This window comes from Ovis aries, chromosome 17, assembly GCF_016772045.2.
Source record: "Ovis aries strain OAR_USU_Benz2616 breed Rambouillet chromosome 17, ARS-UI_Ramb_v3.0, whole genome shotgun sequence".
Classification (NCBI taxonomy): Eukaryota; Metazoa; Chordata; class Mammalia; order Artiodactyla; family Bovidae; genus Ovis; species Ovis aries.
This window is the reverse complement of record NC_056070.1, coordinates 40,885,043-40,945,990: the sequence shown is the minus strand read 5'-3', so window position 1 is coordinate 40,945,990 and position 60,948 is coordinate 40,885,043. Positions and strand designations below refer to the sequence as shown.

The window sequence follows — 60,948 nt, the reverse complement described above, 5'->3', positions numbered from 1 at the left end:
CCCTCACCAGGGAGCAAACCCATGTCTCCTGCCTTGGCAGGTGGACTCCTCTCCACTGAGCCACGAGGAAAACCCCCAGGTATTAGTCTTTTTAAAAAATGAAACAAAACAGAAAATCTCCCCAGAGGACTGTGATGGGCAGCAAAGCTTGAGTCTAGTAGATGCGTTCTCACCTGCTCCTCAAAACAGACCCAATAAATATACAGATAAATGGTCTGGGAGCTTTTATAAAGGGTGGTGATGTCAAGTAAAATCTTGTGATGTTGCAAGAGATATTAGTGACATTGGTGGTTCAGATGAATTTCTTCACATTCTGTAAAAAAGAAAACACAGCTTTAGATAATCTTTAACAGTTGTGAAATTCCTTGTCCTTTTAGCCATTAACAGTATCAATCATACCATGCTCTGGGAGATTTAGTGAGGGTGACACTTTGAGTTCCCTAAAACAATCACGTTTTAAAATACACAAAAGCCTTTCTAGTTTGCTGGTTGATTGACAAGGGGCCTGTTGACCTCACAACAAAGTCACGTGACCTGCACTGCCCGGCGGCTGAAGGGAAGGTGTTTCCCAACCTAACGCCCCGCAGGTCCGGGATCTCCTTTGTTAAGTTCTTCTCAGTCCTCTGCGGCCAGGTGTGCAGGTCATTGCCTCCCGGGAAGGAAAGGAGGCCAGACGAGCCTGGGAACGTAGGTGCAGGAGCCCTGCCTTCACTTTCTGCAGGTGAACAGGTAAGGAAGGTCGCGCAGGAAGTCCAGGCTGGTTGGGCGCCGGAAGAGTAAGGCGGTGCTGGTTCGGCTTCTGCGCTGGGGAGGTGGCTGTGCCGCAGCAGAGCGCCAGGGGATTTCAGCCCAGCCAGGGGATTTCAGCCCAGCCCGGAGCACAGAGCAGCGTGGGGACAGCAACTTAAGGAAACCCGGGTAGCTGGGCAGGGGAGGGTCCGATGATTTTTTAGAACATGCTCCTGATTGAAATAAAAAACAAAAAACAAGTCTCAGAGTAAGTAAATTCAAGACTGCTAATCTTAGCCAAGACACCGGCGCAGCCTGCCAGGAGATTTGAGGAAATTAACATGAAACTAAAACCGAAATCTTAGGTGAAGTGGAGCAAGCAAAATTGATCAGAGCGTACCAAAGACTAGCCAAAAAAAAGGTCTCTATAGACGTTTAAATTGTTAGGAGAGAATTAGAGGAAAAGCTTTCAATTTTTAGGAGGGACTTAGAGGAAAAAGTTTAAATTACCATGAGAGATTTAAAGAAGTACTATTCAGTAAATCAAAAGTACTACAGCAAAAATAAATAAATATGGTTTAACAATATATCAGTAGATAGCCATTTAAAAACTTTAGTCGAGAGTATGTTAATTTTAATTTTTTCAATTATTTAAATTAAATTAAACATTATAATTAAAAGTTTGAGCCTTGTTAACCTGATACTGCTGCTGCTATGTCGCTTCAGTCGTGTCCGACTCTGTGCGACCCCATAGACGGCAGCCCACCAGGCTCCTCTGTCCCTGGGACTCTCCAGGCAAGAACACTGGAGTGGGTTGCTATTTCCTTCTCCAATGCATGAAAGTGAAAAGTGAAAATGAAGTCGTTCAGTCGTGTCCGACTCCCAGCAACCCCGTGGACTGCAGCCCACCAGGCTCCTCCGTCCATGGGATTTTCCAGGCAAGAGTACTAGAGTGGAGTGCCATTGCCTTCTCCGGTTAACTCGCTATTTGCACCAAAAAAACCTGGGAGTAATGTGCTAGAGTGGTGTTCTCTTTTCCACAAAAAATTTCATTGATTTAGAAAGAATAGACTCTTCTTTAAAGATAATAAGCATTGCCAACCCACGATGAGATTAGATCGCATGCTTTCTGCCGTGTACCAGAGGCACACGCAGTAAACTTCATTTGTCTGCGTCTGCCCGTAATAAGTAAGTAACTCAGTTAATGTTCACCCAGCAGTCAAAATGCAGTGTATCCATTGTGATTAGCATACCAGGTTATTCTTTCAAGGAAATCTAAGCGGTTTTGGGCTTTCAGTATTCTTCAATAGAACCATCTTTTTGCTCACTTTGCTGTTTTTTAAGGGTGGGTATTCTCTTTGCAATGTGCTTATCAAGGATTCCGACTCCCCCCCACCCCAGCCCCTTCCTTGAGTTTAGTTAAAATGGAAACAAAATTGCTTTCTTAGCTGAAACTAATCATGTGTCTTTAGTCCTGTGATATCCTTCCTGGGTATCTCCTGTTTCTCTGAACTATTGCCTCTCTGATATTTAGCAACAATCCACCAGCTTGATCTTTGAACCAAACACAGGTAAGCCACTGATGGAAGCCACAGGGCTGAAACTTTCTTTGCATCTAAGGAGAAGATTTGTAGCATTTTTATTGACTTTTTTTAGTCTGTTGACGTTTTTTTTAGTCTGTCAGTGTTAAATATGTCAGCACCTCTTTCTCAACTACATCCTCATGGAGGATATTGTCCAACCAGCATTTTGTTTCATTTTAAGAAAGCGCACAAAATTTCAAATAGCTTTCTTACTAAAATTTATTGATCAGTATTGAAGTTATCCCTGTAATAATACCAAAGAAGATAAGTAGATAGTTGTATATAAAATATTCTCTGCAAAGAGCGTTGTTCTTTGACAGTGAACAAAATGAAACACCTTGAAAGTAAATGTTTATTATTGTAAAATAAAATAATAAAAGTGATTTTAGATGTATAAAATGCTTTATTCATTACATATTCATAGGAAGATATCACTATAATATTAAATTGGGGGGGGGGGGAAGAGGTGGATTGTTTTAAATTACATTCCAGAGGATTTATATACAGAAGTGAGTGAAACAAAAGGTCAGTGTGCCAAATATGATTTCAAAGTGGTATTGTGGCATGACTCTGGTTACCTCTTGTGATAAAATGACTGTTGTATTTTTCTCATGTAGCTTTTATAGCTAAAAAGTGAATAATGTTCAATAACCTTTTCCAGATATTATCTTGTGAAAAATGTCTGGATCTTTGCTCTTTGAGTTTTGGTCCTTTTCTTCATAGTAAACCAGAGCTTTTTAATAAGCTTAGGAGTGTTGTCCAGTAGAACTTTCTGCAGTGATAGGAATGTTCTGCATACAATCTGCACTGTCCATTGTGATAGGTACTGGCTCTATGTGGCCATTGAGCACTTGACATGTAGTTAATTTAACTAAGGAACTGAATTTTTTTTCTTTTGCTAAATTTAATTGATTTTAATGAAAATGTAATTATCCTTATGTGACCCATGGCTACCTGATTGCACAGACAGCTAGTGAGCTGCTTCCCTTTATTCTAGTGGCTGGCTATAGTATCGTGCAGGACACAACTGCTCACCTTGGATTTTCAGATGGTCTTGAAGGTATTTTTCAAGAACATTACTCTTGAAGGGATTTAAGAGATTAATTTTTTTCATTCTTAATGACATTATTTTGTTTCTCATTTTGTAAGCAACATATGTTCTGCTATACCGTTCAGTTGTGTCCGACTCTTTGTAACCCCATAAATTATACAGTCCATGGAATTCTCCAGGCCAGAATACTGGAGTGAGTAGCCGTTCCCTTCTCCAGGGCATCTTCCCAACCCAGGGATCTAACACAGGCCTCCTGCATTGCAGGCGGATTCTTTACCAGCTCAGCCACCAGGGAAGCCCATATGTTCTACTAGAAACACATAAAAGCATCAAGTAAAAATTCACAATTCACTCATAATCCCTACACTCCAGTGGTAACTATCTTTGCTGTTTTGACATATTTCCTCCCAGTGGCTAATTTTTTTTAAAAGAGAATATAGTTGACCTATCAGTTCAGTTCAGTTCAGTCGCTCAGTCATGTCTGACTCTTTGCGACCCTCTGAATTGCAGCATGCCAGGCCTCCCTGTCCATCACCAACTCCCAGAGTTCACTCAAACTTATGTCCATTGAGTCATTCATGCCATCCAGCCATCTCGGCCTCTGTCATTCCCTTCTCCTCCTGCCCCCAATCCCTCCCAGCATCAAAGTCTTTTCCAATGAGTCAGTTCTTCACATGAGGTGGCCAGAGTATTGGAGTTTCAACTTTAGCAACAATCCTTCCAAAGAACACCCAGGACTGATCTCCTTTAGAATGGACTGGTTGGATCTCCTTGCAGTCCAAGGGACTCTCAAGAGTCTTCTCCAACACCACAGTTCAAAAGCATCAATTCTTTGGCACTCAGCCTTCTTCACAGTCCAACTCTCACATCCATACATGACCAGTGGAAAACCATAGCCTTGACTAGACGGACCTTTGTTGGCAAAGTAATATCTCTGCTTTTGAATATGCTATCTAGGTTGGTCATAACTTTCCTTCCAAGGAGTAAGCATCTTTTAATTTCATGGCTGCAATCACCATCTGCAGTGATTTTGGAGCCTAAAAAAATAAAGTCTGACACTGTTTCCACTGTTTCCCCATCTATTTGCCATGAAGTGATAGGACCAGATGCCATGATCTTCGTTTTCTGAAAGTTGAGCTTTAAGCCAACTTTTTCACTCTCTTTAACTTTCATCAAGAGGCTTTTGAGTTCCTCTTCACTTTCTGCCATAAGGGTGGTGTTATCTGCATATCTCAGGTGATTGATATTTCTCCCGGCAATCTTGATTCCACCTTGTGTTTCTTCCAGTCCAGCGTTTCTCATGATGTACTCTGCATAGAAGTTAAATAAGCAGGGTGACAATATACAGCCTTGATGTACTCCTTTTCCTATTTGGAACCAGTCTGTTACATGTCCAGTTCTAACTGTTGCTTCCTGACCTGCATATAGGTTTCTCAAGAGGCAGGTCAGGTGGTCTGTATTCCCATCTCTTTAAGAATTTTCCACAGTTTCTTGTGATCCACACAGTCAAAGGCTTTGTCATAGTCAATAAAGCAGAAATAGATGTTTTTCTGGAACTCTCTTGCTTTTTTGATGATCCAGCGGATGTTGGCAATTTGATCTCTGGTTCTTCTGCCTTTTCTAAAACCATCTTGGACATCTGGAAGTTCATGTATTGCTGAAGCCTGGCTTGGAGAATTTTGAGCATTAGTTTACTGGCGTCTGAAATGAGTGCAATTGTGCGGTAGTTTGAGCATTCTTTGGCATTGCCTTTCTTTAGGATTGGAATGAAAACTGACCTTTTCCAGTCCTGTGGCCACTGCTGAGTTTTCCAAATTTGCTGGCATATTGAGTACAGCACTTTCACAGCATCTTCTTTCAGGATTTGAAATAGCTCAACTGGAATTCCATCACCTCTACTGGCTTTGTTGACCTATATCACTCTATTATTTCCAGGTACACAACACAGTTATTTGATATTTCTTTTTCGTGTAGCTGTCCAGTTTACCCAACACCATTTATCAAAAAGGTTTTCTTTTCCCCATTGTATATTCTTGCCTCCTTTGTCATAAAGCTGGGCTCTCTATTCTGTTCCATTGATCTGTGTGCCAGTTTTGTGCCAGTACCATGTGGTTTTGATTACTGCAGCTTAATGGTATGAAATTAGGGAGCATAATAGCTCAAACTTTGTTCTTTCTCAAGATGCTTTTGGCTATTTGGGGTCTTTTGTGTTTCCATACACATTTTAGAATTATTTGTTCCACTTCTGTGAAAAATGCCATGCTGTTCTGACAAGAATTGTATGAAATTTGTGGATTGCCCAGGGTAGCATGGTCATTTTAACATTAAGTCTCTTAATACATGAGCGTGGTATATCCTTCCCTTCGTGTCATCTTCAATTTTATCAATGTCTTGTAGTTTTCCAAGTACAGATCTTTTACCTCTGTGGTTAGATTTATTCCCAGAGATGTTATTCTTTTTGATGCTATTGTAAATGGGATTGTATTAATTTCTCTCTCTGATAGTTCATTACAAGTGTACAGAAATGCAACAGATTTCTAGATTTTAATTTTGTACTCTGCAACTTTACTGAATTCGTATAGTAGTTCTCACGTTTTTGATGCATTTTTAGAGAAGGAAACAGCACCCACTCCAGTATTCTTGCCTAGAGTATCCCGTGGACAGAGGAGCCTGGTAGGCTGCTGTCCGTAGGGTTGCACAGAGTCGGACACGACTGAAGCAATTTAGCAGCCGCAGCAGTAGCAGCACAGATATTACCATGTAATCTGCAAACAGTGACAGTTTTACATCTTTCTTTCCAATTCGAATTCCCTTTATTTCTTTTTTTGTCCACAGTGCCATGGCTAGGACTTCCGATACTGCATTCGATAAAAGTGATGAAAGTGGGCATCTTTTGTCGTGTTCCTATTCTTAGAGGAAATGATTTCAGCTTTTCACCGTTGAGTGTTGTTAGCTGTAGGTTCTTCATGCCTGTGTCTGCTGCACATACCACCACCTAGCTGAGTGTGTAGGTATGCTCAGTCGTGTTCAACTCTTTGCGATCCCATGGACTATAGCCTGCCAGGCTTCTCTAGCCGTGGAATTTTCCAGACAATAATACTGGAGTGGGTTGCCATCTCCTTCTCCAGGGGATCTTTGTGACCCAGGGATCAAACTCACATCTCTTGTGTCTTCTCCACTGGCAGGCGGATCTTTAACTCTGAGCCACCAGAGAAGCCCCAGTTTCATCATATATGGCTGTTATTATGTTAAGGTTTGCTCTCTCTCTGTCCACTTTCTTGAGAGTTTTTATCGTAAATGGATACTGGATTTTGTCAAAAAATTTTTCTGCATCTATTGAGATGATCATATGGTTTTTATGCTTCAATTTGTTAATGTGGTATATCACACTGATTGATTTGCAGATATTGAAATATCCTTGCATCCCTGGAATGAAGCCATCTTGATTTCATCACTTAAAATATATCATGCCACTCCCTGTGGCCTGCAAATTTCTCTTGTATGTAACTAGTTGCTTTTTCCTTGCTGCTTTTAATATTCTCTCTTTATCTGTAATTTTTTACTGTTTTGTTTACGTGTCTTAGTGTGGACTTCTCTGATTTGATCTTGTTTGGGATGTTTTTGCTTATTGGATCTGGATTTCTGTTTCTTTTCCAAGGTGATAGAAAGTTTCAGCTATTATTATTATTATTTATTTTTTTTAAAATATGCCCTTGTTGGTTATCTATTTTAAAGAGAGCAATGTATACCTATCAGTCTCAAACTCTAACCCTCCTCTTCCACCTTCCTCCCTTGGTAACTATAAATTTGTTCTCTGAGTTTCTGTTTTGTAAATAAGTTCATTTGTATCAGGTTTTTTTTTTTTTTTTAGATTGAGTATATAAGCAATATCATATGATATTTGTCTTTGTCCGACTTACTTCGCTTAGTATGATAATCTCCAGGTCCAATCCCTGTTGCTGCAGATGCATTATTCCATTCTTTTTATGGCTGAGTAATCTTCTTTTGTAGATACGTATCATATCTTCCTTCTCCTTTCGTTTGTTGATGGTTGCTTCCATATCTTGACTTTTGTAAATAGTGTTTTAGTGAACATTGTAGTGCATGTATACTTTTGAACCACATTTTTCTCTGTCCAGGATTGCTGGATCATATTATAGGTCTTCTGCCCGTTTTTTTTTTTTTTTTTTTTTTCCATATTGAGCTACATGAGCTGTTTGTAAATTTCAACTATTATTTTTTCAAATAACGTTTTCTACCCTTTTTCTCTCTCTTCTCATTCTGGCACTGCTTAATGTGAGTACCGGGCTTCTCTGGTAGCTCGGAGGTAAAGAATCTGCCTGCAGTGTAGGAGACATAACAGGTGCAGGTTTGATCCCTGGGTCAGGAAGATCCCCTAGAGGATGGCATGGCAACCCCCTCCAGGATTCTTGCTTGGAGAATCCCATGGGCAGAGGAGCCTGGGGGTCTACAGTCCATAACGTTGCAAAGAGTCAGACACAACTGAAGTGACTGAGCCCAATGTGAATGTTAGATGCTTGATGTTGTCCCAAGGATCTCTTAAACTATCCTTAGTTTTACAATTTTTTCTTTCTGTTCAGCTTGGGTGATTTCCACTACTCTGTCTTCCAGTTAGCTGATCCCATCCCGTGTATCATCTAATCATCAACTGTTATTTTTCTCTAGTATACTTTTTATATCAATTGTTGTATTCTTCACCTCTCTTTGGTTCTTCAGATTTTCTAGCTCACTGTTAAAATTCCTATTGTTTCATCCATTCTTAAGTTCCTTGAGTGTATTTATGATCATTACCTGAACACTTCATTGGGTAAATTTCTTTCTTCACTTCACTTAGCTTTTCTTGTTTAGTTTTATCTTGTTTTTCTATTTTGAAACTATTCCTCTGTCACCTCATTTTTCCAGTTCTTTGTTTGTGTTACTCCATATTAGGTAGGTTGGCTATATTTTCTGATCTTGGAGAAGTAGCCATAAGTAGTAGACATCCTATGCATCCCAGCATAACATTCCTCTCTGATCACCAGAGCTCTGGTGGTGCCCCCTATATGGACTGCATGAGCCCTTCTGTTGCGTTAGAGCCAACTACTGTGGGTACACTGCTAGGTGTGGCTGGCCCTCAAATCAGTTGTTTGCCAGGCCCTACCTAGTGCAGAGACTGCTGGCCACTGGGAGGAGGGGCCAAGTCCCAGCATGGCTGGCTATGGGGCCCAGGTCATCCCAAGGGCTGCTGCCCACCTGCTGGTTGGTGAGACCAGGTCCTAACGCAGCTGACTGAAGTGGACCAGGAGATCATGGAGCTAGTGCTCTGCGCTGGTGGAAATAGACTTTGCTTTTGAAAGGTGAATGCAAAATCTCATGTGTTCTACTGGTGGGCTAGGACTAGCTCTAGGACCCCCTAATGCTGAGTCAAGTCCTGCGGTAGCTAGCTGCAAGCCAAGAGGTTCTGGAGCTAGTATGGACTTGCCAATGGGCAGGGCCAGGTCCTGGTCGTCCCAGTGCTGGTGTCAGTAGGCAGGGTCAAGTCCTGGGAATACTGGGGACTAAGCAGGGGCCTGCCTATGGCTGCTAGTCTGCTAGTGGGTTAGGCTATGTCCCTGCCTTGCTGGTTGCTTGGCCTGGGTCATCACAGGAATGATGCAGCAAGCCTTTGGGTGAGGCCCGGTTAGTGGGAGGATTTCAAAATGATGCTTTCCAGCATCTTCCCAGCAGACTGAGGTCCCAAAAATGGCTGTTGTCAACATCTGCATCCCCAGGGTGAGCGTTAGTTGCCTCCTTCCTCACCAGGCAACTCTTTAAGATTAGCAAGGGGTCTGACCCAGCTCCTTTCATATGACAACCTCTGCTCTGGGTCTTGGAGCATGTGAGATTTTGTGTGTGTCCTCTTAAGAGCAGAGTCTGTGTTTTCTACAGCCCTCTGGGTTTCCCAAATGCAAGTCTCTCTGGCCTTCAAAGCTGGAAGGGTCCTCTCCAAAGCATGGGGTCCTCTTCCCCATGCAGGAGCCCCAGTCTGGGGAGCCCAATGTGGGACTTGGGCCCCTCACCTTGGCAGAATCCCAGCAATTATGATTATCATACTCTTTTTTGGTCACCTACAAACAGGTAGGGTCTCAACTCTACTGTGTCTCCACCCTTCCTCCCATCCCTGTTGGGTTCTTTTTTCTTTTTTTGGGGGGGGGGGACTTCATGGTATGTGGGATCTTAGTTCCCTGACCAAGGATCGAACCCATGCCCCCTGCCGTGGAAGCACAGAGATTTAACCGCTGGACCCCCAGGAAATCCCCCTGTGGTTTCTTCTTTATTTCTTTAGTTGTAAAAGATTGTTTCTGCTAGTATTCAGGTCACTTTCATTGATAGTTTCTCTGTAAATAATTGTGAGTTTGGTGTGTCCATGAGAGGAGGTGAGTTCAGAGTCTTCCCGCTCCACCGTGTTGGCCACCTTCAAGAGATTTAGGAGATTGTTGAAGAGGTCTGTAGGAGATTCTTCTATCTGTTCAGTTTTTTTTTTTTTAAGTCATAAAAGATAGTTTGATGAACTAAACTGTTTGAACTATTGCGCACTGAAAGGGTGCTACTGATGAAGAAAAATGACTTTACCTCTAGGGGATCCTGAGTATGTAGCAACAATAGAGCTTAATTATGCCCTTAAGCTTGTGTTTCAAATAGCAGAAGAGCTTGTGCTCAGAAGGTACTCATAGTACCTTCTGTCTTCACATGTTCTGTCACTTAATTGTCACAAGACCCAATTGAAATGAGTAGAATTTTGGTCCACAAGTCTTCATTATACCAGTCTACCCACACAGGAGAATTTCTCTAAAATATCATACAAATTGTAGCCAAATCTTGGAAGAAGTTAGGTTTTTCAAACTCTGAAGACAAAGTTTGCTTTTTTTTTTTTTTTTTAAATTTAGGTCAGTAGTCAGAAAATATTTGTTGGCAAAATAAAAGAAGAAAATGAATTAATGTGGGGTGTGGACATAAATTCATAATGTCCTAAGTTTTTAATCTAGATGAAGGACTCTTACCATACTTTTGAAAAACTGAATAGTATCATGTATTGATCATAACGTGCTCACAGATTCACAACTTCTTAATTATTTCATTTTTGTTTCTTTTATTTCAGAAGTTCTTGAAAAGAAGATCAAGTCAAAAGTGAATCAGCTTGCTCTTGGGCAGCTCCAGAGCCATGAACAGTAATGCAACAGACCTCACCACTGGTTTCATCGCTTCTATTGTAGCCATCCTTTTATTCGGCTCAAACTTTGTACCACTTAAAAAATATGAGACTGGAGATGGTAATTCTATTTTCTTCATTGTTAACCTTAGGTTAATTTTAAATGTGAAGTTCACTGTTTAGGTCTTCTTTAATTGATGACTGTAAAAATGAATTTTGCTGTTCCAGATGCCAAGTGAACAGAGCTTAAAGCAGTTGATAATGCCCATGCCAGGTCATCTAAGTGCTAGTCAGTATAGGCTAACCTTAATATTGTGTTTCATGGTGAAGCTAGGATGAAGGAAGCTTTTTAGCCATACCGGCTATGATTATGGGCTTCCCTGGTGGCTCAGTGGTAAAGAATCCACCTGCCAATGCAGGAGACACAGATTCGACCCCTGGTCCAAGAAAATCCACTGAAGAAGGAAATGGCAACCCACTGCAGTCTTCTTGCCTGGACAGTCCTGTGGACAAAGGAGCTGAACTACAGCAACAAAAGCTATGTTTACAAAGGAAGAAAGTTAGTCAGTTCTGTAGTAATACTTGCTTTTTAAAATCCAACACACATGATATAAAAGGAAGCAGTTTGCTCATAATACAAATTTTGTGCTTGCTCATACACAATTTTGACTGACAAACATGTAAACATAGAAAACTGCACCCAGATGGATAAAGGTGCATAGCAATGCACAAAATGTGCTCACACCCTCTGCCCCAAACCACCACACCCATCCACACGTGGTGTTCAAACCCTCCCAACCTTTGCAAATAATTCATGGGCTGCAACACCTTTGACACTTATTTGTTTAAGTAAACTTCATGTCTTTTACAAGGTAAAGTGCCATATTTATTACAGAATTTGTGAATTTCTTAATCACTTACCCAGTATAAAGCTGTACTACCATTTTTTGTTAGGCTTTCTTTTAAAACAATTATTTTATCTATTTATTTTTGACAGCACTCAGTCTTTGCTGCTGGGTAGGTTTTTCTATAGTTGCAGCAGCGGGGGCTACTCCTTGCTGCAGTGTGAGCGCTTCTCATTGCAGTGTTCTCCTTTGTGGAGCAGAGGCTCCAGGGCGTGCAGGCTTCAGTAGTTGGAGCTCTTGGGCTCTAGAGCACAGTCTCAATAGTTGTGGCTGCTGCTGCTGTTGCTGCTGCTAAGTCACTTTAGTCGTGTCCGACTCTGTGCAACCCCATAGACTGCAGCCCAGCAGGCTCCTCCGTCCCTGGGATTCTCCAGGCAAGAACACTGGAGTGGGTTGCCATTTCCTTCTCCAGTGCATGAAAGTGAAAAGTGAAAATGAAGTCACTCAGTTGTGTCCGACTCATAGCGACCCCATGGACTGCAGCCTACCAGGCTCCTCCATCCATGGGATTTTCCAGGCAGGAGTACTGGAGTGGGTTGCCATTGCCTTCTCCTCAATAGTTGTGGAACACGGGCTAAATTGCTCCAAAGCATGTGGGGTCTTCCTGGACCAGGGATCAAACCTGTGTCTCTTGCATTGGCAGACAGATTCTTTAGCACCGAACCATCAGGGAAGCCCTCCTATCTTTTTTAATACCTTTTTTTATGAAGTTTTCAAGTGTTGTGTCCTTAGTCCCATTCCCCCCATGAGCTCTGTGGGTTTTATCACATTATTTTACCTAGTGTAGTGATTTTTGAAACATATGTGTCACGTTATCATAGAATTGACTGTAATGTGAATTCAAGGAAGGAGAAGTAATAGTTGTTTTTATCCACTTGCTTTTCCTATTAAAGCCAAGAAAAGGAATTGAGGATGTTATGGTGAAAGTCTGGTGAGAAGCATTGTGTTAGCACCCCAATTTCTTATGTCTTTATACTACCTGGACAATAGAGTTGCAGAGCCTTTCCTTCCATAGCCTTTCTTCTTTTTCCCACTGGAGTCAGAACAGGAATGAAAAGTACTAACAGAACAAAAACGATGCTAAAGGGTAGAGGACCTGGCTTCCGAGGTTTTACAAGAACCATGTGATCCCGGGAAGCCTGATCAGCTCGTTTATTCTGTTTCTGATTTGTAAAATGAAGGACTTATAAAATGAAGTTCCCTTTCATCTCTGTGTTCCTAATTTTAGAGGTTAGCAGATGTTTTTCTCTCCTCCACCATGAGATTGAGTAGAAATAAGCAAAAATCTTCCAATAGAGTCTGAAGTGCTATAAATACCATTGAGTTATAACAACCTTAGTATTTCTTCCAAGGTTGATGTTTCTGTGTCCTTTTAATCCCTGAACCTTCTTTCTGAACCTCAGAAAGGTACAGATATACCCCATATCACCACATGACCTTCCAGTAACTGGCGGATAGCAGCCAAGAGCATAGGAAGGGGAGTAGAAAGGCTAATTCTCAGTCTGAAATGTCTGCCTCATCACAGACACTCGACTCCAAGTGCATGGATCCTACACGTGGCTGTAAAGGACTTTATGTTTATCTCAGAGTAACTCATATGATCTCCAGAGGTTCAAATTACTATTGTGCTATTCTGGAATTCTTAATGCCGTTCTCTTTGGTCAGGAATGGCACAAAGTATGACATCTGAATAAAAATATATTGACTTGGTCTTGCCCTTACTCTTTGGCAGAAAATTCTTGATCCCTGTTAGGCAAGAATGCACAATGTAGAACTAGCTTTGGAGCCAAGTAAGGAATTCTAGTTTTACAGACTGTTAGCTATTTGGACAAGTTGCTTCATCTCAGATTTGTTTTCTCTGTCTCTGAACTAGGGTTAAGTATGATGCGTAGTAGTTACAGGTGTTATAATAGAGGTGTAAAGCATCTGGAATATAGGTATGCAATAAATTGTGACTGTTATTATAACATCTCATTGATATTCCTAAGCACTAACTTTCTTATATCAGGTTGACCCCCTGACACTGATTTTTTTATTTCTAGGAATGTTTCTCCAGTGGGTACTTTGTGCTGCCATATGGTTGGTTGCCTTGGTGGTAAATCTGATACTACATTGCCCTAAATTTTGGCCTTTTGCAATGGTTGGGGGCTGCATTTGGGCAACAGGTAATGTATGATAGAACTTATCCTTTAATCATTTGATACTATGATCATAATAGAAGGAAATGATGATAGATACTAGAAATTAATGATTTTGTTTCTTTCATTTATATGCTCCATAAATATTTTTGGTTCATATTTTTGACTCAGATATTTTTCCTGACACTTTCCTTTTAATGATTTCTTTCTTGTTCCTGCTAGAAAATTATAGCAAAATTATTATGTTTATATTATTATATAAAATTATTATAGGAAAAATGTTTCACTTGCTATTTGTTCAAGCATAAGTGCTCTGCCCTTTCTCTAGCATGTTTATCAGAAAATACTTATTAAATAATCTGCTCTACTAATAGCATTTCTAGGACTTGTCCTTAAAAGTAGACAAACGCAAACACAGTATCATTTCAAAAGCACTGGCAGAAAAACAAAGACAAACAAAAATCTTCCTTCTGTTGCCTTATCACTATTGCCTGAAATTTTATAACTAGAGTTTATGCCTTTGCTTGGCCTATCAGGAATATTTTTCATCTATTAATATAACCCCAGGAGAGTTTTCTTTTCTTTAACAAAGAAAATCAAGGATCTCTAGAGGTAATTTGATTAAAAGCAAATAGATGTTTAAATGTTAAAAACTTATTGAATGGCATTGAAACATGTATCATGTAAGAATCGAATTGCCTGTCTACGTCTGATGCAGGATACAACATGCTTGGGGCTGGTGCACTGTGATGACCCAGAGAGGTGTTATGGGGAGGGAAGACGGGAGGGGGGGGTTCATGTTTGGGAACGCATGTACACCCGTGGTGGATTCATGTCAATGTATGGCAAAACCAATACAGTATTGTAAAGTAAAATAAAGTAAAACTAAAAATAAAAAGAAAAGAAAAAATAATAGAAAAAAAAACTTATTGGGCTCCTAATTAATTTGAATCTCTACAGAATTAAGTGATTTAGTGAAGATAATGCGTTGAAGGACAAAAGAGTTAAATTTGCACTGCTGCTGCTGCTGCTAAGTCACTTCAGTCGTATCCGACTCTTTGCGACCCCATAGACGGCAGCCCAGCAGGCTCCCCCGTCCCTGGGATTCTCCAGGCAAGAACACTGGAGTGGGTTGCCATTTCCTAGTCCAATGCATGAAAGTGAAAAGTGAAAGTGGAGTTGCTCAGTCGTGTCCGACTCTTAGCGACCCCATGGACTGCAGCCTACCAGGCTTCTCCATCCATGGGATTTTCCAGGCAAGAGTACTGGAGTGGGTTGCCATTTCCTTGCTAGAGTTATAATTATTATACCTCATGGCTACTTTAGTACGATTGTGATCATCATTTTGAATAGGACAGGGGAACAGAGAGACCAATCATTCATCCTGCAGATCTTGACAACCACTGCAGTATTTATATTCAAACAGCTGTTCACCCTAGGAGTTGGTTGTTGTGGTTGTTCAGTCGTTCAGTTGTGTCTGTTTACGACCCCATGGACTGCAGCATGTCAGGCTTCTCTGTCTTTCACCATCTCCTGAAGTTTACTCAAACTCATGTCCATTGAGTCGGTGATGCCATCCAACCATCTCATCCTCTGTTGTCCCCTTCTCCTCCTGCCTTCAATCTTTCCCAGCATCAGGGTCTTTTCTAATGAGTCAGGCTCTGAGCATCAGGTGGCCAAAGTATTGGAGCTTCAGCATCAGTCCTTCCAATGACTATTCAGAATTTATTTCCTTTAGGATGGACTGGTTTGATCTCCTTGCAGTCCAGGGAACTGTCAAGGGTCTTCTTCAATACCACAGTTCAAAAGCATCAGTCCTTCAGCCCTCGGGCTTCTGTATGGTCCAAGGAGTTGGTGGGAAAAGTTTAATTTGAAAAATGCTGCAGACTGGGATGATGTGGGTCATAGCATTGTTTTTTGATTGCTAAGTTGTGTCTGACTCTTTGGGACCCCATGAACAGCAGCCCACCAGGCTCCTGTGTCCTCCACTATCTCCTGGAGTTTGCTCAGATTCATGTCCATTGATGCAGTGATGCTGTCTAACCATCTCACAGTGTAGGGCACAGTAGCTGACTGGATATGGTTGGTAGAGGAAGGGGAAGAGTTAACAGTGATGTAGGGATTTTATTGTAAGTGATTAGGAGAGTGACAGTGTCATTGACATGGATGAGGAGAAAAGGGAAAAGAACATGGATGAAAGGGAAAATGACGACTTCAGCTTGGAACCTTTTTAGTTTAAAGTTCCTAATATTCCCACAATGGGGGACATCTGGTCGGTAATCTCTTATTGGCACTAAAGCTCTGGAGAAGGTCCAGGCTAGAGCTGGAAGCATGTGTCTCTAGCTGATAGCTGAAATCATGAAACTAGTCAAGTGCCCAAAGAATATAGCAAGAGGAGGAGTGTATTTTAGGGATAATTTTTAGAGGGTACCTCTGTCCAGATGGTATGATGAGAAAGAACAGCCAAAGAATGAGAGGAACAGGAGGGAAGCTGATGATGAAGGCATCTTGAAAACCAAGAGAGAAAACCTTTCAAGAGGATATTGATTGAGTCAGATGGCAGGTCAGGAACTGGAGGGGGAAAAAAATGACCATGAATTTGGTCCTGAGTGACCCTCAAGAGCACAAAGCACTGGGTGGGGCAATCCAAAAGACAAGTAAATGAGCATGAGAGAGCAATAAGTCTGGGGCCATATTGAGCCAAGGACATCTGCCAATGATTGGTCTAGTTCCAGTCTAAGAGGATGGTCACCATTAATTTTATCATTGACCAACTTCTGCAAAAAAGTCATAATGGAGACCTACACTAAAGATGAAGAACATTGGTGCAGTTAAGCAAAGAGCTAATTTAACATTTGCTTTGTAGGATTTTGCCCTAAGCCTGGCTCTTTTAGCAATCATAATCATGAGGTTAATGCCAAACATTGGTTGTTTTATTTTTAAAATGAGGAATTAGGCTTTACTAAGTTTGTCCAAATCCCATAAGCTTCATCTGAAATTAAAACTAATTTAATTTATAAATAGATTTTCTGTATTGAAAAATAACACCTTTCTTCTGTATATTTCATCTACAGGTAACATAGCTGTTGTCCCAATTATCAAAACCATTGGTTTGGGCCTTGGAATCTTAATCTGGGGATCATTTAATGCCTTAACTGGATGGGCAAGCTCAAGGTAACACAAAACAGGGTGTTTTCAACTCAGATCCTCTTCACTCACATTCCGTGTAAGGCAAACACTGATTCCTGCCCTCACAAAGGTCACTTCTTGTAAGACATACACGTAACATGTGCTACGTTGAATTGTTTGCCTTAATTCTAAAGAAGTGATCTAACACTCCAATCAAGATAAATAATTTTCTTTAGAGAATGAAACAGGGAGAAAGAAAGGGCATTGGTATTTATTTTCCTTTTCTGTGTGTGACTGTTTTGTTTCATGTGTTGTACACATCATCATTCTAATCTTATTTCCACAAACAGATGAGGTAGGTACTGTCTTAGAAGATAACTGACACGCAAAAAGATGAGTGACTTGTTGAAGGTCACAGAGCTAATGAGCCGAGTTCAAACCCAGGTCTAGTAGCTCTAGAGCCTGTATTCTTCCCTTTGGGGTCTGAGCCAGGGTCAGCAAATCATTGCCCAGCTTCCACTTTGTAAATAAAATATTATTGGCACAGAGCCAAACACATCCATTTTAGGAACATTTACAGCATGGCTATTTTTACCCCATAAAGGCAGGGGTGAGCAGTTACCAGAGGCCATCCAGTCCACAAAGCCTAAAATATCTACTCTGTTGCCCTTTATGGGAAAGGTAGCCAACCCCTCAGCTCTAGAGTTGAGCTGTCGTCAGATGGGGTTGCCACAAAACATGTGGCTGTGTATATTTAAATTCATTAAAATGTGATAAAATTAAGCATTCAGTTCCTCAGTGGTACTGGCCACATCTCAAGTGCTCCATCACTGTATCTGGTTAGAAGCTGCCCTGTGCAACCATGGAACAGCCTTGGAACATTAGAGAAGTCCTGTTGGACTGCACCACCCTCTGTCAGCATTAAGATGAACATTCCAGTTGAGTTTGGGATGACAAATCAAAGGAGGATTTTATTCTAACCTTACTTTTCCAGCTCCTCTTCCTACTCAAAGCACTACAGCAACCTCAGTAATAATGAAACAGACTAACCTCCAAGACATTCTTTCCTGTCCTTTCTCCACTCCCAGTCTGCTGTTTTCTTCTTCTTCTTGTCTCCATTTTTCTCATCCTTGGATGGTTCACAGTGATTATTGGTAATGGTCACTGCAAGATCAAGGGATTAAAAACAGAATTTAAAGCAATGCCAAAGAGTAGAGATCTTTAACCAAATAGTCACTGAAGTTTACTTCAAATTCTATACAAAATTGCACTCAATTTATCAGCATTCAGTTAGCCACTTAACCTATTTTTTCTTATTTATTTCTTAGTCTTAGCGTGAAAGGGAGTTTTCTTTTAGACAAATACTTTTACATATACTGACTTATTTAATCTTCATAAGAAACCTGTAATTAGGTATAATTATAGATAGAATTATCCCCATTTTAAACATGAGAAGTAGAGACACAATAAAGGGAGTTAACTTATCCAAGTCACAGTTAATAAATCATGGACCTAGGGTTTGAATCAGGAATCTGACCTTGAGTCCATGGCCTTAAACAGTGTGATGCACACATATTCAAAAATATCTGCTTTTTTACAATTTATTTATTTTATTGGACGATAGTTGTTTCATAATGTTGCATTAGTTTCTGCTGTACAGAAAAGTGAATCAGTTATACCTACATATATATCCGCTTTTTTTAGATCGTTTTCCCATATAGGTCATTATAAAGCATTGAGTAGAGTTCCGTGTGCTGGATACAGCAGGCTCTCGTCAGTTACCTGTGTTATACCTAGTGGGTATATATGTCAGGCCCAGGCTCCCAGTTCATCCCACCCCCCTTCCACCTCTTGATGCCCATATGTTTGTTCTCTACCCCTGTGTGTCTATTTCTGCTTTGCAAAGAGTTCATCTGTATTGTTCCTCTGGATTCCACATATGCGCTAAGATGCGATCTTTTATGGTATGTTGCCTTCTGACTTCCTTCGCTCCGTGTGCCAGTCTCTAGGCCCATCCCTGTCTCTGCAAACAGTGCAACATCTGCTTTGCTGTGACTCTCTCGTTTCCAGGTTTGGCTGGTTTGGAATGAACGCAGAAGAAGTGGCAAAACCGCTGCTCAATTATATTGGAGCTGGGCTGTCTGTAGTAAGGTACGTGGCCATGTGTCATCGTTTAATTCTTCCTCCCAACATCAAGAACCATTTTTAAAGATCCTGATGTGTTTGCATTGTTTTATATCCACATCTCATCAATCAGCATGATTTTTTTCCTCAGATCCTTCATTTACATTGACAGCCATGACTTCAGAGGATAGAAAATATCAGCTCTGGAGTCCGGAGCCCCAGCTTCACAGCTAGAAAGCTCCGAGACCCCGGGAACCCGTTCGGCTGTTGTCAAGCTCACTTTCATTATCTGTAATTTTCAGAAAGTCCTAAAACATGGCTCATAAATGAGGATCAAATGGCAGTTAATGTATTGAGTTGGCCAAAAAGCTCATTCGAACTTTTCCGTATGCACTTATAGAAAAACCCAATGAACTTTTAGGCCAACCCAATATTTTGCAAACTAGAAAATCCTATATGAATCAGCTTTGTGCTGGCTTCCTGTTGCTCTGAAATAGCTACTGGCGCTCTCTTCTTATTTCATACAGATTCTTTGCCACTCAGTTTCTGCTTTCCCGTGGCCTCACTCCCATCTCCTCAGCCTGCTCAGATAAGCACACTCTCACCTGTGACAACACACACTTCTGTAGCTACCTCTTCGGGGATGTCTAGTTATAGTCACTATATGAAGGAGGGTGAAAGTGACTGAGTCTCTGCATGGCAGCGTTCAGTCCATAAAAATCATTGCTGAGTTAGGTCACCTTTGATTCACTCCCTTCTCCTCTCTAGACGCCATCTATATTTCCTGTCAGCACCTCACGTAATGGATAACACTGCCTGCGAAGATTTTAGTACTTTTTTATTCTTCAGGGAAAGAACACTATATTTCTTTTCCTCCTGTGGTGATGACTTTTACCCAGTCACATTCAGGAACAATCTCTTTGTCATTGAAATGTTGCCTTCAAGAGTGGTTCCAGGCCAATCAGAGAGGAAATAATATAGATTATTCTACAATAGCAGATTCTTGACATTTTTGGTTAGAGGCAATTTTGTGTATTTTGTACAATTCACATAGCATTCGAGCTTTGAATAGCTCTCTCAAAAACCATTTCTTTACTCCCTAGAATTGGAATGTGGCATGCTTTTATCTTGACTTAATGGTAATTTAAGACTAATTTACCCAGTCCATCAGACATTGTGTTTTTTTTTTTCCATATTCCTTCTTCCTTTAGAAAGTGTACATTCTTTGAAATGACAGATTATTCATGATTTACCACTTCCACCTGTGTGACCTTAATTTCTCTAAATCTTGGTTTCTTTGTCTGGAGATAAAGTGTGGATAATAATTGCACCAGCCTTGTATGACATTTTGAGCATGAAATGAAATAAAATATGGTAGGCACGTAGCTAATACTCTATATGTTGGGTAATTTAAATTACAGTAGTCATTCTTTTGTTAGTAACTGTTGCATGCTCAGTTACTCTTTCCTCTTTGGACCTGTGGTGTCTGTCCCTGCAGTCAGCTAGTCAGAGCGCCTGGGGAGTCTCCCAGTTTGGCCTGCAGCTTGATCTGAGGCAGGGAGATGCAATGGTCTCTGCCTGTGGTGCATCCTGGCTCTCTTTTGTTGACCTAAAATAAATACTACATGGCCAGATCGTCCCCAGCAAAAATGGGTTTATTCAGGGTAACAGAGAATTGCCATTTGGGGTCTGCAGCCATGACGAGCCAGTACCAGTCTCCCACATCAAGGGGAGGAGAATTCTATAGAGGGGAGAATGAAGCTGGGAAGGCTGGAGTAAGCAAGGAGTGCATGGATTTTCCCTGACTGAGTCCTGGCCGGGAAGGAAGAGGCGCCTTTTCCTTTCTGTTGGCTCTACCATCCTCACAGGGTGTGAGAAATTTCCTTTCCCTCTGTTTAATTAAAGGTTCTGTTTATTTAAAAAATTTATGCTTTCCTAAGAGAATTTTATAAATTAGTTTATTCTGAGTGGAATTCACTGAAATACCTTGGAGTCTCATGGTCAGTATAAGGAAACTTGACGTATGGTCATCTTGGTTTAGGATGTTGCTTTTCTTTTTAAAATTGCAGTGCTTGCTTCAGTCCTCCTGACCATCATTTTTAAAGGGTTGCTTAGGTCAGGTCTAGCATTACATTTTTCCTACATGATATCTATTGTAAGGATCAGTCACTTTCCACATTCGGACCACTCCAGGCATCCTAAGCAGCAGAGGATTTAACAGAGGGAATTGTTGACAAAAGTGTTACAAGGGCCAAAGGAGCAGAGGGAGGAAAGTGGCCTCACCAGAAGCCCCAGAGCCCCTGTTCCTGCTGGCACTGTGGGGACAGACTCGCCTGTCCTGAGCTACTGCCACCAGTGGAGCCCCCACGAAGGCAATATAGCGCCTCCCTACTTTTGCTTTACTCATGTGTCTCCTGCTGGCAAAGCCAAAATGAAGCACAGTTTGGGAAAACATAGTTTTCAGTCTTCTGGGCTCCATGGTTCAGGAGAGAAGCGGAACTGATGCCAAGAAACAAAGTTAAGACACTCTTTTAGACATGCTTTAGTGAAGATCCAGGAGTCAGAATTCATAGAAAGACAGATCTCCTTTTCAGTTAAAAGCAGGCTCTGGATTATCCTTGAATCTGTCTCCATTCTTTACTTTCTTAACTTGTTTTCCTTGGAGAATGGCTCTGTGAGGAAACCTAGGTCTTGGACTCCAGCCCCTACCTTTCTTCAGAGCTGTGGTCCTTACATGGGACTGTGGAGCAGGCTAGTCATCTTAAGGTAGATGCTCTCTGGGCACCTCCTATTCCATTTCAGGTGGGGTTCCCTGTGGAAGGGGACCCTGCCAGGTCAGGAACAAGGCCAGGACTGTGCAAACCCTGAGCTGTTGCTTCCTTTCTCTTTGCCTGCAACATTTTCAATCAGAATTACTTTTCTTAGGGCTTCCCTGGTAGTCCAGTGGCTCATACTCTATTCTTCCAATGCAGGGCACACAGGTTCAATCGCTGGTCAGGGAGCTAAGATTCCCACATCATGTATGTTCAAATAAATTAATAATTTTTAAAAGTACTGTCTTAAAAAAATGAATACTTTTCTTACTTTAGCCTTCCCTGAAAACTGATTTCTCTTCTTGCATTTCTTCTCTGCATGGAAGATATCAGTCACAGTCATCCAAATTCAGAAACTCGGGCTTATTTTTTTTTTTCCTTTATAACCCCCCATATGTAATTCTGTAAAATTCTTTTTGAGTGTTTCACAAGTTCCTCCCCTCCTTTGCCTTGGCCCCTTTCTATCTACTCGCCTGTATACAGTTATAAAAATCTCACATCTCATTTCCCTAGTTCTGTTCTTTCCTTTGTCAGAATGACTTGCTTGTATCTGCTCTCAAATCAGGACATCACTCTTCTACTTAAGAACCTCTGAAGGCTCCCCACTGGATTCACAATAAATCTGTTTCCTTAGTCTGGCACGTCCCCCATAGTTACAGATCTAGTGCTTCCTTCTAGCATGGTTTCTCCTGTGTTATCACCTCATTGACCTGGAATTACTTATCACAGCTTATCTGGCACTTCCCTCAGCCCCAAGAGCCCTTTCCTCTGTTTCATTGGCCACCCTGAAATTTCAGCTAAGATTTCCCATCTGATGATGTTTTCTTCTTCCTAAATTCCTACTGTATTTTGCCCTTCCTCTGTTGATATTATCCACATCCCCCAGGTCTGTTTTGTATTATTCACACAACCATCTTTATCCTTAAACCATGGGATCCTGAAGGACAAAGTCTGCTCTTTGTACCATCTCCCCCACCATCACTATCAGACAGTGCCTGACTCAGAGTAAATGCTTGTTGAAATCAGTTGTCAGTGTAAACACACACGCATGTGAGTTTTCCTAATAGAAAGTTGCAGATCTAGGGAAATTGGAAAGGTTGAAAGTGTAGAAAAGCACCCTTGCCTGTAATATGATTGATTTTTTTTTCTTTTTTTGCTTCCCATGCTTTTGACAAGATTTCTAGACTTTCTCATGGAACTTTGTGTTTGACAAACCACACCAAGTTCTTTGCATCTATAGCCCAGAAGACCACGTGATCTATTTACCTTTATGTTCATATTAATATATTGACATATATGCTATATCTCATTACCTTGCCCTAACTTAGTGCCACCACATCCTCTCTTGACCTGACTTAGCTGGGATTCTTCTTTCTGACTTACCCATTTTGTGTCTAGTCACCCAGGCTCAGATGGCTGACTTAGTCTTGATTTCTTTCATACGCTCAGCACCCTTCTCTTCCATCCAGTTTATAGTTAAATTCTCAACTGATTAACAAATTTTGAGCTTTTATCATGTGCCAATAAGTACCTTGAGAATTTTGTGACCATTTTTTTAATTGTTTTTAATTATCAAAGACTATAATTGTACACTATTGAGAAGTATAGACCAAAACATAATTATTGGAGGACAGTTGCTCATCACAGCTCTGTAACGTGGGTCTCTCCCCATTTTTTAGATGAAAACAGTTGAAGGTCAGAGAGATTAACTGATTTGTTGGAAAGCTGTACAGGTGTTTGAAGAAGCACTCAAGGACTTTTCTCGGGATCCTTCAAGTATTTTTTTTTTAATGTTAGCTCATATCTTTATTAACCAATATACAATTACTTGTTTTCTGGTTTGTTGAAACAATAGGTCAAACAACATTTGCCACAATAATGTCTGTCAAAATGATTGGCCATAAAAACTCCAGCACCACATTCATCTGAGGGACACTCTCAGCAAAGGCGACTGATTTTGCCATTCTCATCCACCTTATAGTATTTCGGAACAGCCAGCTTAACCTTCTTTCTCTTATGCTTGTTCTTCTTGGGAGCGGTGTAAGACTTCTTCCTTTTCTTAGCACCACCACGATGTCTCAACAAAAGATGAAGAGTGGACTCCTTTTGAATGTTGTAGTCAGACAGAGTACATCCATCTTTCAGTTGCTTGCCAGCAAAGATCAGTCTTTGCTGGTCAGGAGGAACTCCTTCCTTACCCTGGACCTTGACCTTTACATTTTCTGTGGGATCCGAGGGCTCGACCTCAGGAGTGATGGTCTTCACGAAAATCTGCATCTTGGCGGTCGTTCCACCGCAGATGGCAGATCCGAAGCTCCTTCAAGTAATTCTAAAATATCATTCTCTATTGTTATTAGAAAACAGACTGGTCTATACAGAGTAGAAAGTTTTCATGGTAATTTTGTGGAGAAAATGCAAAGGTAGTGTCTTAATATTAGCTTTGTGAATTAACATATATATGAGCACACACACATGTTTACATATTTAACAATTAAGATAGACAAGTACTTTGAGGACCTTGAAAGAGATAGAAAATGTCATTCCTATTCAATTTTCTATGGAATTGGAACATCTTTAGAGAAAAAAGATTGCACGGAAAATAGTCTGGATTGTGTGATGACGGTTCTCAGTGTTGCAGGAATTCAGAAAAGAGGATTTGGGGAGGATTGGCTTGGGGAGAGCTCCCCTCTCACAGTCAGTAGTCACCTCTTCTGTAGTTTGGATAAGAGGCGAGAATATGGTATGCTCAGCTAAGGAAGGCTGGCAAGCAAGACATGAAAGCTTGGAGCAGGGACTGGTCAGAGAAAGAAGTCCATGGGGGAGTTATGTTCAGGAAGGTTGGGTGTGGCATGAAGTAGAGAGCAATAAAAGGAGGACTTCCCAGGTGGTTCATTGGTTAAGATTCTGCTTGCCAGTGCAAGGGCATGATTCCATCTGTGGTCTGGGAAGATCCTACATGCCAGACGGCAAATAGGCCTATGCGTCAAAACTACTACTGAAGCCCACGTCCCTAAAGTCTGTGCTCTGCAACAGGAGAAGCCACTGCCATGAGAAACCCACACAGCACAACTAGCGAGAGTCTCTCTCACTTGCCACAACTAGGGAAAGCCAGGACACAGCAACAAAGACCCAGCACAGCCCAAGATAAATAAATAAACACATTTTTAAAAAATCAAAAGGAAACTTGAATTTCCTATGGGATGGAGTATGGAGCCAGTTAAGTGTATAAGGCAAATGAGACTGAAATAAGGACGCCACTAGACATTTTTAATTTTTATACACATGATAGCATATCTGGGTGCCCAGTCTGCACCCAGCTATCTATACTATTTCAGTCTCTTGTGTGCTTTGAAAACTTCTTATATTGCTTTCACTTTTGAGCCATGCAAATGTTTTAAAAACAGAAATAGCAAAAGAATACTAGAGTTGTAACTTTCTTCAGTTAATTAAATACGTTAACACATTTTAACATTTCTGCATAGTTTAAAAGTCAAGGTCATTGAGGTATTTATTACAAAGATGCTGGACATGAATAGTTAGTAAATTAGGAGAGAGAGGTTCAAGGGCAAAAAAGATCATTAGGTTTACATGTGTTTTTATCTCTTAAAATATAGTCTGGAGGTCTTTCCATGTCAGAACATAGAGGGTAGCCTCGTTCCTTTTGTATGGCTGTGTTGTCTTCCATCACACGACCATGCAGATCAGCTCACCTGAGCGTGGCTGTGCCTGTGTTATAGGGCCTGGAGCAGCGTTGGAAAGGGCAGGAGTGGACGCACCTGTGCCCTTGGTTCCTGGCCCCAGAGTCTCCTCCCTGGGGGTCACACAGTCTGCACTCATGGCAGTGGTGCTTTTCTCCTCCAGGTTGTTCAAGCATGTTAAGCTTTTGGGGTTTTGTCAATAGAATAGGTGAGACATATATTTCAATGTAGTTTTCATTTGTATTTTTCTTACCATGCAATTCCAGCACTAAGCAGGAATAAAAAGAAGGATGGGGTCATTGACTAAAACAAGGAAACTGGGAGAAAGAGCTGATTTGGGAGGGAAGCTTATGAGTTTAGCTTTTTTTCTTCCCTTGGTGTTCCAACAGAATTTTATTTACAAATACAGATAGTGAGAAGACTTCCCTAGTGGTCTAGTGGTTAAGAATCCACCTTTCTTTTCTTTTTTCTTTTTTTTTTTAACTTTAAAATAAGGTTGAGGAGAGACATCAAAGACAATGTCAGTGCTGGAGAAATGGCAAGATCCCTGCAAAGGCAGTTTGGAAGTAATACCATTAGGTCTTCATTTTAGCTCTGTTTTCTCTTAAAATGCAGGCATCTTAATGTGAACCAGGGTTATGATAAATGTCACTAAAGTTTATTTTCTTTACAGTGCTTTCATATTTTTGTTCATCAAAAGTGAAATACCAAATAACACATATTCCGTGGACACCACACCACTGATATCAGAGCATGTGAGTACAGAATGAGAACCACCTTGATCTGAAACATGAAATTAGGATAAGAGGAAACTGCATGGATTTGAACTCAGATGAGAGGATGGTGGGGTATGTTGTTAAATCAAGGCTATCTGAAATATCTTAGCATATTTATCATGGGTAGGTTTATGTAGCAGTCAATCCATATTTCCACAGTAAAATTTCTCAACGAGCACAGAGGTCTAGTTGTTTTTATTAATGGTAGATCCCTAGTAGGAGATGTTCATACAAGCCCATATTTTGTAATAACTTAAGGATGTCGTGGTACAGGATTTCTAAATACTACAGAGGAGTATGAAAAGTACATAGAAAGGAGGAGGGAGGAGGTTTTAATAACTCCAGGGAGGGCAGCAGGTAACCGACCAGAGGAAGTTAATGAAAAGGTAAATCAGGTCGTATGCATGTAGGAATTAGACTTGGTTTTCTTCTCATTTTTCTGCCATATCTCTTCCACTCAAAGGAAAAGACAGGAACTATGTAAGGAGTCTGTGTTTTGACCTTAAAGAAGCTAAATGAGTCTGAACATAGCAAACCTAAATTAAGCAGGGACAGTCTTTCCAGGACAGCCCACACAGCACCACTCCCAGTGGCTCCACCTTCCAGAAGCGATTTCAGGGCAAACCCCCACGGCCATGAGCACAGACTCCTGTCCTCCTGGGTCACGTATCTTGCCCACCTGCCAGGGCCCAGTGCTAGCAAGCTGGCCTCAATCCCGCATCCCACCCCCACATTCAGGCAATGCCCCCCTGGAAGGCACAGCCTCTACTCCTTACTTCAAAATTAATCTTTCTTCCCCCTCTTGTCTTTCCCATATCAAAACTCTTCTCAACTAAGGTGACAGAAACCTTAGTTAAATTGACACTAAGTATGTTAGTCACTCAGTCGTGTCTGACTCTTTGGGACCACATGGACTGTAGCCCCCACCAGGCTCTTCTGTCCATGGGATTCTCCAGGCAAGGATACTGGAGTGGGTTGCCATTTCCTTCTCCAGGGAATCTTCCCAACCCAGGGATCGAACCTGGGTCTTCTGCATTACAGGCAGATTCTTTACCATCTGAGTCACCAGGGGAGTTAAGTTAAATAATAAGTAGCTTAGGTGTAAGAGGAAAGAGATGTATTCATCCACGGGCATCTCTAATCAGGGAGCTCTTTAGACAGGATGGAGAAGAGAGATGGGGAGAAGGTGTCTGGTGTCCTTGTATACTTTAGTGTTCCAGATACCTCCTAACCAGCCTCCCTTCAAACAATGGAGGAGCGGAGGAAATAAATGCAACTTGGGGGAAGCTACATAGGAGTCTAATTGCCTTAGAGTTTTCCATCAAGCTGGCAGTAGGTAAGCCAACTAAGATTAAAGATGCATAAAGTGTTGATTATGATGCAGTCATACATCCAGAGGTCTTCATGGGGGAAGAAAGCATTGTCATCAGAGGAAATCTTGACCTAGCACATAACAAAGAATTCAATTCTAATTTCTCATCTCTTATTATTAGGAGTATAGCATCAAGGAAACCTCAGCTAAGAGACAAAGATGATTGCTTTGATAGAAATATTATGAACTTGGGCAAAATTTTTCCTAAGTTAGAATATGAGCTAATCTTGAAACAAGGCTGGAAATGTTTAAGCAACCAATTTAGATTTTAAAAATCTGGATAAAAATATGCCTGTTGATCTTAAGTACTCTGTAGTAGAAGAGTCTTAAGTTCTAATTTCTTGACAGATTATTCAGTTCAGTTCAGTTCAATTCAGTCGCTCAGTCGTGTCCGACTCTTTGCGACCCCATGAATCGCAGCACGCCAGGCCTCCCTGTCCATCACCATCTCCCAGAGTTTACCCAAACTCATGTCCATCGAGTCGGTAACGCCATCCAGCCATCTCATCCTCTGACAGATTATTAAAGTTTGCAAATAAAATGTAAGCACTAATAACCTCGTTAGTTTTGATAGGTGTATCAAAGTAGCCATTTATTAACTGTGAAAAACATTTTAAAAGAGACCAGACCATTCTGAGTAAAAGAGAAACAGAATTGGAAACATGTGACCTAGTGATGCCCACAGAATCAGAATACAGGGTGACATGGTTTTATTTTAAAGTGTATTTAAGACAGAAGAGAAAAACACTGAAAATCTTGTCACCAGTGTGGCTATTAATTGAATGCTGTTTTTCTTTTTTTCTTTTTCTGTTTTTGCCAATGTTTTCACTAGGTGATTAACAAAACTCGAGATCCTGATCCTGATCCTGACTATTCCTGGGTGGATAAACTTTCCACCACACAAAGCCGCTTAGTGTAAGAAGAGTTTCTGTTATTATGTCTCATATATGGTTACAGCAAGGATAAGCAGAGTGGAGTTGTATCCATTTAAGCTCAAGATAAAAATGGTAACACAAGCTTTGACTTCTTAACTTCATGGTAGAGAGACTTTCTGGTCCCTTGTGGAATTTTACAGCCCAGAGGGCCTTGATCTCAGTGCTTCAAGGAATTCCCAAACCCCTGCAGTGTTTCTAGTCAATAAGTTACTCACAGAAGCAATCTCATTTTGCAGGACTTTCATGCCTAAAGTAAAAGGAAAGATTTTTTAAAAAGCAAAGTAAAGGAAAAGTACAGGCCACAGAGTGTGACAACCAATATGCTCCCAGCAATCACTGTCGAATCAGGCAATCCACAGCTCTAGCCAAAATGACCACTGTGCCCTAGGAATCCCTCCACTTATGTATTTATTGTCAAATACGGTAGAATATTTTGTGTCCATGTAGGTCCTAGTCCCCACCCCTGCGCTGTCTCTGTAAAGAGTGAAAGACTTAGACTCAACAATAGCTCCTATGTTTAGGGGTTTGGGGGGCTAGCAAAGAAATATGAGAATGATATGTTTTATGTATGAACCTTTATATGTTTATATAAGAAATATGAATACGTAATAGTATGTAGCTTGCATTTTTCAATTGAGGGCTATTTTAGACTTTATGTGGTGATACTTTAAGAACAGAAAGCATGTCCTCTGTTAGTATATACACTGTCTTCACAGTGGAAAGAAGCAGTGCTGGGCACATAACAGATGCTCAAAAAATATTTGAATCAATTAAATGAATGAAAGAATGAACTAACCTATAGGCTTTGGAAGCAAGAAATATGTTATTTTTGCTTTGAAATAAAATCGATCTCTCCAACAAAACGTTTTTTACGAAGCGTCACCTTCATTAAGGGAATATTTGTTCACTCTTTGAGTTGTCCATTGGACAGCCTAGCCCATTAGTCTGGTCTGTGTTTGGGACCCTCCTCCAGGATTCGTGGTCTTTACCACGATGTAGAGGTTTCCATCATGAACAGAGCTCATTGGTCTTTTGAGTACCTACAGTCTTATATTCCTCAACGCACCACTAAAATAGACTTTAAGAACTTATTTTTAAGCTTAGAAAGGAATGGTTTTTGCCTAAAACTCTTTCCTGTTTCATGCCATTCTCCTTTATGTTAAGCTAAAGGGACTGTTCTAAAATATTACCTCCCACCACAGTCAATGAAGACTGTTGCTTCAGCAGATGTAGCCCAAGTATGAAGGCCCAACATGACTCTACTGCTTAAGGCAAAACATTTTCTTTTTACAAAAGTAATGTTTTATCTGAAATATTCATATTATTTTATTAAGGAATTTCCTGGCAGTCCATTGGTTAAGACTTGGCTCTTTTGCTACTGTGGACCCAAGTTCCATCCCTGGTCTGGGGAATTAAGATTCTACAAGTCACCCAGGATGGTCCAACTTTTTGGGACCCCATGGACTGTAACCCTCCAGGCTTCTCTGTCCATGGGATTTCCCTGGCAAGAATACTGGAGTGGGTTGCCATTTCCTACTACGGGGATCTTCCTGACTCAGGGATCAAATAGGGGATCTTCTTGACTCAGGGATCGAACCCGAGTCTCCTGCACTGCAGGCAGATTCTTTACCACCAAGCCATCAGTGAAGTCCTAATTTAGAGAGCCATGCTTTTTCATGTCACTTGTAGACTATGATGGCAATATTCTCAGCTATGTAACAACAACTTATAATAATAATCCTCTACAGTGTCTGTAAATCATGTCCTTCCACCATTAGATAGTGAAGGGCTGAAGCTGTGTCCCAGCAAGGTACCTGGATGCTGCAGGGCATTCCTGGGACTTTTGCTCATCACCCCGATTGAGATAGATGGGTAATTGCTACATGATGCCATGTGATTTACATTTTGAAGCATGCTTTAGATATGATTCCATTTATGTTTGGCAGAAATATTGCTTTGGGCCAAGATGAATAGAAATGTATTTGTTTTTTAAGGGGCTGCAGTCTCGCAGTGATATCTGGAATTCTCTATGGATCTACATTTGTGCCCATCATTTACATCAAGGACCACAGCGAAAGAAATGATAGTATATATGCAGGGGCAAGCCAGAATGGTGAGAGGAAAAGTCATTTTACTTCATAAGTAAACTCAATACCTGTGTTTCTACTTAAGACTATAAAAAGAAATGGACTGTAGTAGATGTTGGTACATAGATTGGTTGATGGAAATACAATGAAAAATCAAGTTAAGAAGGAAAAAAGGGAAATTTTGTCTGAGCCAAACTGAGCATTATCACCCGGGAGACCCACTCTCTGAAGCTCTGAGAACAATTCCACCTGTTAAAAGTTGAAGGCACTTTTGAGACAAAGGATGTACATCAAAATGACATACTGACATTTCACATAAAGTTCACCAAGGACACATAGTCTAGGGAAGCATAGTACAAAGTGAACAGCGAGCCACCATGACCCCCTGCAGAGCTGGGAAAGAATGTTATTCTTTTAAGAAGTTATTAATACATCACTAGCATGAGAAGAAAGAAAGAAATTGATCTTTATGGTCAAGCAAGCGCCCTCATCTTTGAGAAGCTCTGATTAAAGTCAAAGGCAGGTGCACACTTTGTGTTAGAGAGGGAGAAAGCCCAGACAGACACAGACAGAATTTAATGCTTAAGCTTTCTCATCCCGACTTAAAGCATAAATTTCCTTTCATCAGATTTGATCTTACTTTGTCATTGTAAGTGGTGAATTAGAAGGGCCCTGGAAACTAAAAGAAATGAAGGACTATTTCAATATTTTCATATGATCTTCAACATATGAATGGAATTGATTTTAGTCAAGATTCATTTCAGCTACTTGGATCTTAATATATGGTTTCTGGCTTTGCTGCAAGATTTGGAGGTTATTTTCCAGTTTGACGATCTCTGGGAAAATGTGTGTTCTTCTCCTCTTTAAAAAAGAAACTGAAGTGAGGCATACAGTGCTTTCAAATCAAGTAAAGGTCAAAATATAGCCTGCTTAGGATATTATTTTTCAAGCACAAAGTAGTACATTGAAAGACCCAACGTACTGCTTGCAAATTGTCTCAGGTTCTAGTGATAGTCACCTCCACACTGCATGCAACAGCCTTCTTCTACAGGCTCAGAAGGAGATGAGAGGGTCTAGTTCAGGATCCTGTGATTATATTGAAATGTGGCTCACATCTATGATGGTAAAAGAAGAGATCATGGCTAAGTCAGTTCTACCTCAGTGGCATGGAAAATGAATGTCATCTGTGTTCAGATAAGGGAGAAGTTTGGAGGGCAAGTCATGAGAGGTAGATGGATAGAAAAACTGGGATCTGAACTCTAATTGAACGGATTGACTTTGAATAGATACCATGGTTTTTTTTTCCCCCCTTATATGTTCAGCCCCACAAACAGTTCCCAAAGTAGTTTTATTACCTTCTGTGTTTTTTAAGATTTTATGCAAATTTTTTGTATTTTTATTCTTTTTGTTTTAAAGGTTAAAAACTAATAAACATAGAATCACTTAGGAAAAATTAAGAGGGAAGAGAAAATGAATGACAAAGTAAAATGTAACCATGAACGAGTCTTAAAAACTGCACCACACTTGTACACTTGCTAGTAATGAGTCATAAATTTGGCTCTAAGATTCTTAAAGCCACAAAGGAAATCAGATCAGTCCCAGAATTCAGCAAACACAAGATAAAAACAACTGATTGTTCAGAAGCACAGTTGTTCTTGGTCCTGGAGCATAATGAACAATGTCCTTAACAATCTCTTCACATAAATAGTACAATCAGGTCTAAGGGATCTTTTTATGGCAACTCAAATGTAGTCTGATAGAAACACACTTTATTTTGATTCATTCAAAACTAATTCAAGGGGGCATAGTTTTTATTTCATTTATTTAATAATCACATAAGTAGTATATGCTGTGTCTTGGGCACTCTTCTAATTACAATAATAACTTGATTGACCCTCATAGCAGCTTTACAGTTTGGGTACCATTATTAACCTGGTTTTACAATAAGATGAGACAGAGAGATATAAGTTAATTTACTCAAGTCTCCAAGTTAGCAAATAGTGGATTCAGGAGTCTCACCAGGTCATCTGTGTTTCTGATCACTAGATTAAGCTGCCTTTTGTGATGGTCTTGGGACAGACGTGTTGTGATATGACTCAGAAGCAGGATGTAAGACTTGAGAAGAATAGGCAAGCCCTTTGACTTTCAAGCTCTCCTCTCTAAGCATGGCTGCCCATCCTCTAGATTTCATTGAGAGAAACACTTGGCCCAAAGTGACCTTCCCGGCCAAGAACCTGCTACACCCATCTCTGTGGAAAATGACCATCTGCTTTAGTCAGTGGAGTTGGGTTTCTCAGAATTCAGGCCACCATCTGTGTAATAACTTCCCCATGTAATTAGTTTTATAATAAATAATTAAATCCTCTGGAATAACTTCCTGAATATCCTTCTGTATAGCTGCAACCTGGACACTGGTTTCCAGATTGATCAATACAACCTATAAAATCAGCTCTGCCAAAATTTTTTACATACTGCCCCCTAAATACCATCTACTTGGAGATTTGCTAGTTTCTATAGCCATCAGTAATATTAAGTCTGAATACCTGTTCTTAAAAAATGAGATTTGAATGTTATATTCACATAATGTTTGTCATTTCTTATTTCACTTTCCAAGATAATACAAAAGCCAGCCTTTTAGATTTGATTGTAGTACTAACTTCTTTATATTTTAAATATGTTAATTAAAATTCTATATAAATAGCATGCGGAAAAATAGTATGGTAAAATATAATGAATGCTTCCTTTACAGTTAAGGTTAATTTTGGTGAGCTTGTTTTATTCTTGGAACTCTAAATATATTTGAAATTACTAAAATGATATGCTTGAGATTTTTATAATCTGTCCTTCCAGATTTAGACTACGTTTTTGCACACTTCAGTGGCATCTTCCTCACAAGTACAGTCTACTTTCTGGCCTACTGTGTAGCCATGAAAAATAATCCTAAACTACATCCTGAAGCAGTCTTGCCAGGTAAGAATCTTTACTACAGAAAATCTTCCTGCACTTTGAAAGCATCATTCCCTGTTAATTTAGCTTGAATATTCGTCTTCTGGAAATGAAGCCATTCTGTGTGTGTGTGTGTGTCTATGTCTGTGTATGTGTGTTCCTTCCCTCAATTGCTCTGGTTCAGTTCACCACCAAATATGGAGGATTTAAAAACTATGAAACTGGATTTGAAATGCCAGGTCATTAATACTAAACCTGGAACTGGACCAGTGAGTCTGAGATTGTTTCCTCTGCTGAAATACCTGTGTGATGGGCATGAGACTTTAGTATTTCTTCTTCACTAAGGATGCACATTAAAAGTCAGCGGGCTGGGGCTCTTTTATTCTTAAAGGTGTCCACAAATACAAATCTGCAGTCACTTGGGAAAATAGGCATTTTCTCCAAAAATTTAGGAGAAATTATTTTAGAGTTTAAAAAAGGTATGTCAAATGAACATGCTATTGGATTTAATCAGTTAGGCATTATTGGTTATATATATATAACCAATAATGCCTAACTGATTAAATGTGTATATATATATATATATACACATATATATATATGATGAATTATAATTTCTCAATTATTTAGTTGTTTACTGTAATTCAATTGGAAATATAGATCCACAAGTAAAATTTTTTAAAGAACAAAATAAAGCATATGCCAGAGATCCGCTTTGAGTGCCTGATTCAGTTAAGCCAAAGTATACCACTACACCATTGTACCATTTTATAGTACAGAATGTTTACTATAATTCAGACATTATAGTAATGGTATAATGTGTGCTAGTAGATGTAAAAATGGTAGAATTCTTACTGCATTTCCTGAAAATTTTAGCTACTATCTTTATTCAAATTCCAGATTTTTTTCCCCCTTAGCTAGCATCATTCTGAATTTCACATATTTTTATATTGTCACTAGGGAAAACAAGTATTTTTTTCTCAAAAAAGCTAGGAGAAATTATTTCAGAGTGTAAAAAAAGTTATGTCAAATATGCATGCTTTTGAATTTAATCTATTAGGCATTGATGGTAATGTATGTATATATATATATAGAACATGGATCTTCTGCATTTCAGGCAGATTCTTTACCATCTAAGCCACCAGGGAAGCCCATATATGCTCATATATGTATGTATATACACACACATATATATATGCACATATATAATGAGAAATTATATATAATAAGAATTATAAACAATATATAAATTATAAAAAGAAAGTTATATATAATTGTATATATATATCAAACCCACGTCTCTTGCATTGCAGGCAGATTCTTTACCATCTGAGCCATGAGAGAAGCCCATATGAAACCATACATATATGTATATATATTTATATATACCCTCACACATATACAATGAGAAATTATATATAATAAGAATTATAAATATGTAATTATTTAAAAGTTATATATAATTCAATTTAAATATGTATTATATATTAAAAGATTAAAATTAATATATTTTAAGTTAATTATAAAAATACATTGTATATAATAAGAAATTATAATTTCTCACTTAAGAATTTACTATAATTCAATATGGAATGTAGGTCCACAAGTAAAAATTTTTTAAAGAACAAAACAAAGCATGTATCAGAGATTCACTTTTGAGGGCTTGATTCATTTAAGCCAGAGTGCCGCTACTTCACTATGCAGTTTTAGAAGAATGGTAGGATATTTACTGAATGTCTAGCTAAAGTATCCCGAACATTTTAAGCTGGTATTTTTATTCAGATTCCAAGTCCCCCACCCCTTATTTAAGCATCATTCTGAATTTCACATATTTTTACGTACATGGCTTAGAGTAAATGGTGTTTTCAGAAAAGGTTCAGACCCAGTACTTCCCAGATCCCGCTCTATTACCCAGTCTTTACTGCACCTATTACTTTGGGTGCTTGATTTAATGTCAGTAAGGTAAAAGGTGATCCTTACACCTAGTGCAGTCACAAAAAGAGAAATGATTTGTTTTCCAAAATAGTCATAAACATGACTCAGAAACCCACGCTGGCTGTCGGTGTTGATAGAAGTGTGTGATATTTTCACTTCAGTAGTCCCATTCCGCCTGGGGTGTGGGCCTTTCTGGAGAGGTATGTGGTTGGCGAAAGTGTGCTGTCTGTGTGTTTCAGGGTTCCTGTCCGGAGTCCTCTGGGCAATCGCCACCTGCTGTTGGTTCATAGCGAACCGCTCTCTCAGTGCTGTGGTCAGTTTTCCAATCATCACTGCCGTAAGTAGCTGTATTGCATTTCCAAATTTTTGTTTTCCAAATGTAAATCACACTTTTCTGAAGCTTTCTTAGTGAATCACTGAAGTCTGTCATGGAGTTTGATTTTTCAGGAGTGCAGGCAGTATAACAGATTCATGTGGATAAACTGACACCTTTAATCTCGTGTCCTTGATTGCTAAGGGAATGTTGCTAACTTCATTTTAACAAGTTTGTTCATCTTCGATACCTTTGCAGTTTTTGTTTGGTCATTTTGCCTAATTTCTTTTGGGGTACATTGTAATTTGCTATTAATAGCAGTGTGTGTGCTCAGTTACTCAGTTGTGTCAGACTCTGTGACCCCATGGACTGTAGCCCACCGGGCTCCTCTGTCTGTGGGATTTTCCCAGCAAGAATACTGGAGTGATTTGCATTTCCTCCTCCAAGGGATCTTCTTGACCCAGGGACCAAACCCACATCTCCTGTGTCTCATGCATTGGCAGGCAGATTCTTTACCACTGAGTCACCTGGGAATCTGATTAATAACAATATGTATCTTTATGTAATAGTTTATAGATATAAAAATGCTTTTGTGTATGTTGTCACACTTGAATCTCATGGCATCCTTGTGAGACAGAGAGTACTTTAGCCCCTCTTCATAGTGTATGTCAGTGTTTTAAAGAAGGTTTTCAGAAAGTGCTGAAGCAAAGTATTGTTTCTTGATGGGGCCATTTATCATGCATTCATAATGTAATTTGCTTCATCTGATATTTTTGAGTGCCAGACTTGGAGCACATAGTCAGGTTACAGAAAAACAAAAATGTTTCTTTTGATATAGATAGGACTAGTATTAATAGGATTGTCCCCAATTTGAAGATGAGAAAATTGAGACAGTAGCTAAGAGCACCATCTGAAGGGACACAGCCATGGGACACCTCAAGGCTTCTTAGTATAGAGTTTACTGTATGCAGAATTGCTTTCTGCCTTCAGTATAAAATCCAGTTTAGAATGTTTCAGGTTCCTTGTGCCAGGACTGACATGCCTACATACGAATTGATCGCTCTTATTTCTACTCTTGGTATCTTAGATTGTTCAGTTGTTTACCTGCCTCCCCTGCTTCCTAAATCATAATCATAAATAAAATTTGCCTGAAACATTTTAGCCACATACCTGCACAAGCATACAAAACTGAATTTTTAAAATACATTGTCTAGTCTAAAATACAACTACATAAAAGTTTGAAACATCCTTCAATTTTAATAGGAATCTGGGTTTCAAATAGCATATTTTTGACACTTCTACTGTGTTCATAAAATAGTTAGCCTTAGTGTACAATTAAATTCACATAATAAAGGTTTGGGGTTTTTTTTAACTTAAAGGTCTCACATTTTGACATTCTTAATCTGTACTGAGGGAAAATGTTATCAAAATTGAGCAAATTATAAGGAATAGTTTAAGTCCTCATCACTGGAGTGGTAAAAACCTGAATTTTTCCCCAAAAAGTGTTTGTTTTTCATTTTTTCAAAGATATCTAGTGCTAGAATTGACCAGTAGAACAGGAAAAATAGTAATGGGCAATGGGATATAAAACTTATCAGTGGAATACTTAAAAATAAATGAAATTAAACAAATTTAAGCAAAGTATACAATATGATACGCACCTCGACTAGGGATGCAAATGCCGCGTGACGGTCATATCCCACTATGTAAGGAAGAAGGGCACATATTGAAAGAGGTAAGGCGCTAATCACATCAAACTTAAACTTGGTCATATGACGGTGATCTTGTCATTCAGTCAAGCTACGTTCTCGAACAAATGTGGATTCTTCAAAATGAGTTTGAGGCAACTTTCTGTAAAACACACAGATACAATTAAGTCACACAAGGCAAAGAGAAATACAAACACAAATAGAAAATCAAAGTTTGAGGAAAATGAGAGAGTAAGCAAATAGCACAGAGGCTAAACAGTCATGTGATTAAGTTCTTTTTTTTTTTTTAAACATTATTTTGCTTTGTGCTTATAGAAGCGGGTGAGACTGAGATAGTTAATCCTTTTTGACTGGTAACATTATTTCCTCAGAAAAGACAAATTATTTTCTAACACTAATTTTTTTTTTTTTTTGGTTCTTTAAAAAATACTGAATTCTTAATGGAATTTACCCTGTGGGTCCTTATACAGGAGATGTGGAAGAATAATAAATAATATTCTTCACAAAAATTTTATAGTAGATAGATATGATTTTCTTACTATTCTTTCTTGTATTAAATTACAGTGAAGACTTAGGGCAAGACATGACAGCCAAATGGAGTGGAAATATATTGCTGAGGCAGGTGGGTGTGGGTGGAGGGCCGGTGGGAGTGGTCTCTGTGGCATCTGGAGACGGACTGTCAGAAGGATGACTCTTGACCACTGTGATGGAAGCAAGCATCTCACCCCCCTGGTGTGGCTTCCTCTGGTGCCTGAGGATTGTCTCCTGGGAGGGACAGGTATCTCTGGGAGGTGAGGGCCTAGGTCTTTACTGCTACTGGGCTCTTGCTCGGTTTCATTGTCATTATTCAGTTCAAAGATGGCCTTGTCCACATGCAGAAAAAGTTCAGCCATAACCTCCAGGATCTTACTTTCCTCTTTATTTTCCACATAGAGCTAGATTTGCTTTAAGCTTAACTTTTTGATGGAAAATTTCGACAATGCCCACCACCCAGCTTTAGGAAGTATGGATCTGGCTAATCTTATTTCATCAAGAGTACATTTTTCACATCCCAGCAGCATATTTTTCCTCCCAAGGACCTGCATTTCCATTGTTAGAATCCATTGGTGGCTAAACCGGGCGTTCCTTGAAAGCATTATCTATATAGTTCCTTGGAAAATATTCAATTAAAAAGCAAAAAGGAGAAGAAAGAAGAAAAGCCATGTAGCAGGACAAAGGGCTCTGTTTCCAGTCTTCCTCAAGGAGCTTAACAGCCAATCAGCTTCTCCAGAAGGGTCAGCCTCTCCAGATGGCTCCAGCTCACCTTCTTTTCAAAGGTCAATTTATAAATGCGTAATTTGTGTTAATTTACAGCAGAAAAATGCATGATCCCAATGCCAAAACAGTTGTCTCTTTTGTTTAAGATGCCCTCCCTCCTCGCAAAGATTCAGGTATGACTTAGGGACCGACAACAGCCTTACTCGGATCTCCTTTGCCTGAGCTGAGCCAGGCACATTGACTTCTGCCTGGATTACTTCTAGCAAAGCACTACATTGCTCCTTGCAATAACCCTTAGGCCACATCCAAACTCATATTTAAAAAAATCATCAGCCAAAAACCTGCAGAGGTCAACGGTGCCTCTTGGTATAGTCTTCCTTCGCCCATGTACTCTGAAAGGGAAATGAGTTTCCAGATTGAAGAGGATAAAGTGTGATTGGCATGATAACATTAGTATTTTCTGCCCTGTGCTATTGTTCCCTCCCATCCTGCCCAAAGTCAGTGTGGAATTGCTAAAGGGCCCAGGTGTTTCTTGTTTGGTTTGGATTTTCAAGGCTTAAGACCATACATCAGGGTGGAAGACAGTTCCTTTGACCTATTTCTCTGGCTGTTTGGATCTTGACTTCTTTGGAACCTGATAAACAAAATGTAATGTGTTCCCATTGCTTGGCTTACCCGTCAGGAGTGCAGTACAGCTCTGCTGATCCAGTCATGTACAACTGGGAAACAGGGGAAACAGGCTGGGATTGTTCATTTGGAACTCTTCCAGAGTTTGTGCAGGACTTGAAAAGGAATCATCAGAATGCTAATGCAATACTTCTTTTCCACAAAGACGGCAATTGATCTAAGTTCCAATGTTTTCCTTTCTCAGCAAAATAATAATAATAATATGCTTTAAGAGCTTAAAATTTTCAAATTGCAAACCTTTTTTCCATCTCATTTCTTCTCTTTTGTTCTATATTATTTCATTCCTATCTTTGTCTCCTGCTCACTAACCCACTGGTTTATTTTTCCATCATGATTTTTCCATCTCGCCATAATACTATCTTTAGCATTCATTAGAGTGAGATGTGAGATATAGCTGATTACTGTCCAGTAATATCAGTTGAAGTGTTAATTGCTGAGTCTTGTCCTACTCTTTTGCAAACCCATGGACTGTACCCGCCCAGGTTCCTTTGTCCATGGAATTCTCCAGGCAGTAATACTGGAGTGGATTGCTATTTCCTTCTCCAGTTAAGGAAAACTTTAAAGTACGTGCTATATTTCAGGTCCAAAATAACATATTAGAATTTCTTCAGCTTTGAAATTATCCCATGCTGAAGGAAGTTATGTTTATTCATACACTTTTTTCCTATTAAGCCCATTTCTAGTATCTTGAGGAACTAGTGAAAAAGATTATCAATTTGCTTATGAAAATATTTTGTTATAAATCACATTGAAGAAAAACATTCTATGGCACACAATATTCTATCATCATCAAAAAAATAAAAATGAAAACCATAAGAAAAAAAAGGAAAAAAGTCTTCGTTTTTCTCCTAATGCTGCTTAGTTTAACTTAATGTTAAGTTTGAATTGAAATTATGAATAGTTTTTCCTGACAATGTTATTATATTGATTTACAATCAAAGTTTATTTGATAAAAGTGTCCAACTTACTGTATTTGTGTAGAGTACAGTCACAGAAAAATAGCCAATTTAATTATTTTTTTTTAATTTAAGGGTCCAGGATTTATAGCTACAATGTGGGGTGTCTTCATGTTTAAGGAAATACAGGTATGTACACAAAAGGTGTAGATCCAGTCAAAAAACATATTTAATACTGTGTGTTATTTCTGAAAACTGCAACACGAAAGCCCAGAGCAGAAAACATGTGAATGAATTTGACAGGTCAGATATTCAAAGTGTTACCGTCTCTAATTAGAAAAGAAAATACTAACCATATGATAATTATTATGGATATGTTTTTCTCCATCCCAACCTTAGAGGAAAAATGCTTTAGTTGACTTTATTTTCCCTTAAGAAATTTTGGTTAAATCATCCAATAAAATAAGATAGATATAAATTTTATCTAGTGAAAAATGTTAGATAAACAAGATGAAGATTTTTACCCCCAAAATTAAAACATCCTTGAAGCAAATGGAATTTGAGAATAGATTTTTTGTTGTTGTTGAATCTCATACCTTTCAAAGTTCTCCACATGCAACCAGCATCTTTATAGGAGAACACCCTCTCAAGTGTAAATGATGGTGACTTAAAATGCTTTTACCAAGTAGTTCTAGGATGTGTGTGTGTGTTTAATTTTTTCATTAAAAATTGTTTTTAAGATTTTTCCCCTTTACCTTTATTTGTGGCAAAAGCCTTCAGTTGAGGCTATGTGAATGATATTTCATAGTAGTTTTTACTGAAAATGATATAAATTAGAGACACTGTCAAGGCATTATGGATATAATAATTTTTGCCTTAACAAGAAGCAAATAATTCCTGTCTCTAAGAAGATCTGATGTTGCTAATCTCTGGGATCCATAAAGTGAACATGTCCTTGGAAAATTCTTAAAATGATTATTCAATTTTAGATTTAAAAAGTCATTTCATTCATTTCAAATGAAATGTGTTGACTTAGAAAGTCATAAGATGTTAATACAAGTAAGATTTTCAGGTTAAAGAAGTAATAAATTTGTTTAGAAGATATTTGGATCACAGTCTTGATTGCTGTGTTTTTAAATTTACAAGACAACTTAAAACATTTATAGATGTTATTCTTTTGAATATGTTTTTTACTTATTTTAGTTAGGATTGCTTTCCACACAAAAAAATAATTTTATGCCAAAGCACACTCTAAATCTCTTCACAAATATTTCATCTGCTTCATGAAGGATAATGATTCCTATTTAAGAACTGGGTATTATTCAGCATAACATGCTGAAACCTTAGAAAATCACAAGCCTATTTACAACTGTAGGTATAAATAAACATAAACTAAGAATAGATTTATTATGAAGCATGTAAAAATTATTTTACAGTATAACAATACTGAATTAAAAATCTTCTTCCCTAGATAGAGGAACTTACTTGAGCAAGAGAATACCTAACCATTGGGCCTACTGTTAATTCTTGAGAGTCTTTTAAAGAGACACGTAAAAGACAAAGTGACTTTTTCAGACGGTAAAGTGTCTGTCTACAATGCAGCAGACCCGTGTTCGATCCCTGGGTTGGGAAGATCCCCTGGAGAAGGAAATGGCAATCCAGTCCAGTACTATTGCCTGGAAAATCCCATGGACAGAGGAGCCTTGTAGGCTACAGTCCATGGGGTCGCAAAGAGTCAGACACGACTGAGTGACTTCACTTCACTTCAAGTAGGGTTTAATTCAGGAATGCAATGATGGATCATATTATGTATAATGTAATTTATTGTACTGTTTTTAGATAGAAAAGAAACTGTATAATAGTATACATTCAAAAAGTATTTACTAAAATTAAAAACCAGTTTTTAATTGAGAGAACAACCTTTAACAATAGGAGGACTAGGAAATGAGAGGATGCTTAGTTGATATAAGATGTCTATCAAAAACTATGTAAATACATAACTAAAGTGAAACATAAGCATTCTTTGTCAATTATATCTCAATAGAACTGAAAGAATATGAGTTCTCTATAAGTCAAAGATCTTTCCATCATTGCTGTTACTCAGTATTTTCTGGAGATCATAGCCAGTGGGCTAAAATAAAATTAAGACATAAGAGAAAACTAAGAAAAAATATTGTTTGCATATAATATTCTCTTCTTTAAAAGAATTGGCTGAAAATCTGGAGAACCAATAAGATCACTCTGTAAGGCACTGACATATAAATATTAAATTAGTAACTTTCCAATATGCCGTCAAGAACCAATTAAAAAGAAAAAAATAAATGCTATTAATACCAACAAAAATGATAAAAATGTAAGAAAATAGCAAGAAATGTGCTGGATTTATGAAATAATTTCCTATACTGCAGAAGCTTACTACAGAACGTCAAAGATTGTCATAACAAATGAGCAATCACCATATCCCTGATAGAACAGCTCCCTGTTGTTACTGGGCAGCATCTGCATTCACCACCAGTGTAATTCCAATAAAATCCCAGGGTGTTCCATCTATAGATGTGCAGGTGAGTGCCTGAGTTTGGCCAAGTATGTATCCAAATAGAGAGAGGGAAGGCAAGCTGAAAGCACAGCAAATTTTGTTGACCTTTTGCGCTTCCCTGATAGCTCAGTCATAAAGAATCTGCCTGCCAAGCAGGAGACATGGGTTCAATCCCTGGGTTGGGAAGATCCCCTGGAGAGGGAAGTGGCAACCCACTCCAGTATTCTCGCCTGGGAAATCCCATGGACAGAGAAGCCTGGAGGGCTACAGCTGAAAGCTCAATGAGTTTTGTTGACGTTTTATCTCTAGTTAAAACACCTTACCAATCTGTCTCCAAGCAGAACTTAAGGAGTGTCCACAGTACTTATCATTCAAAGCAGATGCCTAACTGCCTCTTGACAGATGACCTAAGGGACAGTTTTAAATGCTTTATATGCCAGTGAGTTTAAGAGTTTAACTAGACACTGAAACCAAAATCCTATTTGAATTTTTAAAATTATTTTTCTTAAAAACAAAACCCTAGAGGGGAAAAAAACAATTTTAAAAAAAGTTTTTATTAAGGTATAGTTAATTTACAATATTCTATTAGTTTTTGCTGTGCAACAAATTAAATCAGCTGTACATCTACATATATCGACCCTGTTTTAGATTCTTTTCCCATGTAGGTCATTGCGTACTGAGCGGAGTTCCCCATGCTATACAGTAGGTCCTTATTAGCAAAACATTTTATGTTTGTGACTTGTAGGTCCTGTCAGCTATGTCTTGAAGCAGTCCTTGAAGACACATATTTAAAAGTCCACTACCTACAACAGTGAGGACTTAATCGGAGATCCAAGCACTGTGTGGAAGAGTTTAAAGATTTTATTTCATTTCAATGCCATTAGTGTTCTGGTTGGATGCTTTTCCCTTGTGACATTCTTTTATATCTATTATCTGTTCCTCTTTGGAAAGTTTGTTTTAGAATCTCATATTTAGCTATTTTAAGCTAGACCGCCAGTATATTTTTAGCAACACACTTCAGTCAGAATGTCCACAGTAATCCCAAAGCAGGGAATTGTTACCACAATTTACAAGTCAATAGCGACTCCCAGATAAAGAATGAGATGATTTGTTATCTTAGTACCTGTCTCAGCAATCCACGTTAAACACTTTTTGCTTTGAGAGAATGTTAGCATGCTCTTTCTAAGAGTTAGCATTCACCTTTGACAAAGTAAAACTACTGCTTTTGCCCAAATATAATTGGTCTTTTTCTCTAGGAGACTAGGAAGTTTGCTCAGATTCTTAACCTTAAAAGGGAAAAAATTTTAGTCCCTGAGAACATTGTTCTTCTGTCTCCAAAGACAATAAAACAGAGAGCTTACAACATATTCACATAACTTGGTTGTAAAGTGCTGATAATTGAGACCCCCATATATTGTTTTTCCTTATGTCAATGATCTCATCAGTTGTTTAATTCACACAGCACATTTGGAAATTGAGTGTATTGACCCTTGAACAAATATTTATTGAGTGCCTACTCTGCACCAGTTCTGGTATCTAGGCAAAGGCTGCAGCCATTAAGAAAAAGTTGTCAGGAAATCTTAAAGCCTTCAGGAGTGTGTGTGTGTGTTTATGTGTCTGTGTGTGTTGTATGTGGGTGTGAGTAAATTAGCTTCCCTGTGCTTGGCAAGGTTTTATGCTGTCTTTCACTTGTAGAACTTATACCAGAGTGACTTTTGTAGAGTTTGTGCTGGCAGTGAATCAGACAATTCAGCCGGCCAAATCCAACTTAAAAAGACCCCTCTGGTCACAGATAGATGCAGAATCACCTACTCTAACCCAGTTCTTTATTCAGATGAAAAATGGGGATATACATTTTTGGCATTTTGGTTATATATTAATTGTCATTAGTTTTACTGAAAGCTGATAATAGTATCATATGATTTGACTACCAGGAGATCTCAGTGTAATTGAGATCCTGTTCCACTTGCCTCAGAGTATTGGGTCTACATTTAAACAGTCATATAGACTGTTTAGCCTGGCAGTCATTCAGAGGAGAACAGCTAGGACTATGTGGGAGCTTGAAATTGTTCGCTATGAAAGATGGTCAGGGGAGCTAAAATATTGACCAAGGGAAAAGATGCTTCAGGGATACAGCACACTTATTTTCCAGTGTCTGAGGGTTTACCTTGTGGGAGAGAGATTAGAATTGATCTATCTGTACTCTTAGAGATGGAACTTGTGAGAAATACAGTATCTCTACTGAACACAGAGTGGTATATGTTTGTTTATATGAAGATTGGCTGGCATCCTCCATGGTTCCACCTTTAAGACCAGTGCACCCACATGTAGCTGGGGGAGTCATCTTTGTTTCGATTTCTCCCTTGCCCTTTACCTTGGTCTCTGTCTCTGCATCTGCACTTCATCCTCGTTTCCCAGGAGGACTGCGGCCACCTCCTCATTGGTCCCCTCACATCCATTCTGGCCCCCTCCAATCTGTTCTTAATCTGCAAAAGTGTGGGCTTTACAAAATGCAAGCCTGTCTTTTCAACATACTTGGCTCTGCCTGTTCCTCTCATGTCTTCCCATTGCTTGAAAAGTAAATCCAAAGTATAACATGGCCTCTAAGATACCGCCGGCTCAGGCACATGCATAGCCTCCAGCCTCACTGAGCCGCACTTAATTCACTGCTGCACCCTCTCAGACCTTTCAGTCCCTGGAAAGTACCATGTTTCTCTTACAACAGAGCTTTGCACACACATTCCTTCTACTCAAAATCTGTATCTGCTGCCCTCCTCTTCCCCCAATTCACTGATACTTAGGAGCTCAACTCAACTCTAGATCTGCCTCTTAAGATTTCTATGTGATGCACTCGCAACAGCCACCGCTGTTTACATGGTACTCATTCCCATCTACCACATTACATAAGTCGCTGATAGGGGCATGTTTTGCTTTCCATTTTAATCCCAGAACATGGGGATGGATAGTGGGAGTGCACATGTATTTATTGAATGGGTAATGGCAGAAGGCCTGAGAATCTGGAAGATTCATACAGAGGGATAATGGAAAAGCATACAGGAGGTAGACCGGATGGTTAGTAAGGTCCACAGAAATCTTGAGAGTTTGTGCTTTCCACATATTTGATTCAGGTCTTCTTAATGACAGTTGTTCTTTTTATTACTCAGGGTCGAAAAAACTACCTGCTGATGATGCTTGCATTTTGCATCATCTTGACTGGAGCCTTATGCACAGCTTTTTCTAAAATTTGACAACCACAAGGCCAGCAGATGGCAGCAGCACTTGAGAACACTTCTCTCCTGGACGCAAGAGGTTGTGCTGAGAACAGAGTTCGTGTTCACACAGCAAGTGGATCTTCATCCGTCCTGGATTAGGGTAAATGATTTTCTTTCCCACAAATGTGACATTGAAGGAAAACCAGCTTTCAGTCAAGCGTAAACATGAGAAGTTCTTCTAATGAACTATTTATGAAGGTAGGACTTGACCTCATTGTATCTGAAGATGCTGCTTTGACCACAATATGTGTTTACTGGTGCATAGTCTAGCAAACAGTGCGGCATTCATATGTCAAGAATTTTGTATGTGTCCACGTTTCCAAAATATGAGCCTCACTGATGAAGACAGGCATGAAAACGTGGGGGATGGAGCAGGAAGAAGACATATTATGATGGAATTAGGATCCAAAGCTATCTGGAGCCTTTGTGAGAAAAAGTAAATGTCAGAGTTGACAAGTGAGTGTTAAAAAAGCCATTTCATTATTTTCAGCCCAGACTTACTTTTACTTCAAATTAATGTTGCCCGATTCGCAATCACCCACCCAGTTAGCTCAAAATGCCTTTGATATCTCCAGATAAAATCTATCCTTCGGGAACAAAACCTTCCCACTGTTGAGAATATGTGTGTAACACATATACGTATGTTTACAAGTATACACCTGTAAATACTCATGCATATATCAATGTTCTACTATAAATTGGGGGTAAAATCTAGAATTGCTGAAGCAAGATTCTAGCTTATTACACACCCATGAATACACGCACATATATGTATGTACTCTAACTTGTGGAGAAATTCTAGAATTGCTGAAGCAGGGTTCTAGCTTATCACAGTGAGAATTTTAAGGAACCGATACACTCCATTAGATGTACAATTTAATTTTTTTCTGAAATATATTTTTTCGAAAACCCCTCTTGTAACCAGTGGTTTTCTTCAATTTTTAAATGGTGGTGTACGCTAGGTCAAAGAAAATCACAGGACATGGTAGTTTTCTTTAAGAAAACTGAAATGGAACTACTATTACAATGTTTATTACAGTGGTTCCCAAACTCTTAAAATAATAGTATAAAAAGAAAAACTGGAATAGTGCAGTGTAAGTTCCACCCGCTCCCACTTGATGATATCACATTACTTTGCTACTTGAAGGGGCAAGATGTGTGTGACTCTCTAGCTGATCTAGCTGTGGGTTTAAATCTCACCTCTGCTTCATCTTAATTGTGTGACTTGGGATCAATGTTCTGAGTCAGATTCCTCATCTGTAAACTGGGGCTATTGCTAGTATCTGTCTCACATGGTTAGCACGAAGTTCAAATTAGTGAAAATCTATATTTTCATGATTGTCTGGCACTTGGCAAACATTGTATAATTCTCAGCTATTATTACTACATCTTGTTTCAGGGAAAAAGCCTGTGTCTGTAGATCAGAGAATACATTGTAAGAACTGCTTCCCCTACCACTCCCCCACAACCCAAGCAACTACCTATACCTGTCTATGAGTACAATTTAAAAACAACACTGCTTAATTGTTGAATTGCAAGTATAAGTAAATATTTGATTAACAGTTTCCAAAATCTCATTTAATTTTAACCTGAAAGTCACTAATTATACTGATAGCTTTGAATAAATTGATATGAAGCAAAACTATTTTTCTCATTTAAATATATTTAATTTTTTATATTAATGTCATTGAATTACTTCTTAGTTGAGGTTGCAAATTTGTATGCAAAATTTTAAATGTGAAGTAAAGCAGTTGCAGAGGAAAAATGAAAGAAAAAAAAAAAATCTCATTACCACTGTATAGTTTCTTCTACCAGGCAAGTGCCTATAGCATTAGTGAGAGTAGCGTTAGTAAAAGAGAAAAGAAGCTTTTTCGAAATGCTTACCAAACCAGCACCTTTTTAGGTAGAGGCTAGTCTAAATGGGCAATTGTAGATCTCCACTTTTTTTGCTTGCCTTAGGAAGTTAACGCCCATGTCTTTTGGAGTTTGGGGCTTAGTATGGTCAGCTTCTTGTGTTTGCATTAACTTTGTCCTTGCTTTCTGTCTCTTTGTGCAGAGAGGCAGCACTTATTCCCAGTGAGACTGGCATCCAGAGTAAGAATTTTCTACTACCACAACCAAAATTACTGATTACTAAAATTCCCTAACAAGTGTTAAAGCATGAATAATACAGCATTTCCCCTGAGCTACCAAATCTTCTTTTAGCCCTGTTATACTGATTTATTTGTACTGATAGAGTTGCTACCTCTTACCCTTGTGTGTATCAATATTGGGAGAGCTTCTGAAAAACACACTTAGTAAAAAGATGAGTTGTAGAACCATGTACACGGTATTGTGATACCGTTTTTAAAAAATTGTAAAAATCAAAGTAATATGTACATTTTCTATAAATTCATATGTATGCAACATGTTAGAAAAACATGTACACCAAACTCATAAGGTTTGCTTCTAATGAGGATACATGAGATAAAAATGGCAACACTGGGTCAAGGTAACCTTGAGCATTCCCTGTAATACTCTACTTTTTATGGCAATGAATTATCTATGTGTTTGTTAATATGTATTAAAGAATCAATAGCAAAATAGTTTAGAAGCATATGTCTAAATGTTGAAGTAATTAAAACTAGGCAAAGAGAGTGTGGAAGAATGTTATTTTCCTCTTTATCCTTTTTGGTACTGGTTAAAATTTCAAAACAAGAATGCATACACACAGGTACACACAAATAAAAGCAGCAAAAATCGAGACAGTTGGGAAAATTTCCAGCTTGGGAATCCCACCTCCTGAAGGTGGTTGCCAGAAACTCACTTTCATAGCCTCCGTGCAGTAGGATCTAAGCCTAGTCCCATGGTCCTGCTTGAGATCCTGTGAGCTACCGAACATACTTGTTTCAGAAATTTGGCCTCATTAAAACACACACACACACACACACACACAAATATCTTACAGTCTATTTATTAACTTTAATGAGGTATAATTTGCATCCAATAAAATTCTCCCATTTTAAGTGACCAGTGCTATATGAGCTTTTGCAAATACACACTCATATAAGCAGCACTACTCACTACACACAGAACATTTCCATCAACCCCAAAAGTTCCCTTCTGCCTCTTTGGAGCTAACTTTATGGTCCAGGCCACGAATGATCTGTTCTCTGTCATTCTGGATTACTTTTTGCCTATTCTAAAATTTCATATAAATGAAATCATATATAATGTACCCTTCAAATCTGATTTCTTTCATGTTCTAGCTATTCTTGAACAATTTTTCTTGATCTCAAACAATTATAATTCATTCTCAATTTTCCCTAGTGGAAGAAAGCATATGTGTGTATTCAAAATAACAAAAGCAAAAATGACTAACATTTGGAATTATTATATTTAAGTGTGTGCTGTTATCCTGCTCCAGAAATTCACTGTTTTAAATTAACAGTGTAATTAAAAAGACTTCTTAGCTATTCTTTGAGTCCATCCCCATTCTTTAATGTTCTCTTTTGAGGAGCTGCAAAATATTAAGCTGCTTAAACCAGATCACCTCCATTTTCTGCATGTTGAAAAAAAATGCATACTCTTGGTTTTCTTACAATGGATTACTATCTCTGGGGCTGGAAAGTATGAATTTGCTCTTGGTGATTCTTATCACACCTGAACTCTAAATTCTTTTGAACCTGTGATGACTTATACCATGATATTTAAAGAATTTCAAAGTACTAAGTTCTTACAAAATAAAGAGTATTGTCTTCTACTTCTAGAGGAAGAGAGAAAAGTTATTTTTAAAAAACAGATATTCATTTAATTTTATGAAGGTTTGGGGGAGAAAAACACAAAATGCTTAAAACCATTCCATTTAAGTGGTATTTTTAGCAAAAAATAACAACAATAATAACTGAGCATTGTATTATTATTTTTGGTTCAAACATTTAATTTCCATATGTTAAATCATCTTCAGGTAGTGGCCACATCTATTTTTACTTCAGATTCTGCAAACTGACTCTTTCTTCCTTTAATAATAAAATCTCTAACACAATTCATATAGACAAGATCTCATGAAAACAAACAAAAATCCCAACTTCCAAATGGATATTTTGCAGCAAGATCCAGTGAAACAAATCACTGGAAATGAACTGGAAAGGAAGGTGAGAATTGTTTCATGTGTGGAGACAACAGGCTGCAAGCCTGACCCCAACTTACTACGTATTACAGGTATAAGTCACAAATACAGCATTCCACATGGTTTTCTGGAGAACCTCATAGAGTCTTTCAAGACACTGGCTATTTTTTCTTTTTTATGTGCCTTTCTTTCTTCTTTAAAAAAATTTTAATGGAGTATAATTGATTTACAACATTGTGTTAGCTTCAGGTGTATAGCAAAGTGAATCAGTCATATATTTATTCTTTTTTGCTTCTTTTCCCATACAGGTCATTACAGAGTGTTGACTAGAGTTACCTGTGCTATACAATAGGTTCTTATTAATTATGTAGTTTATGTATAGTAGTATGTATATGTCGAGTTTATCCCTTCCCCACCTTTGATAACCATAGTTTGTTTTCTATATCTGTGAGTCTGTTTTTGTTTTGTAAATAAGTTCATTTGTATCATTTTTTAGATACACATATAAGTGATATTATATAATGGTTGTTTTTCTGTGTCTGACTTACTTCACTTAATTTGATAATCTCTATGTCCATCCCGTTCAGTTCAGTTGCCTGGTCATGTGACTCTTTGCAGCCCCGTGGACTGCAGCATGCTAGGCTTCCCTGTCCATCACCAACCCTCAGAGCTTGCTCAAACTCATGTCCATCAAGTCGGTGATGCTATCCAACCATCTCATCCTCTGTTGTTGCCATCTCCTGCCTTCAGTCTTTCCCAGCATCAAGGTCTTTTCCAATGAGTCAGTTCTTCACATCAGGTGGTCCAAGTATTAGAGTTTCAGCTTCAGCATCAGTCCTTCCAATGAATATTCAGGATTGATTTCCCGTAGGATTGACTATGTCCATCCATGTTGCTGCAAATGGCATTATCCCATTCTTTTTAATGGCTGAGTAATATTGCACTGGATACACGAACCACATCTTCTTTATCCATTCCTCTGTTGATAGACATTTAGGTTGCTTCCATGCCTTGGCTATTGTGAACAGTGCTGCTATAAACACTGAGTTGTGTATATATTTTTAAATTAGAGTTTTCATCTTTTCTGGAAATATGCTTGGCAGTGGAATTGCTGGATCACATGGTAGCTCTGTTTTCAGTTTTTTAAGGCATCTCTGTACTGTTCTCCATAGTGGGTACACCAGTTTGCATTTCTCCCAAAAGTGTCAGAGGGCTCCTTTCTCTCCACACCCTCTCCAGTATTTATTATTTGTAGATATGTTGATGGTGGCCATTCTGACCAGTGTGAGATGACACAGCTAAGAAAGAGATCTAGTTTTCCTTTTTCTCTTACCAACAAGGTACTTGTAAGTACTCTTAACTCATTCATACCTTCCATAATTAAAAGGTTTATAAGTTTGTCTTTTATATATACCATAAAGTTCTGAATTATGAAACTCACCTCTAAGTTTTTCTGACACAGAAAGCTGTGTTGTCTCCCTTTATTTGAGAATTATATGAGCTTTATAGGCAATTGATAGTTAAAATTATTATGAAATGTGAATGTTGTTTAATTCATCTTTATATCTCAAGAACAGAGTACAGTATAGACACATGGGGGGAAAAAAGTAACTTTTTTTTACCATATACCCTGAGGAATATCTTTGAGTTATAGTTCAGAACTTATTACCCTTCTGTGTACTCTGATACTCAGATCCTTTTATATTATAAGAATTTTAGTGGTTTTGCTATTTGATTTTTTGCTCTTTGTTAGGTTTTGTGTTTTGTATTGGGGGAGGTTGGTTTTTTGTTTTGTTTGGCAGTGGTGAACCTGAAATCTCCCAAACTCTAGGTCATTTGAGGGATTTTTTTCCCCACCTGTTTCTTTCCTTTTCTTTGGTTCTTTGCCCAGTCTCCAACACTTTAGTGACCTGAAGACTTGAGAAACTCCCTGGATATTGCTGGGTCTCTCGATCTCACTCTCTCCCTTCCCCCACTTTAGTACTTAATCCTACTTACTGTACCTACCTTGACATTCCCAAATTCTTATCTCTGTCTACTCAGCTCAGGAAGATTGCTGGGGTCTGTCTGTTTTGCCTGTTACTGCACTGAAGCCTGCAAACTCTATCCAGGAAGTAAACTTGGAAAATTATAGAACTCAACTTGTTTCCCTTTATAACAGGTATCACAGTCTTATCCTGCCTATGGCCCAATATTTTATATATTTTACTCATGTTTAAATTTCTTTATTGTGTGAAGATTAATGTGACTTCAGTTATTTCATCTTTGCCTGAAGTAGAAGCGCTCTGGTGAGCATTCTGTTACTAAATTGTAGCAGGTTAAATTACTGAAACTTCTGTCACACTTTCATAAACAGCAACATCAGATAATAATTAGGCATTATACCAGGTTGAGTGTGACTACCCAAAAAGTATGTCCAAGTCCTAATTTTCAGTACCCATGAATGTGACCTTATTTGGCAGTAAGGTCTTCGCAGATTTAATTAAATTATGGATCTCACGGTGAGGTCATCCTGGATTTAATATGGACTCTAACTCTTATAAGAGGAGGAGAGGGTTATTTGACGTTCTCAGGAACACAGGAAAGAAGGATACTTTAAAAGGGAGGCAGAGATAAGAGAGACATAACTACAGGCCAAAAGATGACTTGGATTGCTGGCAGGCACTGGAAACCAAGAGACAGAAAGAACTTCTTCCCCACACCCTCCAGGACACAGCCCTGCCAAGGTCTTAATTTCAGACTTGATAGCCACCAAGGATGTGTGTAAGAGAGCACACACCCCTAAGCAACTAACTCAGGTATCTCTAACCCAGTGAGCATACAAGATACTGCACAAATAAGATGCACAAATGCAAACTATGAACTTTAGCCCTGGCAATACTACTACTAAGATAGAGATGTTGGCTAAACTGCAGGGCAAACATAGAATAAGTAGAAAATTACATTTTGTAAAGGTCTGAAAAAGTGGCTGGTTTTGCCTCAAAAGAGTTATGCATTTCATCTTAGTGTGAGAGGGGGCATACCTTTCTTCCTCTATAAAAAGGAAATGTGTCAAGCAATTTTTCGTTTGTTTGGTTTTCATTTTTAAGAAGGAAATAAGCCTGATGATCTGGGATGTTGTGTAAAGCATCTTAGGCAGACATCTCCATATAGAAAACAGGAATTAGATAAGAAAAATAACAGAACTTCATTTTACTAAAACTTTATGTTCTATTGAAAATAATAGAACTTTGTCTAACGTTTCTTGATATTGACAGTAAGATCCTTCTAGCAAACAGGACATCGACAGGAACTCAATCGTTTTTTAGCTACTGATGTACTCGTGGGAACTATGTCATTTTTCTTTTTCCTATTGAAGATAAACTGTCTCTCTGGAAGATAATTATACTCCTATCTTTTTAAGGATTCTGAGTAAAGTGAAAAATAAAATATAAGACAGAATTTTAATTATTTGTGTTATGACTCGCTCATCATTGTTTATACTGGTGCTCGAGTCACCTGTACATAACTATGTAAAAGAGATTCGTTATAAGTACTTGGTTCACACGATTATGAGGCTAAGTCCCTAGTCTGCAGTTGGTGAGCTGGAGACCCTGAGGGCTTGTGTAATTCCAGTCTGAGTCCAAAAGCCTGGAAAACAAAGGAATTGATGGTGTCAAGCCCAGTCTGAGTTTGAAGGCCAGAGAACCAGGAAAACCAAGGTTCTAATAGGTTCTGGTCTGAGTCCAGGTCTGCCCAAGGCAGGAGAAGACCCCTGCCCCAACCCAGAGTCAGGCAGAGAGAGTGTGGCTTCTCTCTTGTGCGTGTTAGGTCGCTTCAGTCATGTCTGACCGTGTGTGACATTGTGGATGATAGCCTGTCAGGCTCCTCTGTCAGTGGGATTCCCCAGGCAAGAATACTGGAGTGGGTTGCCATGCCCTCCTCCAGGGGATCTTCCCGACCCAGGGATCAAACCCACGTCTGTCAAATCTCCTGCATTGGCAGGGAAGTTCTTTACCACTAACACCACCTGGGAAGCCCAGCTTCTCTCTTACTCAGCCTGTTATTCCATTTAGGCCTTCAGTGGATAGAATAAGGGCCACCCAATCTTCCTCACTCATTCTGCCATTCAAATGCCAGTCTCATCTAGAAACACCCTCACAAGACACACCCAGAGTCATGTTCAACCAAATATCGGGGCACCCTGTGGCCCTGCCAAGTTGGTACATAGCATTAACCATCACACATATGGGAGAATATTTTCTCATACTCAATCATATTTTACCCCTCAATCATAAAAAGAACTTGAGTTTAAATACTTGAATACACTGTTTGGTAATACTGATAGGTAGAGATTGCTTATGATATGTCTGAGACTATAGTTAAAATATGCTTATTGTAAACACACAAAAGAGTATGCAATTCTTAGGAAGTTTTCCTCTGGATCTTACCTGGTCTGATATTATTTCAAATTTCACTCACTTATATTAAAGTCAAATTCAACTTTGCTGAATTAAACGTGAAACCATGTAAAAAATGTTGTTCAGCCTTTTAAGAAATTAGTGCAATATGAAAAAGGAAATAGTATTTTCTCTGTGTGTAATTTATCTTTCAGCTGAAACCTGACATAAAGCTGTTGAAATATAAAGGGGCAGAGTAAGTTGTCATTTATGTGAGTGGTCACAGCATTAGGAGGTTGGTGGTGAACTCATTCGATAAATGTTTCAAATACATAAAATGTTTCAGTATGTGATAAAATTCCATAAATTTTGAGGGAGAAATTGTATTAAACCTATGTTCAAAATAGTGTTTCTGTTTGGTTCAAAATATGATGTAATAAAAGAAAAAGGCTTTGGGGCGACTTTGAGGACTCCTCTTATTGAGGCAAATTATGTAATTTGCAGGGTGACAGGACATGGCTAAGAAAAGTCAGATGCCTCTTCACTGAGGCATCAGCACAGTCCACCCAGACCGACTTGTCTCTTATCCATGTCCTAACAAAGTCTGTGGTGTGAGGAAGGAAGGTGGGCAGAGAGCAAGGGGGTAGTTGCCCTGGTCTGACCTTGCAGTTAGTTCTCCACTGGTTTTCAGTGTATACACATGTACAGAGAAGCGTCTTCATCTGTCCTACATCCTCCATTAAGAGTGGACACTTGTTGGGAGCCAGCGTGAGGAACTCCGCCCATGGCAAAGGCCATGAGGAAGGAAGCTTGGCATACGCAAAGGCGTGTTCAAGCCTCAGGAAACCCCCTGTTCCCGAGCATCTACCCCCAAAACCAGAGTACTTTACGGGAGCTCTCCCCCATAACCATTTCTCTCAGAGAAGGAGTTAACTTGCAGCTCCAGTTAATAAAAATTCCTGGGCGTGATAAGAGTGTTTCAGCTTACGAACTCTGAAGGTTCTCTGGCCTGCCTGATCAGGCTTGTCCGTCCACATGTGATTGTTTACAGCCTCCCAACTGTGAGAGGCACGGGATGTTTTAAAACTTTCTAAACACAGACTCTTTTGAGAAGTTAGAAGATCACTAGTATAGTATTAGTAGGATGATTAGGAATTATATTGGTGAAGGGTTTTTTCATTTGTCCTGCCAATAATTACTGTTAATTCCCTGCCCTGGGTGTGACAAGGATGTCTCAGGTCAAACCTCTCTGCTGACAGACTAGCTCGTGTGACAACCTCTCAACCATAAACAGCACAGAGAGTTTGGAGGATTAGCATAGGGCTTTTTTCACTGATGAGTCAATGATTGCCATCAGGCCTCCATATCCTTAGGCACCTGGGAATATATTAATCAATGTATTTGGAATATAGAAAAGGAAATATAGTAGTTTTTGATGTTAGCAATACTAGACTTTTGAGTTAATGAATCTTCTCTTTTGTTATAGATCACTGTACTTTGTTATAAATCACTATAAATCACTGTTATGTAACTTTATCACTATCTTAAGACAAAATAGATCTTAAGGGGAACATTGGTGAAGAGTTTACATTTGTTAAGCCAATATTTGCTGCTAAAACTTCATATTCCTGCCCTTATAATGAATATAACTAGCATATAGGAGAAATAAGTATTAACCTTTAAGATTAATCATGTTAAACCTTAGGTTAAGTAAATTCCTTTCTTGATTGTAACTCACTACACCCTCACCCTATAGGAATGCAACTTTATTTGGAGGGTGGCGCCTGATTTAAGAAAAAATCACCCCTGGAAAAATAAGTTTTCTGGTTAACTGACCAGTATCAGAAAGGGCCATAAAATGTCAGCAGACCTCATGGCTAAAAGATGATGAAACTCATAAGACCTTTGTATAATTTTATATGAAGCACCTGATTGTGACAAGGGTCAGGTCTGCTGACCCCCGCGTGACTCTGTATTCATCCCTATGTATAACAAAAAGGTATATAAACAAACCTGAAAAATAAAGGATTGGATCAGTTTCTGGAAAGACTGATTCCCCCGTGTCGTTTCTTTCTCGCTCCCCGTTTTCCTGGCTGAATTCCCATCTAAAATGTGGGTACTCACCAAGCCTGCTAATTCTGCCTGGGCTTCTGAGATCGGACCCGGGAGGCCTCAGTGCCTCCTCTCCTTTGGGAGAATGGAAAGACGCCTGTGGCCTACGTAGGTGGTGATTGGTATTCCATGTAAACCAGTTATTCAGCCTCTTTTCTCCACTAATTCTCCTACTACAACTATCTGTTTCTAATCTCCCTCTATATCTGTAATTAAATAAGTTTTTTCCAGGATGCCGACTCTGTCCCCACCTTCGAATCACCCTGGATCCACCAGGGCTGGACCCCGGCAGACACTCACTAGTGATCCCTGAGACATGCTGGAAAGTGCAACCAGGAACAACTCTTGAGAAACTCTGAGGCTTGAGGTCTGAAGTCCCATACCTGAGCACTCACCCAAAGCAATTAGCATCTGAGATGTGACTGAAAGCAAATTGCAAGAGCATATTTTAATGAAAAGCAGGTTTGGAGGAAATGTTACATTTTTGTTAGCAACAGAGAATATATCAGAATTTGAAGACTATAGAGAAAACCACTGGATGGTGTCAGGACACCTACATACAACCAGCAGTGAAACTGTGGACATATCAACTGATTCCTCTTGATTTAACATTTTTCCTTTTAAAAAAATATTTTTTGGTACTTCCGTGGTGGGCCAGTAGCCAAGACTCTGCCTCCCAATGCAAGGGGCCCGGGTTCAATCCCTGGTCTGGGAACTAGATTCTGCATGCTGCAACTAAGAACTGGTGCAGCCTAGTGAATAAATAAACAAAAGTATTTTTTTTAATATTGTAAGAATTTTTTTATTGTGCAAGTAGTGAAGTTCAAATTAGAAAAAAATTTAAAACTGTCAATCAGAAAAATTATCTAACAAAAGAGAACACTAGGTTTGGTTGCTGGATTAAGTCTATGACCTGACATACCATGATAATTGTGTGTCTGTATTCCTAAAATATTCATTTTAATATGCATGATAAAATTAAGGCATTAAATAATTCATCATCTTACTCTTTAAATAGTGTAACAAATTGAGGAACATTTTTTTTTATTATTTCAGCATAACTTGTCACATGTATAAATACCTAAATCCCAAGTATGTAAGGTAGTATTACTCAATACAATTTACTACATAAAGCTTCTGTATTGAAGTTTAAAAATGAAGAATTGAGATGTCTTCATAAAGAAGCCATTCAACCTTGATAATCAGGGGAAATCAGGTCAAGTGAGTTGTTGAAAATGCAAGATGAGGCACCTGGTTGCCTTACCTTTAGTTGTTTTGGTATGTGTAAAACAATCATTCGTTTAATTCAACTGTATAAATGTTTTCCTATTTGACCACCAGAGGGCAGTGTAGGTTTAGTTGTGATAGTCTATATTTTTAAAATGTAAATTTTTTTGTTTGTTTTGTTTTTTTTGGCTTCCCTGGTGGCTCAGTGGTAAAGAATCTGCCTGCCAATACAGAAGATGCGGGTTTAACCTCTGGGTCAGGAAGATCCCCTGGAGAAGGAAATGGCAACCCACTCCAGTACTCTTGCCTGGGAAATCCCTTGGACAGAGGAGCCTGGCGAGCTACAGTCCATTGGGTCACAAAAGACATGACTTAGCAACTAAAGAGCAACAATCCTATATCTTATATGTATCAATCAAATCCTCACTGTAACATCTGCTTTCTTAAAGTTTTCACACCTTTATAACTTATTATTTGTACTCTATCATTTGGTTTCCTAGAAGTTTGAACACATCACAGAATAAATCCACCCCTAGAGTTATTCAAACAGAAGAACATGTCACCTAAGAATATTAAGGACGTAGAAGAATTCTCACAGCCAGTGCCGCCAACACTATGAGTGATGCTCAGCAAATACTGAGCTGGAAGTCTCAACATTCTCTGCCCCAGTGACAGAAACATCATTATCAAATCATCAGGCTGAGTGGTCTCAGGGTTCTGTAAGTTCTAATAATTCCTGAGCTTTGTTAGACATTTTAGGTCAAAGAGACCTGGGACTACTTGCCCTGCTGTTTTTGAAGACACTTTTGCAACCAAGAGAGAGAAATGTTTTCCAAATAGGCTATTAAGCAATCATATGGTGAATTTGGATGGATTCTGAAGGGTTTTGCCATCACTGGCTTCAGGAACGCATCAGCTTCTATTTCCAGGAAACAGAACAATGTCTTACTAAAGTGAACTATTTGACATAAAGTGGGTAGCAAATGAACATGATGTCTGCTTCAACTCCAGAATGGCTAGTGGAAAATTACTGCATAATATATTCCACGGAGATAAGGAAGTTGGACATGCCTCGAATGCTCACATCAAAAACTGAGACATTTTCCAGCATCTTGGGGCTTCCCTGGTGACTCAGATGGTAAAGTATTGCCTGCAATGCGGGAGACCTGGGTTCAATCTCTGGTTTTAGAAAGGTCCCCTGGAGGAGGGCATGGCAACCCACTCCAGTATTCTTGCCTGGAGAATCCCCTTGGACAGAGAGCCTGGCGGGCTATGGTCCAAGGAGTCACAAAGAGTCAGACACAACTGAGCGACTGTACACCAGCATCTTAATTTCTCTTCATTTATGCAATAAATGTCATTCAGAATCCTGTCTCTTCATTTACATCATCTTGTGTTGCTTCCTATAGAAGACCTCAAGTCTGAAATTTCAGTCACATATAAGTGTTGTCTTAGTAATAAGGCCTTCAAATTTAACATGGAACTATGATATATTTTTTATGTTGTTAGAAAAAATACATATAATTAACTCAGTGTATTCTAATAGGTTTTTGTGCATTTTATTGGCAACTTGGTATTGGGCACTTTTGCAGAGGAAAGATTTTCTGCAAAAACCAGGCTGTCTCTACATGCTCTGCCGTTTTATGTGGGTGTCTTTTACGTGACTGCTGCAGAAATTCTAAATGCCCAATCACTGCTTAATTCCGATGCTGTGTGGGATTGATTTCTCCTCCTGAGAAGAGGTTCATGAATGAAAGGGGCAAAATGTAATTATCCTCAGGTGCTGTGTGATTTTACTGGGTTCTACAGCTCCAGCTGCTTGATTCAGACACACTTTTCAGAAAAGTCTCTGAAAAATCCAGCAGAGCCAAAACAGTCCATTCTGATTGCAACTGACCTGTCCAAGAGAGAGAAGCACATCGACAGAAACTGCTATTCATACTGGTTGGAGTTTAAAATTATACTTTTAAAAGTTATTTATAGGACAAGATTCTGGTTCTTTTTTTTTTTTTTTCATGTAACTTATGCTGTCCATCTAAATTCTCTCTGAAATGGACATATTGTTTAAGTAGGTTTGTTTGTTTATCAGTAAAACAAGTTTGTTTTTAAAATAGTGAAAGATCAAAAGTACAAAACTGTAAATTAAATAGCACCTTTATTGACGCTTTCATTGTCTCCCAGTCTCTCAATTTCTTTCTTACACACACACACAGTGTCCTAGCATTTCCTGTTTGTTACTAACAGATAAACGAAATGCTGCCATTAATGTCTTTCCATATACACTGTATGTTGTGATACACTTACATTTGTCTACAAGGCATATTCCCAGTAGAATTACTATATCATGAGATAGTTACACACTTTAAGTTTCTGTATATATTTTCATAATACTTTGCAAAAAGTTGTAACTATATTTTAACACTGCTAAGATTCTCCATACACTTGCTAAAATGATTTTCTTTCTTATTTCCCAACGCAATGTGGTTAAAATGGCATCTAAACCACTAAATGTGTCTAAGTGATCATTACTATGTGGACAGAACTGATCAATCCTTTCTATGTGTATTGGCTCCTTCTATTGCCTTTCTTGTGATTTCTTCTTGCTCCTGTTGTTGATTTTTTTCCTAGGAAGTTTTGGGGTCTAAACATAATTTGTAGGATACCTTTGTTTAGTAAAATAATTCATCTCTTTGGTGTAGTTGTTGCCAAAATCATGGCCCCCTGTCCCCCAACTAAAAAAAAATATATGGAGACAGAGTTTGGAGGAAATAGAAAAATGGCCTTATCTTTGCCTGGCAAAGGGGAATATACAGCAGGCTAGCGCCTCAAGAAGGTAAAGATTCTGCGTGCAGTGCAGGAGACTTGGGTTCGATCCATGGGTCAGGAAGATCGCCTGGAGAAGGAAATGGCAACCCACTCCAGTATTCTTGCTGCAGAATCCCATGGACAGAGGAGCCTGGCAGGCTACAGTCCGTGGACTCGCAAAGAGTCTGACACGACTGAACAATTAACACAGTGCCTCAAGAACTGTGCCCCGCGCCC

The 60,948-nt window shown here is 39.0% G+C and overlaps 1 protein-coding gene and 1 pseudogene across 6 annotated transcripts; one reads left to right on the top strand and one right to left on the bottom strand.

Moving 5' to 3' along the window:
* The first annotated feature begins 536 nt into the window (after positions 1–536).
* On the top strand, positions 537–56,614 carry TMEM144 (transmembrane protein 144). 6 transcript variants are annotated; one of them, XM_004017285.6, is made up of 12 exons: positions 537–729; positions 10,502–10,673; positions 13,500–13,622; positions 16,670–16,769; positions 18,795–18,875; positions 26,033–26,114; positions 28,340–28,422; positions 30,437–30,555; positions 33,380–33,499; positions 35,650–35,747; positions 40,408–40,461; positions 45,973–56,614. In XM_004017285.6, the coding sequence occupies exons 2-12, from the start codon at positions 10,565–10,567 to the stop codon at positions 46,054–46,056; spliced, it is 1,053 nt and encodes a 350-aa protein (XP_004017334.1). In that variant the 5' UTR covers positions 537–729; positions 10,502–10,564; the 3' UTR covers positions 46,057–56,614. The 6 variants fall into 6 exon arrangements, with proteins under 6 accessions (XP_004017334.1, XP_042090344.1, XP_011952970.1 ...); XM_012097580.5 differs by lacking the exon at positions 537–729 and adding an exon at positions 782–997; XM_042234409.2 differs by lacking the exon at positions 537–729 and adding an exon at positions 2,156–2,300.
* LOC114108804 (ubiquitin-ribosomal protein eS31 fusion protein-like) lies at positions 23,447–23,974 on the bottom strand (annotated as a pseudogene).
* Positions 56,615–60,948: the final 4,334 nt, after the last annotated feature.

Coding starts and splice junctions, on each gene's coding strand:
- TMEM144 (XM_004017285.6), top strand. CDS start 10,565: ATGAACAGTAATGCAACAGACCTCACCACTGGTTTCATCGCTTCTATT. Junction 16,770..18,794: donor ACTGGATGGGCAAGCTCAAG/GTAACACAAAAC, acceptor TCTCGTTTCCAG/GTTTGGCTGGTTTGGAATGA. Junction 33,500..35,649: donor TCCTGAAGCAGTCTTGCCAG/GTAAGAATCTTT, acceptor TGTGTGTTTCAG/GGTTCCTGTCCGGAGTCCTC.